The following is a 72,089-nucleotide window of genomic DNA, read 5'->3' as shown; positions in this document are numbered from 1 at the left end:
AGAGAGTCTTATTGGTGAAAACCTTCACAGGCACCATAAGGCGATGAAAGCTGAGAGAAGAACCCAAAAATGAGAGAGACTTGATAGTGAAAACCCTTCGGGCACTACAAGTCGAATAAGATTGAGAATCAGAGGGGGAATCGCCAATTGAAGATATTAAAAGATGATTGACGGCAGAGGATAGGCCACATACGCATGTCATGGCCATTAGATTCGGTATCTGCGTTTGATAGATTTTTATTTATAGCTTCTTTTGTAAAAGAGTCATTCGTTTCCTTTGTCTTTTTATTCTGTCCCCTTTTATCTTTTTCCTTTCATAGAAAAATCCCCAATAGAGTCTGTTTGGTCAGAACAAGTGTGAATTGACTTCAAAATATGCCATCAGCTTTCCAAATATGCAAGATGAGATCTGACTAGTACATCCAAGTGGTATAGTCAGCAAGGAACAAGCACGGGGCCAGTGTCAAAAAGATATCCCCAGCGAAATTGACAAAAGGATTGACGAGCGTCAAGAGGGATATCCTTGCCAAAACCAAGGTTATAAACCTCAAAGACAAGGCCCGTGAACAAAGCAAGGAGAGCAGTGAGCATGATTTGGCGAAATCCATACTAGACTAAAAGGTCGGGGAAATGCCAGTTTCCAAGCTATGCCACAAAAGAAGAGGGATATCCCCAGCAGGAAGGGATTATCCCCAGCACATAATATCATCCCCAACAAGTCGTGGAGCACAGCGCAATGAAGGAGAAAGGGAAAGCCATCCCAGTAGGAGTATCACAACCAACCACCATGTTTTAAACTAACAAATTTTGTTTGATTTGAAACAGGTAAAGGAAACGGCATTGATGCAGAAACGCATGCCACAAGGGATATTATCAAACTGGGGCAGAAAATTTTCCTTCCATTTAGAAAATTTTCTGGAAGTCAAGTACCCCCAGCTGATAACATTTTACCCCCAACAGGTAAGTAAATAATTCCTCAACAGTGTTATCCCTAGCAGTTGCGAGGAGTCCAACACAAGGTTGGAAAGTCGGTATCCTCAGTGGTTCCTTTCGGGGAAAGGCAAAACGACTCTTAAGGGAGGTAGTCTTCGAAGGAAGAAGCTATGCAAAAATAAAACAAAAAAGAATAATAAAAAGAAAAACAAAAAGAATAAAAAGATAAAAAAAAAAACAAAAGAAAAAGAAAAGGAAAGTCATCCCCGTCTAAATAATCCCCAACAGTTTCGAGGGAAGACAACACAGGTAAGTAAATAATTCAAAAAAAAAGAAAGCGAAGGTTTCATTAATAGGAGACGCACTTCCTAGTTTGAAATCATTAGAGTTCTACCCATAGGAGATGCATTTCCTCCTAAGTTTGAGTTTTACCCATAGGAGATGCATTTCCTCCTAAGTTCATTTTAGTTTCACCCATAGGAGATGCATTTCCTCCTAAGTTTGAGTTTTACCCATAGGAGATGCATTTCCTCCTAAGATTGTTTTAGTTTCACCCCATAGGAGATGCATTTCCTCCTAAGGTTGTTTTAGTTTTACCCATAGGAGATGCATTTCCTCCTAAGTTTAGTTTTTACCCATAGGAGACGCACTTCCTCCTAAGTTTGTTTGAGTCTTACCCATAGGAGATGCATTTCCTCCTAAGTTAGTTTTACCCATAGGAGACGCATTTCCTCCTAAGTTTATGTTTTATCCATAGGAGACGCATTTCCTCCTAATTTAAGTTTTAAGTCCGATGAACCTTCTCCTAGGATCAAAATCTTAGTCCGATGAATTTTTCTCCTAAGATAGAGACCTAGTCTGACGAACCTTCTCCTAGGATCAAAATCTTAGTCTGATGAATCTTTCTCCTAAGATAACCAAAAAACAAAAAATGACCTAGTCTGATGAACCTTCTCCTAGGATCAAAATCTTAGTCTGATGAATTTTTCTCCTAAGATAGAGACCTAGTCTGACGAACCTTCTCCTAGGATCAAAATCTTAGTCTGATGAATCTTTCTCCTAAGATACCAAAAACAAAAAATGACCTAGTCTGATGAACTTTCTCCTAGGATCAAAATCTTAGTCTGATGAATCTTTCTCCTAAGATAACCAAAAAACAAAATGACCTAGTCTGATGAACCTTCTCCTAGGATCAAAATCTTAGTCTGACGAATTTTTCTCCTAAGATAGAGACCTAGTCTGACGAACCTTCTCCTAGGATCAAAATCTTAGTCTGATGAATCTTTCTCCTAAGATAACCAAAAAACAAAAAATGACCTAGTCTGATGAACCTTCTCCTAGGATCAAAATCTTAGTCTGACGAATTTTTCTCCTAAGATAGAGACCTAGTCTGACGAACCTTCTCCTAGGATCAAAATCTTAGTCTGATGAATCTTTCTCCTAAGATACCAAAAAGAAAAGACCTAGTCTGATGAACCTTCTCCTAGGATCAAAATCTTAGTCTGACGAATTTTTCTCCTAAGATAGAGACCTAGTCTGATGAACCTTCTCCTAGGATCAAAATCTTAGTCTGATGAATCTTTCTCCTAAGATACCAAAAAAAAACAAAACAAAAAAAAAACAACGTCTGAATTTGAAAGAAAAAAAAACCAACGTTTGAAAAAAAAAAGGAAAAAAAAAGAGAGTCACTTTTAGTTGTCTTAAGATTATCAATGTTTAGTTTTCCTAAAGCCAGGCGCCCACCTGTATAATGAGAGGAATACATTTTGCGTTTCATGTTCCTGGCGCCCACCTGTATAATGAGAGGAATACATTTCAGTCTTTACATTTCAAGCATCGAAGTTAGGAGCCCGCCCATAGAACAGAGGAATACATTTCAGTCCTTACATTTCAAGCATTGAAGTTAGGCGCCCACCTGTATAACAAGGGAATACATCCTAATCTAGTGTTTAGTTCACTCTCAGCACTGCATCAGTAGTATCAGTGGGCTACGATTTTGCTAACGACTCACAAACCTTCCCAGTGCAAACTGGGTTAGGAAATTTTGTTTGTTTTGTTTGTTTTGATTGTCAGGGGCCTGCCTGTAGAGCAGAAGATTGTTATATGTCAAAGATTGAAGAAGTTAGGGGTCCGCCTGTAGAACAGCGGGATCGTTCAAAGTCAAGCCGTAACCCATTGGAAGGCAGAAGGCTACAACAAAAATCCCCAGCACTCAATCCAAGATAGAAGCAACAAGAAGCTCGCCCCAAGAATGCGAGTCAACAGTCTGAGAGGGTCAACAAAAGCTAGTCACAAAAACAAAAAAAAAAGAAGAAAAAAGAAGAAAAATGAATGAATCCAAAGCACGGAAGTGGAGAACAGATGTGATCTGCTCAAGAACTAGCGCCTACAACTAGCAAGTATCAAGGTTCAAATCCAAAGTCTGTATGAAGCACCATTCAAGACTCAAGACCAAGTTTCAGAAGACTTAAGAGATAGGAATCCTTGTAACTAGTAGCTGATAGGCTTAGTTAGTCTTTTTCAGTTTTCATTTTTGTTGTAATGACAGGACCGCGGACCGGAACCTCAACGGAACGACACCTCGATCGGCTCTTCACCTCGGTACACTCTACCATCTCTCCCATTTTCTGAACTACACGTGGCCTGATTCCTGTATAACCAAGGATATGTAGGCAGCTCAAATGCTAGGGCTCGGTCACATTCCCTCCCTTTCCTTAGTGTAGTCCGTCCAAGTAATGGTCGGGTCAAAAACACGTCTAGTCGTTCTTTGTCGGAAAACTCTTCGTGTTTCCAGTCAAAGAGGGGCAGCTGTAAGCACGTGAATTTTGACCCTCCCCGGGAATTTTTACGTTCTTAAGCTTAAATATCTAATTTAGGACTAATATAGCTATTTTAACTATTTTTACTTTATTTCATCGCAAAAAGAAAAAATCACAAAAATATATATATAAATTTTAGTTTATGTATTTCTCATAAACTTGAAAAATACAAAAAATTGTACTTTATTTTGGTACTTTATATAAATTCGAAAATTACAAAAAATATAATTCTATTAATGTTTTGTAGTCGTTTTAATTTTGGAAAAATATAAAAAATATTACTTTTTATTTTTGTCTTTATTAAAAAACGAAAATTACAAAAAAAATAGTTTTATTAATATTCTATAGTCATTTTAACTTGGAAAAAATGCAAAAATATTACTTTATATTTTATCTTTATATAAAAACGAAAATTACAAAAAAAAATAATTTTATTAATATTTTGTAGCTATTTTTAAATCTTGAAAAATATTAAGAAAATAATAATATAGTTTTGTTTTAAATAATTAGTCTTATTTTAGTAGCTATTTTGCTGCTATAGGACTAGTTAAGCAACGTCATGTTCCTATTTCTCGTGTCCGGGCAAAAGAATAATATTCGGGTTCAAACTACCCGGTTGTAGGCCTAATTTCGGACCTAGCCCATAATAAACCGTGTCCAGGACACATGGGGAACCCCACCACGCGTGGGGGACATAAGTCTCGAACCCCACCACGCATGGGGCTCATTTGTCTTGGCCAAAGCTACAAATGCACGAGACTTGAACGGACAAAAGGGGGATTTTTTGAATTTTGAAGAGGGGATGCACTATTCATCTTCTTCTTCCTAAAGAAGAAGAAGAAACCCTAGCAAGAACGGACCCCAAAACCACCTCACCATATTCATACCAACCCCACTCCTCGACACCGTCCGAACACCACCCGTCCCCTCCACCTCCGTCAACTGCTCAAACGACCATAACCATTGCCGAAACCACCATTTCTGACTTCTTCAAGTCAAACGACCCCCACGTCCGCTCCTATCACGCAGCAGCTGCTGTTGCTTCCTCGTCGGAATAGCTGCAGCGTCAACGACCCACCACCACTGACCCATCTTTTCTGTCCAAGCAGCCCGCCACTAGCAACCTCCATTACCACCATCGTTGTCCGGCCAGCTGACCCCTCTCCGTCTCGCCTGCGTCGTCCAAACATCACCACCCAAACACCCGTCCAAACTACCAGCCCAGCTCCATCACACCCGTCGCAACCCAAAAACCAGTCGCGACGCCACTCCTTCACGTCCGAACGACCATCGCTTCCTTCCTCCATTAAATCCGGCGAGTACTGCTGCTTCGCCTTCGTCGTCACTGCCCCTAGCTTCACTCCCTCATCGTCAAACAACCTATCCTCCCCAGCCAACAAGCTCTACTGCTCGTCGACCCTACTGCTGTCACCATTGTTGCGCTGTTCGAGCAGCAGCCACTGCTGCTGTTGTTCGTGTTCATCACACCCGTCGACCACTCCCCGAACAACCACCCCTTCTCCTCCAATCTCCATCGCAACCAGGCGATTATCCAGTCGTCACTCGCGTGCCTAGTGACCGCTGTTTCTTCGCTATTGTCACGCAGTCCGTCTGAGGTCGTCGTTGGGTTGTGCTCGTGGCTTCCGGTTTGATATCGTTGAGCTTGACATCGAGGTTCCGTCGTTGGAGAGGTTTCCGACAATGGTCGGTCCAGTTGTTTGTCGTTCTTGCTTCAAACAGGTGCATACGCATTTCTAAACTCATGATATTTGCCTAAATGGAATGAAAAATGGATTTCTTATGCACTGCTTGCGTATCGGCTTTTTGTTGAATTGCTCTTCATTTTTACCATGGATATTATTATCTATTAAAATTGTTGTATTTTTGTTTAATCACGAATGGCTTCACTAGTAGAAAATCGTAGATGTTTTAAGTTTGCCCCTTAAAAGAAAAAGAAACGAGACAAGCTTCGCCAAATATAAATGCACAGATTGCGGAGCCCTCACAAAAATATGTGTTAAATACTTAGATTCCGGGACGGGTCGTTTAGCGAATTTTACGGCTTTTCCCCAAAATAATAATGCGCTAGTTGCTTTAGGCGCGCCTTTAATAATGTTATCTCCCTAAACTCGGGTGCACATTTATGTGACTGATCCAAATCTCAACGAAATCGAAATGTGTCTCTAATCACGGGTACATTGACTGTAACGTGGTCTGAGATGCATTTCCATGACGTTGCAAATTCATTTTTAAAATAATAAATGGGACGAGCCTCGACAAACAAAAAATGCAAATTGCGAGGCCCTCAGTAAATACTTGTTTTAAATTTACTTAGAATTCAGGAGGGCCGCTTAGCGAATTTCGTGGCCTTCCCAAAATAATAACACGATAGTCTCTTTAGGCGCGTGTTTAATAATCTACTTTCTTAAACTTGGGTGTGCATTTCATGCGACCCAAATCCAAATCCCAAAACGTCAAATAAAATATGTTCCGGATTGTGGGTGCATTTCATGTGACGCAGTCCAAAGACATGTTTTAAGCGATGTTCACATTCCTTAAAATAATGATAATAAAGCGGTAAAAGATAAAATTTGCACATGGTTCATAATTGTATTTAAAATCAGATAAATAAGCCGAATATAACAGTTGAGCGACCGTGCTAGAACCACGGAACTCGGGAATGCCTAACACCTTCTCCCGGGTTAACAGAATTCCTTATCCGGATTTCTGGTACGCAGACTGTAATATGGAGTCATTCTTTTCCTCGATTCAGGATTAAAATTGGTGACTTGGGACACCCTAAATCTCCCAAGTGGCGACTCTGAAATAATTAAACCAATCCCGTTTCGATTGTCCTTTAATTGGAAAAAACTCCCCTGCCCCCATCGGGTGCGGAAAAAGGAGGTGTGACAATCATCCACCACCACGCCCTTCCCCCTATCATTAGCCGAAGAGGGGGTGTGGCCCTGTCGAGATGACGATGGACCGTTTGGAACAATCGTGGTTGCCCCAGAACTCTGTCCCCCTGCTACGGTGGTCTCTTCTGCGACTGAAATAGGTGTCGCATCCGCTCCCCGCCAGCTTCAGATATTGCCAAAGTAGGGTCGCCCCTCGAGGACGTCTCAACCAACGGCACCCCATCTGACAACCTCTGCCCCTTTGACGATGTCTCAACCAGCTTCAGCTTCAGGTTTGTTTGTTGAACGAACTGTGGGAACCGTAATGTCTGACTAAGGAGCAACCTCCAAACAAACGGGATCAGTCCCGGACGCGGTCCACCGAACAACCAAACTCTGGATGCCCTCATCCACAGTTGCCCTTGGAGCGGGCCGGGCAGAGGAAGTCGGCTGGCGAAAAGCGAGCGTAGGAGCCCTCACCCTTCTCACTCCTCTCCGACCTGCCAATGAGGATATTTAACCAAACAAAGATAAGATAAAAGAAATTATGGAGCAAAGAACAAAGCGATAAAGATCGCAATGAGCCGACTCACCAGCAAGAGGCTTGCGCCCGAACCTCTCAATGAAAGGTGCCCATTCGCGAATCCCCATTGTGTGGGGGAGAATCGCACTCACCCACTCACGAATATTAGCAACAAGCAGAGGAGGTACTCTCTCGACTGCAAAAACAAAAGCAAACGCTCGACGAGGTCATTAAAGGAAGACGATCGACAACCATCTTAAGAAAAAAATGTGTAAAGTAAAAAGAAAGTAAGACATATGGGCGAAATTCAACGTCTTAGGAAACCTCGCCGGGTTCGACACCACATGCTCTGTTCGGACGTAGAAGAAGTTCTCCCAAAAGCAGCGATTTGCCTTGTCATCCATCTTCACTACCAAACCCTTGGTTCCCCGGTTACGCATGTGAATCATCGAGCCCCTAAGAAAATGGGGGGCGAAGAGGTGAAGCATATGTTGTAAAGAAATTCCTTGGTCGGCCAACTTCGCGTACTTGATAAGCATAAGGAAAAGCTTGTACACGTACGGAGAGAGTTGAGCCGGGCACACCTCATAGAAGCGGCAGAAGTCTACTACCAAGAAGGGAAGGGGAAGCGTGTATCCGATGACAAATGGATACGCATAAAATGTGCAGTAGCCTGGACAGTGTATATGTACTATGTCCCGATCCACCGGAACTAGTTCAATATGATTAGGGATCCCCCATTTGTCTTTGAACACCGTGAGCGCGCAACATCCATCGTAGAAAAAACAGGTTCCGGCTCATCCCCAGCTGGGCAGTTAAAGTCAGTCCTCGCTTTCCACGGGCGGGTAACCACCTCATCCACCGTCATAAGACCCTCGTCCTCCGCCAGTTCCACTCCCTCTTCGAGTAGGGGTATATCATTTTCTGGCATATGAGCATCAACGACTCTATCAGGGTTAGAAGATGCACTAGCCATCTCTTTTTCTTTGATTGCGAGAATCGAGAATAGTAATGGAAAAAAGTAAAGGCCACAAGAATTTTTACAGAGAGGAAAACGTGAGAAACAGAAGGAGAAGAAGAGAAGCTGAAAAAATCTTTCTTGAGCGATTGGGAAGCACAACATTCAAAAAATTTCCCCTATTTATAGGGGCATAAGTACCCTGAGCGGGAAATCCAAATGCCGCCATTTTGAAAATGGAAGGGCCACGGAAAACTATATGATACATAGAAAACGTGTGCCATAATGGCACATGATGAGCTTTAAATGACATTCTGAACTGACGTGATAGTCAGATGCAACTCCCAAAATGTCACGTCGCTACCTCGCAATGAGGTACTTGTCCATTGCCCAAGGTGCCCAAATTTCTCACAAGTTTTCTTATCGACGAAGTCCGCCCATCGAACTCGCCCAAAGACGACCTCAATAGGCAGAGGGATTAACTGTATGAGTCGAAATCTGACCATACGAGAACCGGTGCAAAAAGGAATGGCGATAGGTCGATTAAGCCGTGGTTGTATCCATAAGGCACCATAATGACGGGTATCTCGGCCATGGGCGAGGTCGAACCATCAAAAGGCACGTATTGCGAAGTACATGTCGTGGCATTTAGTGGGGACAACCTAAAGTACAATCGTCAGGTTATGGTACTACGGCCAAGGACTGTTGGATAAAGGGGACTACTTACTATATATATACTGGAGAAGAGAACAAAGAAAGGGGACTCTTGGGGGCTTCTTCTAAAAACAGAGAAGAATGAGAGAATGCTTCGGAGGAAAGCCAAGAGAAGGTTTAGCGCTTGGCTGTTGATCTTTGTAATCCTCATTATTGAATCAATAAAGATTGATCCCATATATGTTAATGGCATTCCTTCTCTTTCTTCTTTACTCGTATGTTACAGAACAATACGTCAAGAATGTAAGCTTGTTATTCATATTTGATACTATTTATAATCTCAAAGAGTTATGAGCTTAATTGTATCCTATTTTCTTGTTTGATATTTTCTGATCTAGAGTTAATTATCTTTGGTTAGGATTTATCCTTTATTTCTAATTAATTCGTTTTAAAAGAATGTTAAGCACTTTTTTTGATAAAACAATATACATATATACTTACTCCCTTCGTTTCAATTTATGTGAACCTATTATTGATCTAATACCTTTAATGTTTTCTAACTTTAACTCAGGAGTTAAATATTTCGTCCTCGTATTTCAAGTCCCATAAATTATTTTGGGACAAAGGAGGTACCAAACAAGAATTGACCCTCAATAGTCTACAAGAACTTCTTTGAATTAATTTCATGAATTATCACTCTAACTCTGACGCTATTGCATCAAAATTTACTAAACAACTTTTTTTAAAGACAAAATTACTAAATTTTTTTTGTAACCAAAAAAATCGGGAGAAATTCAAAAATAGCCAGATTTACAACTGGTCGTTTAAAAATAGCCCAGTTTCAAAAGTAATCGAAATTTAGCCATTTTTCTGTAAAGATAAATCTGAGCAAAAACACTGTTCAAAACTCGGAAAATACGCCAGTATATTATGCTGGAGTTCCAGCATAAGTATACTTGAACTCCAACATATTATACTAGAGTTCCAGGATAAGTATGCGGGAGCTCCAGCATAATATGATGGAGTTCCAGCATAAGTACACTAGAACTCCAGCATAATATAGTGGAGTTCCAGCAAGTATACTGGTCCAGCATAATATACTGGAGTTTGGAGCACCGGTGCTCCAGTTTCCAGGTGCTCCAAACTCCAGTATATTATGCTTGAGCCAATAAAGTATACCGGTCCAGCATAATATGCTGGAGTTTATACATAAGTGCACCGAACTCCAGTATATTATGCTGGATCGGTCTCTATTACAGCAAAATAGTGGCTATTTTTCATTGATTTGGTAAACGTTGGTTATTTTTAAATGACCAGTCCAAAAACTGGCTATCTGTGCTATTTTTACAAAAAAAACACTCAACTATGCCTAACTGTAAAGTCACTAGGAAAAAATAAAAGGGACATTTTTATGATACTCAGGCGAAGTTAAGTAACTTTTTAATTATACAAAATTAGTTAGACTTTTTGTAATAGTTAAACAAAATTAAAATGTTTTTTTTACAAAAAAAAATAGTTTAATAACTTTATTGAAATAATATAAAAATTGATGACTCTCTCTCCTACATATCTACCTTAGTAGGATAAAAGAGCATCTCATTTACCACAAAATGACTTTATTTTGCCTTAGTGGAGGACAAAATCATTAAGCTCTGAAGGAGATTGAGAAAGGGCATGTCAAAAGTCCCATCTCTAGTCAACAAAACATTCCCTTACCCTTGCTTAGGGAAAAAAAGGCTATTTCCAAGTAAAGTTAGGACCCGTTTAGCCATGAAAAAAAAAAATTCTTTCTTTTTTTTTTAAAAAAAAAATTTCACTTTTTTTAAAAAAAAAACAATTTCACTTTTTTTTTAAAAAAAAAATTCACTTTTTTTTTCGGAATTAATATTTGGTTATAAAAATTTTAAATTTCACTTGAAGTTGAGTTTAAGAATTTTTTGAAATTTAAAAAACTCCAAAAAGTTATTTTTTAAAATTTTCACTTGAAAGCACTCACAAAATTAAAAAATAGCTCCAAATAATATCCATATCTAAACATAATTATAATTTTCAATCACCATTTTCAACTTAAATATTTTTTAATTTTTTTTTCGGAATTTAACTTTTTTTATGTCCAAACGCCCACTAAGCTTCATACACTAACGATATGATTGGTTCACTTATAAGATAGACATTAATAAACATTAATTAGTAACTTGATGAAAATAATACCTATAAGAAAATTCAATTGTAGATAAATATATTTACACTGGCAGTGCATATAATTTAAACCTAATAGGACATATACCATTTAGGACAACCTAATCTGCAAAGAGCAATTAAATCTTTGTTTCATAATGACCGACTTGAAAATAAGCTGAACTTTTTGGTGATTAGATAGTTAAAGAGGGTAATTAGGGCATACATGTGACCTGTTAAATATTCCCATAATTACTCGTTTGGAAACATTTGAATATTAAGAGTGATGTAAGAAATTCAACATTGACAACAAAAGGATTTCAAAGGAGGTCCCCTATATATATCATTGCAATTCGAAAAATGAAGTTGCTATATATTTTTTTTTCCGGTTTCCCAGTTGTCTGGTACACGTATTGGAGCTCGACTATATTCGGATTCGTGCCGGATAAGGCCCCATTCGGGGGTAAAGCTCCATACCAAGGATTTTTCCATACCCAGGGCTAGAACTCGCGACCGCTGGTTAAGAGAACAACAAAATGATTTATGCCTTTAAAAAAAAGTATAATTAGTTAAAAAGGAGTAGAAATTATATTGAGATTGTTTGTTAGGAATTTCCAAAACTATATTTGCTAAATTACAGGAAAAAGGGTATCGCGATGCTCTTTTCCTCTTGATAATCATTTCCTCCAAGATATATATAATATCTTGTCCAAGAGACTAATTGGTCCTTTGTCTTTCTACTATTTGTAATAACTGTTCTTTTACCCTATTTATAACAAATGAATATAAATGGATAATTATTTTTTTAACACCTTGCTGCCACACAAAATGAGATAGCTGTGATTCATTTGCTCTTAAGCATTCAAAAAAATGACAGTGATAGCATTTTCATAAATGTAGAAAGTTAAAGTTAAAGCTCTACACCTGAGACTTGACATTCATTTGGTGGAAAATGAACAAACTCATGCCACATTGTGCATTGCAGGTTTGTAAACATTTTTCCTACTTTAGCATGCAATAAGCTCCCAAACCCCTAAAGCAACAACAACAACATATGTGTAACTCAGTGCGTATGTAGACCTTACCCTAAAAAGATAGAGAACCTGTTACCAATAGACCCTCGGCTGAGGAAAGATGAAACAAAGCAATAGCATCAAGCAATAACTTAGTTTAATCAAGTTAGGACTAATAATTTCAGCTTAAGTAAAATCAATAAACAATTAAAGAAACTTAGTTTAACTATCCGAAAATATAGTGAAACTATAGTTAAAACTTCAACATATATGGTGAACACAAAAGATGTTCCAAAATTCGCGCACGCCCTATTTTGTATCGACACTTAGAGCCCGTTTGGACATAAGAAATTTTTTCTTTTTTTTTCCAAAATTTTCATTTTTTTCCAAAATTAGCGTTTGTTCATAAAATTTTCAATTTTCACTTGAAGATGCATTTTGAAAAACTCCAAAAACCTATTTTTTGCAAAATTTTCACTCAAATCACTCACAAAACTTCAAAAACAACCCAAAATTATATTCATGTCCAAACATAACTCAAAATTTCAAATACCGTTTTCACTTGAAAAACTTATTCGCCCTTTTTTGGAATTTAGAAATTCTTATGTCCAAACGCCCACTTAGAGCCCGTTTGGACATAAAATAAAATTCATTTTTTTCGATTTTTTTTTTTTAAAAAAATTCGAAATCAGTGTTTGGCCATAAAATTTTCAATTTTCACTTGAAGATAAATTTTGAAATTTGAAAAACTCAAAAAAACTATTTTTTAAAATTCACTCAGATCACTCACAAAAATTCAAAAACAACCAAAAATTATATTTATGTCCAAACACAACTCTAATTTTCATATATCATTTTCAATTGAAAAAAAAAATTCACTTTTTTCCGGAATTTTACATTGGTTCATTTTCCACACGGTTGACACCACCTTCAATAACATGTATCTTAAGACATACAAAGATAACTCAGTTCACTCTAATGTCCGATCAAAATTTTGCTAAACCCGTGGACTCAAGCTGCTAGTCGAACAATGATACAAACCTGGGGCCATTGCACTTATTGTTGACAAGACTCATAGAAAACTTGCCATCTATTCAACTTTTGCTACTCTCCACCTTTCACTTTTCTCTTCTTTCAATCAAATATAGGAATATCCAAAATTAGATGTGGTTAATATAATCTTCTGTATGATCTATTCAGAATTTAGAGATATTTTTTTTATAACTAGACAATTTATGCTAGCCATAACTGCAATTCTCCCCCTATATCTGAATTTGGAACCGACTATGTTTAGCGAAGTTTACATTGGTTGGTCAGCCTTCTGCTTCCCCAACCCCCAAGTAATGCATAATCTCCAAAAATCGATTTAGACAACCTAGGACACATCACACATGTACACCTTTGGTAATCTATATATCTAATTTCTGCAATTTGAGGCAAAGGTAGGGGTGTACTAATTCAATAAAGGGTCCAATCTTTCAAGCAAAAATCAAACAAGATAATCATCTTGCTTAAGAATGTTTGAATTTTGTCTACCTTTTCTTCCATGTTGTTAAGAATACTTGTTTAAGACCTAGTCTACTTAATCATCATAGGTTTCATTTCTCCACTTTGGCTACCTTTTTTGCCCAAGTTTTCAATGCTTATAATTACCAAACTCTTTACACTACTAGTCACTTATATAGACATTGGAAGACAACCCACACAGCCATGATAGTCCTCTATGATCACTTAATTTCCATGGTTTGGACAATCACTCTGCTTCTATTTGGCTATTCTTGATTTCTATAAGAGGATCACTTATGAGTCGCAAAAAGCAGGAATGAGATTTTATCCTATAAGAGGAACCAAACTAAGCATAAAGATTTTATAAGTTTTACTGCAGCTGGAGGCAATCCAAGCACTGGATAAGAGAATTGATATGATGAATATATGAATCCGTCTATTAATCAAGATGAACATATATTTATTGTACATACAAGTACTTAGCATGCTGAACAGATTATCTCCTCAATAGATTTATTTCTACCCAAAAAACCATGGTGTATACATCTTAGATGCCACATTAATAATACTGCATAATTTTTACCTTGTAAAAAGGGGAAAGGAAACCAATGAAACGATAGGGCAATACTGATACAGATGCACAACAGAGTAACGACACCATTCTTACTGCCACGGCATCAGTTCTCCAATTCAATCAAATAATGTTTGAAAGAAAGGAATAAAGGCGAAAGCAGTGAAAGAAGGATACCTTGTGCCCCTAGCATCACTTAGCTGACATGAGTGTCAAGTGCAGGAGAAAGATGAATCTAAAAAGAAGTGCATAAGATAATCGACTAATTTATAAAATATGGGAAATTAATAAGTGGGGATCACTACGCTGTCAATGTATCATGTACTTGGGAACACAACGATTTATCACTTTATATTATCATCTGTTCTTGATCCTGGTTGATCTAGGATATTCTTGCAAAAAAAGTGAAATCCAAAGCAAAGACCAGAATTAAACAACCCACCTCTGGAAATTGAAAATAAGCAGATAAAGAACATTGTATACCAAACAAATTAATCAGTGGTCTCCATAAACAGCTAATAATTTTGTTAATTTCTCACCCTTCATTGAACATTATCTGAAAGTACGATTCTCTAACGGTTGGAAAATTCAGATAATTGATTCAACAATTTACAGTTCAGAGATGCCAAGACCACTTGGATTGATGTGGAAACCTGACAAGTGAATACACCTGCTTGGAACATTAAGCAAATATTATGGCCAAAAGAGAAGGAACACGGACCAGTCCATGAAAATAAACCAGAGTTCTGTCATACCTAGTAAACTATGACTTTCACTTTGAAATGCAACAAAGAATTGCCGATATGCATCAAAGAGCTAAACGCCATCTTCTATCCATAAAATAACTGATGACTAAGGTTCTTGCTTGACCTGCATTGAGAGACATCATGCTAGGTGAACGTCAACATCAAAATAAAAGACATAAAAGAATTGTGAGTACTAAAGATGGGGGGAAAAAATCCTACTGCAGTGGGATTTTCTTCTTCAGTCAGCATGCTCCCGGAAACGTATGATATTGTTGATAAAGCTCCTCTCGCGACGATAGCTGAAGATTAAGATAGATAAGACGCAGAAATACACACGTCATGCTTTTCAGAATACAATTTAGTTATAGGACTTCCAAATTGGAGCATTTAAGTTTTGATGTTCTGTATTTGAGCCTAGTTCACTACACTTCTAGTCCACAGAGTGCATTGGACAACAAAATGTTAGCGCTGCAAAGGTCATTTTCGTAAGTTCCCTACAAACTTACATGATAAAGGCTGCTAGCATGAAACTGGTGATGCCCACTATGAAGTGAACACTAAATGTCTTCCAGAAGTCATCCCGATCCAAAAATAACTTTTCTGAAATTAGAGTGACTACTCCAGAAAGAAGCAGAAATGTCCAACCAGAGGGAAGGCAGCTACGAAAGGAAAATGAGGACGAACCCTGAGAAAAAAAATCCAAAGAATAGATCATCGTCTGCATCCAAGGAATTTTGTGACTTCTGAATTACTTAAATATCCAAAATCCTCAAGCATCAGGAAAATTTCTTGATTTTGATGATGTAAAGCAAAATAATTTCACAAGCTTAGCAAATACCTGGAAATAGTTCCTGATGAATATTGCTGAGTAAGTAATCCTTAAAGCCATATCTTTCAACAAGTCAAGGAACTAGAGGTTACAAACATGATATTCACTAACCACAACGACCTAATCAGAACACACCACCAAACTGTAAGACCTTGCCTTATTTGTGAACCAAGATCTGCAGTGCGAACACTGATCAACAATTTTCAAAAAAAAAAGAAAAAAAAGAAAAGAAAAGGCAAACACTGTCAGAATTCCAGGAAAAGAAGAAATCTAATACTTTAATGCATCAAGAAAGGATACTCAAAGAATTTGCTAAAATCAACCCAATTGCACCAGCTGAACGTATAAGAGAAACATTCAACACCAGGTAAATCAGTGAAAACACAAGCAAGGAATCATTTGAGCGTTTGAGTTGAATCTCATTTGCTACTGCATGCAAAAAAGCTTCAGATGTTCCTGCACCAAAGACAAAGAAAAACTCGACAATTTCAGAATAGTATCTGTAAACCTTAATGGTGGTAAAGCTAAATAAAACTTTAATAGGCCAGGGCAAATTCAACATATCGTCTTCACAAGCCAAAAGCAAATACAGAGCAAATCAGCGGTACAATCTTTTGGGCACATCATTGCAATTAATAATGCAGTTTGCAAAACGAGAAGGGAACATACTTCATTGTAGATCTCAGCTACTTGAAAACGAATATATAAGCTTTCTATCCGTTATGTAAAAGTAATAAGTAGCCTTATCAGACAAAAGTCAAAGGAATAAACAGCTTCATAAATAATAAAATTAATAAAAAATCAAATTTGTACGAAAAAATGAGCTAAAACCTCCAATAATAATTCATAAAAGCAGTGCCGGAAACAAAATTCCCGAATGCTCCACACACCATTTAAGAGAGGTGTCCATCAAATGGCATTTGAACATGTTAAGAAATAGTAACTAAATAAATCAAAAAGTCTTTATCAAAAATAAAATAAAATAAATCAAAATGTCCCCTCTCTAACATTATAAGCTTTTAGATGAGGTGATTCACACAATTTCACATGGTATCACTGAGTTCAAGCCGCACCATCATCCATTAATAAAAAGTATATTCACATGCTTGTCCAATAAAAATTATCAGGCTAGCACGTGAGAAGGCGTGCTAAGACATAATTAAGTAAATAAAAGTGCACGCTCTAACAGTTTAAACTTTCACGCAATTTAATAAGACAAGAGAAACTTGCCAATAGTTTCTTCTCTGCCAAAAAAGTCAGACAAAAGTCACCAATTTCAAAAGCATGCATCAAGGTTGTAGCGCTTCAACAATAAATGACTGGTGGATAAACATGGCCAGATTCCAGTTAAGAGCTTCAGCTGTGCTTTGCCAAAATTTATCAGAAAGCTCAAAAACTGCATCCCTCACAGAAATTTCAAACATGAACAGTACTCTTATCAAAGAAACTTTTGCCGTGGAGGCTGCAGCAGTACAGTTAATTACAAACTCAAACACATTAAAACAGAAGTCCAAAGTTGGGAATTCCAATCTTCACAACCTTTTATCCCATATATATACAGCTCTGTCCCCACATCACTATTTACTAAATTTGAAGTTTCACCGGACCTTCTTAATTATCATCATACACTGCTTCTTGCTTCATAAGATAATCCTACTACAGTTACGCCTCAGCCTCAAAAAGTTGGGATCGCTTATATGAAACTCACTTATCATGTTACTCCATTTAAACTCATCTCGTGCCAACTTCATAAGATAATCCCGTTGCTAAAACTAGTTTGTTTTCCAGAGTTTTCGACATTCTTCAGCCTTATTTAGTGAGTGCTATAGGTTGATTAGGTGCCTAGTATCACATTTGAGTGTATGGAAGTAAATCAGCTCCAATTCATGTGCTATGGCCCGGTTATAAATACAAAGGAATCACAGAAGCACCAATGCATATGGGCTGCCCAAAGTAAAAATCTACAGAGTTGAGAAGTCGTCAAAAGTCCACAATATTTCATGAGAAAAAACATTTCATTTCTGAACTAGAAAACCTATAGTAAATCTCAGGGTAACTACTTAAATTAAATCCTAAGCACTAAAATAATTAATGAAAAGGAAGGAGAGAAATAGGATCCGTTCTAGACCTTCAAAAATATTTGACAGTTGCTGAAGGGGTCCCTCAATTTTCAGTATTACAGAAACCTTTCAGCATGGGATTTCTTTTGCTGCTCACTTGGCCTTACTCACATAAAATACGGACCGAAACAGTTTATTTGGGATCATTTATCTTATTAATCAGTAATTCTATCAAATTTGTTTCATTAACTCTAATTGGTTTTAGTTATTATATAGCAGCGATAACTATGTAACATTTTCATGGAAGTCATTATTTTCTAATTAATTATTCAATATTCACTTATTTAAGATATTATAATAATTTTCTATTATGAAACCAAACACGACCTTACCATTCATAGCCAACAGAATAACATAGAGGAAATAGTATCGTAGAGCTGTTGAAGCTTCTCCATCACTCCACTTGCGACCATACAGCAATCTGACGAAAGAGTAGGAATAGCTAGGGCCAAAGGCCATGACAACCAAACCTACAAGACAAGCAGGTTTGAGAATGAAGATGAGCTATTTAGAGTCTAATTCGTTTTGAAAACCTAAGAGCCAAAATGAAATAAAAATTTGCCAAGTTTTTCCGTGTAATATATACAAGCAGCAAGTGAAACATAACGTGCGTCAATTTATTGTTTGAGGCATATTTATCAAAAAGAGAAGAATTAGTTTGAAGCATATGGTAATGATGCTGATAAACGAAGCAAATGCCCCAGCAAAAGCAAGTCTAGAGAACATATCATATTTTGGAAGCTGCCTATTTCAGTGGCAGCCAGAAAGCAAGTCTTCTACAAATTTTAGAGTCTTAGTTAAGTCATAACATCTCAAATGCTGAGTCTTGTACATCGGCCTCTATCTTTTGAGGCTTTCAAGTACTTTTTTTCTTAGGTAGATTATGAATTTGTCACCACAATAGTCGTGTGCCTGAAAGAAGATGTTTTTAGTTCAGGTTTTTATTAGCTTCAAGATTAAATAGTCCATTCCACCCACTAAAAGGGCCACTTCTGCAATAAAGACTGGCATAGCAAACGATTGAGTTTGGATCCATACAGAGTTGAGGAGATTTTTCTTTCTGGGATAATGCAGAAAAAGTTTTGTCTTCACATTATCATAATGGCACCAACAACATGCTACATTTAACTTTACAAAAGATTTCATCTTTAGAGCTCCCAAAGAATACATAAAAGTGTCTAAGCAATTTAAATCTCTGTTGCATAAAAAACAGTTAAATAACAATGCTTTAATCTATATAGCTTGTCCTTCAAACACCTCGCATTTCTCATTCCAGATAACCCATATAATGCGAAAGGGAGAAATGTCTCACATTTTTCTGCCATATTATACAGGACTGTATAAAGAGTAATTAAGAAGGAATGAGAGGATCCTTACTCTTATCTTAAGATTCAGGATTACCCTCCACAAACCCGAGGACACAGGGCAATGCAACAAAAGATGATCAACTTCCTCCCCTGAGTTTTTACACATGTAGCACCAACTAACAAGTGTGATTCCTCTCTTTCGCAGATTCTCAACAGTCAAGATCACTCCCCTCGCCGCTAGCCATGCAAAAAAGCACACCTTCGTGGGCGCTTTAGGAATCCAGATCGAGGAGTATGGAAAAGTGGCCTCCTCTCTCACTAACAAACTTTGGTAAAAGGACTTTACGGTGAACAAATCATCGCCACGCAACCCCCATCTCCAAGAATCACAAGATGGCTAGGGCCTGTCTTGCCCATACAGCAGTGCCAACAAATCTTGGAGCTCCGCAATCTCCCAATCTTGCATGTTCCTTCTAAATGAGAGGTCTCATACTACCTCCCCCCATGCTCCTTGCGAATCTGTTGAACCATCAATTCCTTCTGGTTTGATACTCTGAAGACGTGGGGAAAGAGACCCTCAGAGTATCCTCTCCACACCACCTATGATTCCAAAAGCTGATTCTCCTTCCATCTCTCACCCTATAAGTGATGTTGCCATTGAAGGCTTCCCAATTCTTCATGATGCTCCTCCACATGCCACACCCGAAAGGTGCTGTGATCGCCTTGGTACTCCAACCCCCTCCCATGGAATCGTACTTTTCTACTATGACCTCCCTCCATAGAGCATGCTCTTCTACCCTGAATCTCCACAGCCACTTCCCTAACAAAGCTCTGTTGAATACCCTAAGATCTTTTACTCCAAGTCCACCCCACTTCTTTGGGGAAGTGACTGTCTGCTAATTCACTAGATGACAATTTCTAGTTCCATCCACCGTATCCCAAAGAAAATTCCTTTGAAGCCGCTCCAGTTTTTCTGTGATGCTCACAGGAGCTTGCAACAGGGACAAGTAATAGGTGGGCATACTCGATAAGGTGCTTTTAATAAGCACTTCCTTACCGCCATTTGACACCGTTTCTACCAGCCTGCTAATCTTTTTTCAACCCTTCCAATCCCTGGATTCCAAGCCGTAGTATCCTCTCAAGAAGCCTCCGCCAGCCGCACGATCCATCATTTTACTCAGAGCATCCATCACTAGAATGAATAGCACGGGGATAGGGAGTCACCTTGCCTGAGACCCCTGGAGCTGCCATAGAAACCACACGGGCTACCATTAACCAGGACAGAGAATTTGACTGAGGAAATGCAGAACTTGATCCATCCCCTCCATCTTACCCCAAACCCCATCCGCATCATCATGAAATCTAGGAACTCCCAATTGACATGGTCGAAAGCCTTCTCAAGGTCCAACTTGCATAGTAAGTCGGGTTCTCTATTTTTTCTTCTGGAGTCTACAAGTTCATTTGCCATCAAAGCAGCGTCCAGGATCTGCTTACCTTCCACAAACGCATTTTGGGAGGAAGAAACAGACACGTCAAGAACTTTCTTGAGTCTATTAGATAGCACTTTAGAAATAATCTTGTAAATGCTCCCCGCGAGACTAATAGGCTTGTAGTCTCTGATACAAGATGCGTCTTCTTTCTTAGGCACAATGGTAATAAGAGAAGCATTGATACTTCACTTGAAAGCACCATTCACGTGGAAGTATTCAACGGCTTCCATCAACTCCCCCTTAATGGTGTCCCAACAGAGCTGGAAGAAAGCCAAGGAGAAACCATCAGGCCCGGGGGCCTTATCACCAGCACAACTCGACACAGCCCCGTGTACCTCCTCCTCCTCGAAAGCCCTCTCTAGCCCCTTTTACCTCCTCCTCTCCCTCAATCCTCACCCCATCAACAACTAAGAACTCTATGAAGTTTCTCCTTCGATTTGCAACCGCAACCCTATGGAAAAACTTGGTATTCGAATCCCCCTCCTTTAACCAGAGCGCCCTCGATTTTTGCCGCCAACTAGTCTCCTGAGCTATTGCTAACTCGACTATTTCCCTCTTAACCTCCCCCAGTCTCGCTTTCTCAGATTCATCTAACTCTCTCGCCCCTTCCCCTCTCTCTAATTTCCCCAATTCATGCATGAGCTCTCTCATTTTAACCTCTACCCTCCCAAAAACCTATTTATTCCACCTTATAATATCTCCCTTGAGCAATTTAAGTTTCTTCGAAAGACGGAATGAAGGTGTCCCTGATACCCCGTAGCTTGTCCACCATTCTTTCACTTTGTCACCAAATCCTGGCACTTTCAATCACATGTTCTCGAATCGGAAAGGAGCACGCACAAGCAAATGATCCGAAGTCAGCCTAGGTAAAGGAATCTGCAGTACATTCGGCACCAGCTCATCCCAGAAGGCGATATCAGTTCTATCAAGTCTAGACCTTGAGTTGGAATCCTCCACCCTGGCCCAAGTAAACCTTTCCCTTGACAGAGGAAGGTCAATGAGAAAGTGATCATTGATGAAGTCACAAAACTCCTCCATGGCCCTCGAAATCAGGCTACACCCTAATCTCTCCTCCGGGAATCTAATAGTGTTAAAAGTCTCCCCCTAGAACTCATGGAATGTCCCATTCCCTCATAACATTGGTTAGTTCCTCCCAAAAAGACACCTTGGACCCTTCTCCTATCGGTCCGTACACTCCCCAAATCCCCACTCCACCCCAGTCACTCTATCTTTGACAAGAGCTGCTAAAGAAAAAACTCCATTCTTAATCTCCTTTACCTCCAAGCTTCTATCATCCCACATAAGAAGAATGCCCCAGGCACTTCCCGCTGCTGGGACCCAGTCATATTTTACCCAACTACCTCTCCAAACACTCCTCACAAACGCATCCGACAAAACTTCCATTTTGGTCTCCTGAAAACAAACTAGGTTGGCACCCCACTCTCTAACTCCCACTTTGATGATGACCCTTTTGTTTGGGTCATTCATCCCCCTCACACTCTAAGAAAGAATCTTAACTTCCATAAGTAACAATATCCCCCTTTTTCCCACCCCCCCTAGCCGAGCTCCCTTACTCCCTGTCATACACCCGGCCCCTTCTTTGGTACACCACTACATCCCCTAAATTATTTTGCTTAACACCTTGACCCAACTCCCTCCCTGCACCATCATAAAAAGGTTGTTGCTCAATCTCCTTTAACAGTTCTAACACCCTATCTTCCTTCCCTTCAAAAGAAACACCTAAAATTTTCCCGGAGTTTAATAGTTTATCCTCCTTCAGAAGGACATATCCCCTCCTCCAATCCGTGACGAAATTGGACAGGCATCTTCTATATGTACCTTTTCCTTGCTCCTACCGGAGGAATACAAGACCATAGCATTGCTAGCAATAGGAACTTTAGGTGCCGGAAGGGTCTCACCATTTCCTTGAAAGGCACCAACCTCTGAGATTAACACCCCACTACTATAGGAATGTCCAGAAACGCCAACAGTGTAGCGGGAAGGAAGAGAGCATGGAACCCTTGGCGGCATCTTAACAGGAATTGTTGGTCCGACAGTAACATCAATTGGGGCATGCGCAACAATCTCCCCAGAAGAAGGAGCTTAAAGTGTAACCTCAGCACAGCTACGCACAAGAGAAGATGAGATGGCGATGGAGTTGGGTCCATCAGAGGCGGGAGGCCGTGAAATAACACCACCAGCTTTAGCCGGTGTGGCCCCTGAAGTAACGGCCATCGAAGAGGGCGCGGGACACTAGAGCTCGGAGAAGAAATATCACTGTTGTGAAGCACCAATGGCAGAAGAAGAAGGAGCAATTGTTCCCATATACTTAGTAGCCTTATCATACGCAGCTTGAAATAATTTGGGCCCCTTAGGATCAATTCTAATATAATTGGGAAATGTTGTTGGGCCCATGTGTGGATGCCCAGGCCTATACTTGCTGAAAACTTGTCGGCCCTATGATGATTAAAAGAGGACCGGCCCATTCTGCCTTTCCAGCCCGCATCACTAACCCAAGGGCATTCACGTCTTTTCCTCCTGATAAAATTTTGTCTTTCTTCTCCCAAATTCAGACCCCCCGTCTCTTCTCCATCTATATTCTGATTCCTGCTTAGCCCGCTGATCCAGTGAGCCCTCCCCTCTCTTCTATTTGACCTACCATTTTATTCCGCCACTATCATAGGCATAAAGATAGGGCGAAATTCAGGGCTCAACAAAACCCTATAATTCAAGTAGCCATCGTCCACCACAGTGGAGACAGGGATTCTGCCCCCTTTCCTCAACACAATCCTCACACGCGAGTGATCGTGTAGGCTGCAAGTGACATCAATAAAGCCCCCACAGATTTCCCCAATCTTCTTAAATAGGTCAAGACACCAAAGATGTACCGGGAGACCCACCATGTTGACCACCAATGTTTCGCCGGTGAAACGAGGGTCGAGACACCCATCGTGCTCCACCCATCTGTCTAGCTTTAAGAAGTTCCCATCGAACCACCTGTTTCCTCTGACAGGAATTTCTGAAGCTTGAGACTCAAAGACAGATGGAAAGAGATATTGCGTGTCCCCCAGTTGCGATATTTTCAGCTTGTCCTTGACGTTCCATGCCTCTGCTGCCCAGTTCCTAACAGCCTCTGGAGAACCAACCTATTTGGAGAAAGATCCAATCAAACAAGATTCCAAGAAACCCTTTCGCCTGAGAGTGTGCTCCTCGGACAGCGAGAAGTGCGGGTCCTGCCCTACGTCGAGCTTTCGATAGCATCTTCCCCAAGTTCTAGGGCTGGCCTAGAGGCAGCTTTGATGAAAGACATGTTTTCCAGTTTTCTTGATTCTATAGAGAATTAGGAGCTTCTCTTTGTAGAATCCATCATATTCTAAATGCGGCTGTCCCAAAAGCCTCGCGAAGAGGCTGACTAAAGAAGAAGAAGTGAGATCAGGCCGGAAAAAGCCTCACCCGTCGCCGGAAAATAGAGAAAGTCGTCGGATTTTGGAGATTGATGGATGGGTAGGCTCGGAATAGCCTCACGAAGAGGCTGTCTTAAGAAAAAATTTTGAGAACTGGCCAGAATCTTCCTCACGCGTCGGCGCGTGGCTGAAGCGCCGCCAGACCTCGGCCGCGCGTGAGGGCGCGTGGGTGGGCGATCGCCGGAGTTTTTTGCTGGGAAATGGTCGCGACTGGCTTGGCTATTGGAGGGTAAGGGAAAGATTTTAAAAGAAACGATGTACCTTAACAAGATCTACATTTTCTGAGGTTACACGTTATGTCCATGGTGGGTGAAGATGGAGATTGGAGGAGGATGATGGCCATGGCTGTTTAGGTGAAGGAAGAGGAAGAGATGTGGAGGAATCCGACATGGAAAGGCCTACAGAAGTCCATTTAAGACCAAAACGTCTAATTGTTTTTCTTGCCAATATTTGCTAAGACAACATGTCAGGAAAAATTGAGACTTGGCTAAAACTACTAGAAAATTTTGATTATGAGCCAGTAGGATAAGTAAATGTAGGTAACGACGAGTCCAGCTCTATAGCTACAACGATTTCCAAAACAGATGCGAAAAACAAATAAAAATGAAAAAAGAGAAGATCAAAGTAATGTTGAAGCAAGTTCAATTATGTAAGATGTCATAGTTACCTATTAGTAAAACAAGTTTCAAAGCCTCAGTCAAACTTTTTCCCAATTTCTTTTGCTTCTGCGTGTCTTCACCTGCCAGAACAGTGAAACAGCTGAGGTATCAAATTGCCACTTCAAATTGAATGAGAGAAGAAATCAGCATAAAGTTAAAATTTTGGTTTATAACTTTGTGGTGGTGACAAACACCAAAAATGCAATATCATAGACACGGTTAAGTAAATGGTAGCAAGTTTGGAGATGAAGCTCTATGTCATGGCTGATATATAGCTATTGATTGGGTTTTGGTGCACTAAACCAGAATTCTTGGAGAATACATTATAAATTTTTGTCATCAAGTCAAAGAAGCTTTTTAGGAAAAATAAGACGGTCTTTTGCCTTGTGCTGTCGAAGTCAGTTTTTCTTCTAATACCAGTTTTTTTAAGAAATTAAGATTAAGGCCGACAGATTGAGATGTTGGAAGAGGTTAAGTCTGACAAGTACACATTCATGTTAGAAAATACCTGGTTCATGGAAGTAATAACCAAGCAAAAGAAATAAATACACCAAGTAGCATCAGAAAATAACCAAAAGCAATAGTTCATGTAGGTTGTTAAGGTTAAAGAAAAAGATAAGCTCATTCATCTATTTCTTAGCTTCTGTGCAAAATCCTGAAAAGTCAAATGAGAAATGTAAAACATGCTCATAACTAGTAAAAACCAGTATAACCTTTGGTTCAAAAGTATTTCTTAATAGGCATGGCATCACTTGAGGAACCACCATTCTATCTGCGTCCTGTCTTTCAATAAGGCATGAAAAGCTTCCATAGGAGCCAATCAATAAATCATGTTAAGAACAGGATCTGTAGGGCGAAAAGAGGTATGTAGAAGGATGATTATTTGTCATTTTCCTGTTTGGTAAGTAAGCAAAAATGGGTCATCTAACCTCCCAAATCTAGAAAGAAAAGGAGGAATTCTTATATCTTTTACTTTCCTAATAATTGTATCACAATATATGAACAATAATGCAACTAAGGAAGTAACTTGATGAATTTCCCTTTCCTTACACTTCACCTCCCCCTTGTGAAATCAAATTAGCATTACTCACCACAATAACAACTAAGCAAGATTTAGGAAAACATAACAACAACAACAAACCCAGTGGACTCCCACTATGATTTAGAAAAACATATGAATTGAAAAAATAAAATGATTAGATGATGTCCTATAACCAACAGGAGTCCTCAGAGGAAGGTGAATAAACCTGATGCAGACCTTGCAAATGTAGCATATGAACTTTCTTCAAATGGGAGAAATACCAGCCTAACCACTAAGCTGCCTGAAAAATCAATTATATGTTTGTATCTGGTAAAAAATATGACCTGTTTAAGCAATATGCTGCTTTGTTAAGAAAGGCGGCAAGTAGAAGGCAATAGTAGTTAGCCAAAGCATACCTAGTTTGTCTACAAGCCCATATACTGCTTGATTATATGGTGTGTCCAACCACACAAGAACCATCTTTTCTCCTTCTTGAAGAAGCAACTTGCGGAAAGATTGAAAGGTAAACAACATACACATTTTTGAAAGTTGCTTATCAACGCCTCCATTTCCTACACTAATAGGATATTGATTGTCAAATAAAATAAATTCCAATCACAAGAAGAAAAGAGCTGTCAATATAAGAGAGGAGGGCAGAGAGATTGTGTGAACAAAGTTAAACAATCTATAGAACCAAACAAGAGCAGGCTTCCATTCATCCCTTTGTATTTCTTGTAGCCACGTCCCCTGACACTCCACTTCCAAAAGAAGGAATCCCCCCCCCCCCGGCGTCTCTCTCTCTCTCTATATATATATATGTTTTTGTGCTTTGTCTGTAAATTTGCTACAAGCACCAGCTTGTGCGCCTTACTTTACATATCACTTATCAAAAGAAAATATGAAGCGTATAACATGCATGCGAAACAAAAGAGGATGAGTAACCATTAGAATTCTTACCCAAAAGGGAAGAGATCAGAACTGCTATACATGTGAAAAAGAAGAAAGTAGCCCCAGTAGCCAAAGAACACACATGCTCCAAATGCGACTTGCGACAAGGCAAATACAATTGCTTTCTCCTGAAAGTAAGAAACCTAATCTTAAATATCGGTATAATGCTTTCTCCGGAAGATTTGAAATTTTGATTTTCAATATTTGTCACAATAACTAAATCAAATTAAGTTCAGGCATCCCTGCAAGTAACTCATGCAGGCGTATAAACCTAGGACATGGAACAGTTATGCACAGATTTTATTGAAAGACAATCAGATTAAATAAGACAAGGAACTACAGAAGATAAAAACTCATTCACCTACCAGAAATGGTGGACCAAAAACTAAATAAGCAAATGGAATCATGCCTTTAAAATTTCAATTATCAAAGGAAGAATGTGTGAAATAAGGCACGAGGGATAATATTACTGCAAGTCACAAAATATTTACTGTACTGGCAGCTCCTTCTAGCGATTGAAAGTAACAGAAGCATCACGGAGATGCAACCAAGTACAAAAGTAGGGTCCTTTTAAAAAATGACAGCATCTAACAAAGTCCATCAGAGATTTACATCACTTATATGTTTAAGACTACACCAAAACTAGATTAACTAAACATTAGCCTTCAAACTATGTAGATGGGTGGCAAAACATTGTTTCTGCACACATTCAATGGTCTTTGGCATTTCATCAAAGCCATTTTTTAGGACTAAATTTCATAAACTAACGCAATATAATTACTACTCATAGTGAAATTCAATCCTCAAGAGGTATTATTCCATTGAGCAACATTAGAATCCATCTTTTTGCATAAACAATTTAAGGCAGTAATTCATGTTATAGATGAACACGATTGAAAAGCACCTAACAGTAAACTCACTTAAACTTTACTGTAAATAGATAAAAGTAAAGACGGAAAAATACAAAATAGTAAATAATGGAGGCAACAAATTGTTGTTTACCATGCCAGGTAGCTTTAATATGAGGATGTAGGTAGCTATGCAACGTGAAAGGGTTGCTGCACTCTCAACAATCAGACGTAACTTAAGGAGAAGCAAATTCTGAGATAAGATGTAAAAGGGTTCGGCTAGTAGCTCCAGCATACATGCAAAACCTGCTCAATGGATATAAAATTTCCAATAAAAATGAAAAAGTCAGACGAGAATTTTTTCCCAAAGTCACAAAATCAACTTTAGGGACAGTCTAATACATGATATATTCAACTCTCAGACCTCCAACCAGATGTAGGTAGAAGAAACGGTTCTAAGTAGGTCAGGATTATGTTAAAATGACATTGAAGCCAAAGACATACAACCAATGAATAATGATTTCAGAAGGGCATACATACAATCCCTCACAAGTGACAGATGCAACCATGGAAACAGAGTTCTTTTTGGGTTTTTTATTATAAGTAACCATGGAAAGCATGGGTTTCCTAACTCATATTGATAACCAGTTTGTAGAATAGGCACACAACACAATGCTTTAAAAGTCTGTATATCAAAGTTTAAGCTCACCATTTATCCATATAGCCTGTGCGTATTGACTAGAATAACTTAATTCTTGCCACCATAAAACAAAAAGGCATCCTGAAAACATGACAATTATTCCCAAAGGGAGGGTCATCCATGCTACTTTCAACAATTTTGCTGCATTTTCTCTCCTTGATGATCCGCCACTGCAATTTAAACACAATGACTTCCAAACTTCAAAAGCAGATCCAACATATATATTTATATATATATATATATATATATATATTGAAAGTCTCAAAGAAGAAACAGAATGCTAGAAATAAATGATAAAAGAACCTTCATGTACTCATCTTGATGGAACTACACAATGTCAAACCAGATAGACTACATCCTCTATTTTCTTAACTTTAGGGGGCTGTTAGCTAATTGAACGTTATATTAGGAGTGCCATCTGAATGGTCAAACATCTGACATTTGGTTTCCTAAAATGTCGTATCCTAGCCCTGTTTCACATATTTATACTGAGAATTAAAAATCTTAGCCACCTATGTGCTCTCGTCTTTGTCAAAGGCCTCTAGAAAGTTTCACATGCTTATCCACATTGTCACAGTCGTGGAACTCCTTCTCCAAAAAGGACTTTTACATTTTTTATGTCAATGCTGAGAGAAAGCAGTGAATTTTGTGGAGAAAACAGGAAAAAAGTAAGAGCAGTGGATGATTTTACAAACTTTTTGAGCTCTTTGCAACTTAAACGGAAATCTTTGGTAATATACCTACCTGGTGCTTGTGTAAGTACAAATAAAACATGTTCTTTTTAAAGAAGTTTAATCTGGAGATTAGTTTCACCACTATTCAATTGGTAAATAACAAGCATAATTAGGTATAAGTAGTCGCCTGGCCTGGTCACTGCGACCCCCTTTGTGAGGAGGCATCCCTTTTCCCGAATTACAATATTGATCACATAAAACAGATTTTCATAATTTCACGACAAAAATATAAAAGAACATTTTATTGACTATGACCGTAACAACTTGAAGCAAAATATATACTTATTACACGAGACAAGCATTAAACTCTCTAGTTTCAATATAGAGAGAGACAGAGTTGCAAATGCTTCTATTGATTTGATAATTTTTTATTTTTTTTTGAGAAGGTAACATATTTGTATATTAACATATAGACTTCACTAAATTTGTGAAGTCACTCATAATTACAAAAGGAGTGCCCAAAAAGAAAATCAAAACACTTATAATCCTTGGTCTTCTCACAAGGAATTTAGCACATCAAAAATGGATTCATGATCCTCCAAAAGCTTTCCTTTACACCAAAAATAGAAAAGAGCTAGACATTTCATCTTCGTCTTCTGGATGTTACTGGACTTGTTTTCAAAATATCTCTAATTTCTCTCTTCCAAATTTTCCATCATATGCCGGCTGGGACATTCTCTATCTCTCTTTATAACTAGAAAGGTTGCCCTCTTTATTCCAGCAAGCTAGAACATCAAGAATTCTTCCCGGCATTGCCCATAAAATTCCCCTTAAGCTGATAAAAATTCTCCATATTTGTACAGTGAATTTGCAATGCAAAAGGAGATGACTAATTGTCTCTGCTTCCTCTCCACATAAGTAACATCTAGAGCACAAGTGAAACCTCTCTTAATTAGATTATCATGTGTTACAACCGCTTCTTTTGCTAGTAACCATGTAAAGCAAGCAACCTTGTAAAGGATTTTTACTTTCCATATCATCTTCCATGGCCAACATCCAGCCTGGTTATTAGATAGGTTGAATTCCTTATAAGCAGACTTAACGGAAAACTTCCCTTGCCTATTCCCTTGCCATATGATAAGATCTTGATTAGAGTTGATTCAACTGAATAACTCCAAAGTATTGTAAAACTCTATTACTCTGTCAAGCTCCCAACTATTTAGAAGTCTTCTGAAGGTAAGATTCCAACCTTGATTAGTCCATGCCTCATCTAGTGTTGCTTGTTGTTGATTCAAAGTATATATGTCGGGAAAAAGTAGCTTCAAAGGTCCTTGGCCTAGCCAATTGTCATCCCACAAGAAAATCTTTATACCATTTCCTACTTTGAATTTGGACTTGTTAATCACTTTTGGCCACAACTTCCACAAACTGACACCATATGGACTTCTCACTGGTTTGGTTGTCCATTTTTCTTCCATTCCATACTTGTCCCTAGCGACCTCTCTCCACAGTGATTGATTGCTCGTCCGCCGCAAATTTCCATAGCCACTTCATCATCAAACTATGATTCTGAACTTTTAGGAATCATTAAGGCTCTTTTCAAATATTCCTTGATCATAAAAGTTCTGAACAACATCTACCACTTCCCTTTTAACCACTTCCCAGTAATTAGTGAAGAAGGCCATTGAGAATCTATTTGGGCCAGGTGCTTTGTCTCCAGCACATGCCTTTACACTATCCCATATCCCATGTTCTCCAAAGGGGCTTTGTAGCATTAAGTTATCTTACTATTTCTGATGGTACCTAGTGGTCTCCACTCCTCTTCTTCTGTGTAGAGGTTTTGGTAAAATCTGATAACCTCCCTCTTGATATCTTCTGGATTCTGCAAAGATTCACCGTCTACTATTAACTGATCAATATTGTTATATCTCCTGTGAGTATTAGCTGTTATGTGGAAGAACTTAGTGTTCCTGTCTCCCTCTTTTAACCAAAGGGCCATGGACCTCAGTCTCCATGCTACTTCTTCATGGTTTGCAATCTCCTCAAACTCCATGGACAAGGAAGTTTTTGTAAATATTTCCTCCTCTGTCAAGCTCCTTCGGTCATGTAAATCTTCCAGCTCTGCAAGTTGGCTGAGGATACTTGCTTTCTGCAGTGCTAAGTTGCCTTGGAAAGTTTTGCTCCATTCTTTAAGCTTTGCCTTCAAGGCTTTAAGTTTAAAAACTAGAATGAAATCAGGCCTTCCTTCACAAGTAAAAGAGTTCCACCATTCTTGTATTCTACCTTTGAATCCTTCAGTCTGCAGCCACCAGTTCTCAAACTTGAAGTATGATTTGACTGGATCCCAACTACACATTGAAGCATCAGTGGGGAATGGTCTGAAGTAACTCTATGAAGCAATGATTGTTTTATGTTTCTAAAATCTTCATTCCAGTCAGCAAAAATCAAAAACCTATCCAGTCTAGCTACTATTACATGCCTGTCACCTTTTCTCCATGTGTATTCACCTCCTCATAGTTGGGTGTCTACCGGTTCCATGTCTTCAATAAAATTATAGAACTCAGTCATAGCTCTTGTGATTCTGGAGCAATTCTTATTCTCTGTCATTAGGAGCATACACGGCTGAAAGATGCCATGTGTATTCCTGAGCCTTTCCTGAAAATTTACAAGTAATTGTGTGTGCTCCCAAACAACAAACTTCCCCCTTCCATATTCTACCATCCCACATTACTACAATACCCCTCTAGTCCCACTAGATTCTAATTGTGCAAATTTCACCCATCTATTACCCCATAATTCTTTTACTATCTTCCTGATATCCCCTTCTATTTTAGATTCTTAGAAACAACTGAGTATCAAACTTTTAATCAATCTCCTTTTTCTAACTCTATTAAGTCCCCTAACATTCCATGAAATAATGTTCACAATCATTGGCTATGACTCATGATGCACCCCCACCCCCCCCTTCTGGTTCCATTGCTCATGAAATTACTTCCAATATCCAGACCTTTCAGCTCTTTGAAACCCTTTTTCTTTGGAGTCTGAGTCACTTGTGTAACTTCTTTCCCTTTATTTGCTTGTCTTCTGTTGTCAATTTTCATGAAAAGCTCCAGTGCTTCTTTCTCGCACCCGTTAAAATCCACCCCAAACTCTTTGCTCAATCTGATGATATTCTGATGCACCCAAATCGATGCCTCAAATTTCGGATCTTCTTCTACCTCTAAGCTTTGATGGTTTAGAGGCACTGCTTCTTCAATTGCCCAGTCCACAAACATATCAGATTCTTTTGATTGCATGTGCATGTTGTATTCCTCTGAATCATATCCCTTCCCTTCGTGCTCAGCAATAATCGACATAGCATTATCCCCGTGAATAGATTCTTGTTGATTTTCCTTTTCTCCATCATTGTCCCTCTTTTCTTCATCTTCTTCTGGTTCGTTGTTATTTTTGTTCACTGGGCTCCACTGCGTAAGTAGTTATTTGATTTCCAACAGAAGGTTCAAAGTGTAGAGCTGCTACCTCTTCATTAAAAGGATCTGGTCTAGGCTTTGTATTTGGCAATTTAAAATCCTTTTCTTCAGATATAAATTGGGCCAAAAAATCTGGGTCCAATTCCTTTAAATTACATTGTTGGGCAGCCTTATTAGTTGTGACTAAAGAGTCATGTGACTAGTCACGTTAATTTTTAGGGATAGGTTGTACTTCTTTCGAACTCCCCACGTGACCCGTCAGAACTGTATAACATTGAGCCTCTCCCCCGATCTTTGCTTATCCTCTATTACTCGCTGGTTCGAACGACTTTCTTCTCCATTTGCATCGGTGTACGTTCTCATCGAAGCTTCACACCAGATCTGGATCTCGAAGACTACCCCTTCAAATTCTACCTTCACTGCTTTTGGGACAGCGGATCCATCTCCTCTAACCTTTATTCTTGCCCATTTCAAGTGATTTTTTAGCTCCGTCTCCTCCTCAGTTTGAATCCAGCCACCACAAAACTCCCCAACTTCTTTGAATACTTTTTGGGACCATAGATGTAACGGAAGCCCTACTAGCATAATCCATGCATGGTTCATCGTCTTATTGCTTGGAACTGATCCCACCGTTGGAGTCCACCATTGAAGCTTAACTTTGTGTTTCTTCAGTACCAATCACTTCTCAAAACATGGTCAGTGATTAATTTCGAAGAGAATTCGAAGAGAAACCGATTCTGGTCCATCTCATAAATATTGGTTCTGTGTGCTTGCTTCCAAGAACTAGATGTCCATCTGCCAATTTCCGATAGAGTTGCAATTTCGAAAATTTCTTCTGGGATGAACCCCACCAAGCACCTGCCTAGCAAATCGTTGCGTGTTAAATCACCAGAGATGCGAATAATGTCTCCTTCTGGTTGGACCGCCGCTTCATTCATTTCTCTGTTTGCCCTTTTATGATTTCTGACTGTGCTTGAGTAAAGAAGACCTTCCTCAATGATTTTGGGAGCATTAATGACATTCGTCCGTACCCCGCTATTAATGAACCTTTCGATTTTTGTTGCAATATCTAACCATCCCGAATTGAATGCCACTTCTGGAACAATAATAACTGACCTCCTCCTGCCTTGGACCGACCATGTTTGTTGTAGTTCCTCGCACATAATATTTCTGAGTAATGTTCCTTGGTTTTCCATCTTCTCACATAGTTTCCCATCATCTTCGATGCTTCTTTTAAATTTTCACATAACCACACCATCGTCTTCCTGCTGAATGTAGTTCTTCTAATTAGATTTCCGACCTCGTTTTGTCCATTCATACCATTCTTCAGCATTGGATGAGCATCTAACAATGTCATATGACTTGAAGCCCACTGCAAAATAGATGATGTTATCCTCCCTCATTGCAGGATTTTCACGTTAGTATGGATGAGCAAAGGACTTTAACTAAAAAAAAAAGAGGACAAAATGAGTTTTAGTCCTGCTGAAACCAAAATGATAATTTTATTTATTGAAGCTAAAAGAAGTTCTGAAATGAAATGCAAAGAACAAAACTAAAAGAAACATGGAAAAAAAATCCAATAGTACCAATAAATGTTGGCCCTCATGCATGCTCGCCTGAAGCCCTCTCGACTAAGAAAAAGCACACAAGTAATGAACAAGTGAAATTGTACAGCATACAACTGCATGATGCACAAAAAAAGATGTTAGACAATTTCTTGTACATAAAACCAAGAAGTCAGGTTGAAAAGTACAATAAAGTATCTGAGTTAATTGGTAACATGTTCTTGAACTCAAATCACCACAAACATCAAAGAAAATTTGGTGAATCGATATGGTACATCAGTACATGTGAATGCAGATGTTGTATTGTCTAGTAACAACCAGTCAGCCACAAAAGCTTATATACAAGAAAAAGAAAAGAAAACCAACTAAAAGCTTACGGCAAGAAAAAGTGAGAAAATTCTTCTCGTTCTCTAATCCACCTAATTTAGTTGACTTCTCCCTATTTTCATATTTCCATGGAGAAGCGGAGGTTGCCATCTTTTATGATTCAATTAACATCAACAGAATAGTGCCAATACCTAAATAAATTTACTATGGAACCTCTCCAGCAAACCATTACGTAGTTCAACTACTTTTTCAGAATATATCCGAAATACTAACTCTCATACAACGACCAATTCATACTTTTTTTGTTCACCTGTTCGGGTTCAGTATAATATAATATGAAATACCACGAAACGAATAACAATTTCCCTTTTCTAAATTTTATCTATAGTAATCTTTCCAAATGGTATTCTCACCCAAGAAGAGTACAACAAGTGAGAACAAACAACTGCAAACCAACTTATTAACAAAATCGCACCTATAATATATTGACATACACATGAAACAACAAAAACAACATAACTTCAATTCCTAACTAGTTGGTGTCGCTTGTAAGAATTTTCTATATTCATTTTTTTCTTTATAAAAGTGGTGTTGGGGCCAGCACCTCAACTACTCTACTTGATACTTGTTACCTCCCACCACTCATCAATACAGGTGTCGGGCAACTCTACCTACCAAGTCTTAGACATATTGAAAAAAATCACCTAGCGTTTTTTGTGTCCCTCGGGATTTGAACTCTGGCCTCCAAGCACCAGGGTTCAGATTTGCGCTTATAAATATATTCATATGCATAAAACAACAAAGCTTCAATCATGAACTAGTTGGGCTCGCTTATAAGAATCCTCTATATTCGTTTTTTATATAGGAGGTGCCAGGCTAGCTTGAGTGTACCTAGTCGATTTCACTGGATACCTGCTATCTACACCAGTACAGGTACCTACCAACGCTCAGGCGGATGGGAAAAAATCACCTAACGTTTATCATCTACCAAGGACCAGGGTGCATCCACTTCATTGATAGCAGGAATGGAGCTAGCCTTTGAGTTACGAGTTCGGCCAAATCTAGTAGCTTTGGTTCAAACCCTGTATTTGTTTTAAGAAATTCATTTGAATATGTATACTTATTGACCGCTAGGCCATACTCTTGGGATCTTCCATATTCAATCTACCTTATTTGGGATCATTTATTTCCAATGCTCAATAATTTACAGCAACAACTACATACCCACTATATTCCCACCAGTGGGGTCTGGGGAAGTTATTTGTATCCTTACTCCTACCTTGTGCAGGTATAGAGGTTGTTTTCGATGGACCCTCGGCTCAAGGATGCTCAATAATTTGTCTTTTTGAATTGAGAAACACCTTCTAATTGGATCACTTACTCTATGGGAAGATGATAATTACTGAGAATTACAAAAATTAAAAGTTAAAAAAAATGGATATGATATAGAACAATGATTAAATTAGAATATCACCGCATAGTCTTCTTCAGTGAGGTGCCGAACGATCCAAGAGTTGAATATGAATGGTATTCCCCTTGATAAAAATTGAGTAGCTACAAATATAAACACATTACTAAACAAATATGTGAAATTGAACGGGGATAAAGTGAGAAGAAAAATTAACTGACCGAGCAAGTACTTGAACGTGTGAGATAAATTCGCCGGACGCTCTCCATTTTCACTTGATTTTGACATTGCTTAAACTGTTTCTCCTGTAATGTCTATTGATTAAGAAAGTGAATGAGCCGTGAAATTCGATTTAGTTGTTGAACGGCTCGACGTGGTTTATATAGTAAATAGTTGGACCGGGTTTATTTGGAGAAGTTCTAATTTTTTTCATTCCTGTGTACTATTGGAAACTTTATTACACTAAATGTTCATATTTACTAAATTACCCTACCTACGCAAGTTTTGTTTACAAAATATATAGGCGAAATGGCTTCCTAGCCACTTAAACTTGTCGGTTTTTTTAAAGCCGATACATAAACTTATAACTTTTCCATTTGAACACTCGAACTCGTTTTTTCCATAACTAATAAACACATCTGACCATTGGCCATGTGCGCGTGTATTACACATACACATACGTGTCCATCCAGTCAGCAAATGACCAATGGATGTCTTACACGTAAGGGCGTGAAAAGTCAAGCAGCAACTCCTTCTCTTTTGACTGCTCAAGCGTTCTTCTTCATCAATAATGGCTATCTACTTTTCATTATTTTGTTTCACATGTGGCTCAGCTTGATCTTTTTTCATATTACTCTTTCGTTCCTCTTCCTTCTTTTCTTCCAGCATTTTTATTTCAAGGACTCAACAGTTAACAAGATAGTGCCCTAATTTCCTACAATGTTTGCAGAATTTGGGTATGTTTGTAGACCTTCAATTTCAATCACCCGCTTATATAGAACAAAATTGTAATCTTCATCATTAGTGAAGCTGGGAAACACATTTAATTTATCATAAACTCCAATTTTTGCAGATCCCTTCAAAAGGAATTTTTAGAGAATCTTGACCTATAATTCGGGGTCGAGTCTTTAGAAATCGACCAACAATTGTCCTCTTACATTAAGCCTCCATGATGACATAGTAGTCTCTTGTTTAGATCACTGCCGGCATGCCGTTGTGTGTCGTCTTTCTAGCTTGGAATTTCAGAGAGAATCTGAAGGCCCTCCTTATTGAAACTTGAAATCCCCCAGAATCTCTTCTTCTATGCATAATGAAAACATGGAAGAAAACATTGCAGAATTAGGCCCTCCTAATTTCCCTACTTTCCACCATTTTCACGGTCTGAAAAATAAAGAAAAATTGAAAATGGAGCTTCAGATTTTTAAAAATGGAGAAAGGGGGGTATTTTGTACTGTTGGGCGTTGGGAAGGGGGTTTTCACGCTCCTGTGCGTCGTGTTCCTCACGAGGGCTGCTGATTAGGACCGCCTGACGCCACATGGGCATGGTCAATGGTCAAATGTGTTTATTAGTTATGGAAAAAACGAGTTCGAGTGTTCAAATGGGAAAGTTATAAGTTTATGTATCGGCTTTAAAAAACCCAACAAGTTTAAGTGGCCAGGAAGCCATTTCGCCAAATATATACATTCCACCTTAAAAGGCTCTCAATCTATTATTAGTGCCTTCAATTAAGGAATTTAGTTACATCATTTACCTTTTTTTTCTCTTCTTCTCTTTTAATATCTTCATTAGTAATAGAAATTATATTGTCACTCATTCATCTTATGACTAGCTATTCACACTAGGTGTGAATTTGCACTAACTCATACAATTTGATATCACTTGATTAGCCAATATTAGTTTTAGTTGAAATTTCTAGACTATTTTAGACCGATATTATTCTTATTTCTTAGTTTTATTTTCAACGTTTTTTCTTCTTATAATTTACACCAAAATTATTCCTTAGTTTTACTTCTTTTTTTTACTTTCTTTCCTTCTTATTTACGGCAGAACGTGTAGGTTTATTTTTCACACACAACATAACTATAACAACCATGATTCTAAGAAAGGTAATTTCTATATATCTTAAAATATGATATCAATAGAAATATTTCTTTTATTACAATTTTGTCTGTTATACTTAGGAGTCATTTGGTAGGGTGCATAAGAATAATGCTGAATAGGGTGTATTAGTAATGTTGATATTAGTTATGCTGACATATTTCTTATTCATTGTTTGGTTTGATGTATTAAAGCATTGCACAATTTCTAAAAGAATTGTTTGTTTACAAAAATGCCCTCAAAACTAGTTCACACTCTAAAAAATATATATGTTGAGAAATATTTTTATATGAAAAAGTTTACAAAAAATTATTTGATTTGTCTACCTATATTGTAAAATTAAATTAAATATTTATTTATAAAAAAAAAATATGCTAAGTATTTATTTATTTACTAGGGATATAATTTTATTTCTCACTATTTGGATTATTTTGAACTTGCATTAATATACTAACTAGCATATTTTAATCAAACATAAATTTTGAAGGACAATTTTGTCTTTAACTAAGCTAATGCATGCATTAAAACTCATTGCATTGCTAATACCATTGTTTTCTATGCATTAGTTATGCATAGGATAATACCAAATAGGATGTATAGCTAATGCTTGCATAACTAATGCATAGTTCAAAATGTATACCAAACAATGTATTATTAATACACAAAGCTCATCCTACCAAACGACCCCTTAGGGTCTATCTATTGTTAATAATAAAGAAATTAATTAGTTCCTAAATAAAATATGAGATTATTTTATTTAGTGTATGGCTGGATTTTACGGTTTCATGATATCACATTGTATACATATTCAGTGATGAAAATTTCTTTAGAACAATTTGAAATTTTTATCCTAAAGCTACATCACACAAGAGGAAATGTATACAGGAAGAACATTATCTATTTTCATCTTTTTATAGCACAACTACAATACCAAAGGACTTGGGAATGTCCTAAATTTAAACAAAAATCAATCCTACCACTGTTAACAAAATTTGACATGGGTCCATTATTTGGAAGACTTTCCTCCACGGAACAAATTTTGAGCAAAACGATTGACATTGAATCTGGGATTAAAGGAAAAATATGTATATACAAAATCTAAAATTAAAGAGTACGTACTATTCTGTTTGCTTACACGCAGAGCACATTGTTAGGATTCAAACAAACTAATCTACAACTTTTATATATTATTTTTATACAGTTAAATACAACTACAATATCATACAATTTAACTACAATTGTTATACAAGTTTTATACAATATGTCTTTTGTATATTTTGTATCTGATCTATACATAGTAAAAACAAATTTCATACAATTAATTATATATTATACAACTTATCTACAATTTTCATACATTATTTATACTCAGTTATATACAACTACAATATCAACAAACAACAACAACAACGACCTAGTATAATCCCACAAGTGGGGTCTGGGGAGGGTAATATGTACGCAGACCTTACCCTTACCCCGAAGGGTAGAGAGGCTGTTTCCAGGAGACCCTCGGCTCAAAAAGCAATATGAGATGATATATTAGTACCATAAAAATGCGTGATAAAAATAACAACAATATATAAGAGATATGAAATATGAAATACAACATACAAAATACAAAATACGAAATAGATGGCTGGTATAGTACAACTAGAAGGTAAAGCCCTGCATCAATAGACGACCAATGACATTCCTAGTCTAACTCCTAACTGGATAGTCCCACTCTATTGTGCTGTAGAAATATTCACACTCTCCCCTAACCTACAACCTTAATGCTCGACCTCCATAATTCCCTATCAAGGGTCATGTCCTCAGTAATCCTAAGTCGCGTCATGTCCTGTCTGATCACCTCTCCCCAATACTTCTTAGGTCTTCCTCTACCTCTCCGCGTGCCCACTACAGCCAGTCGATCACACCTCCTCACCGGTGCATCAGTGCTCCTCCTCTGAATGTGCCCGAACCATCTGAGTCTTACTTCCCGCATCTTGTCCTCCATGGGGCCACACCCACCTTCTCTCGAATATCTTCATTCCTAATCTTATCCATCCTTGTATGCCCGCACATCCACCTCAACATCCTCATCTCTGATACTTTCATCTTCTGGATGTGTGAGTTCTTTACCGACCAACATTCAGTCCCATACAACATGGCAGGCCTAACCACGGCTCTATAAAACTTACATTTTAGTAACGGTGACACTTTCTTGTCACACAAGACTCCCGACGCTAACCTCCACTTCATCCACCCCACCCCAATACGGTGTGTGACATCCTCGTCAATCTCCCCGATCCTCTGTGTGACAACTACAATATCATACAATTTAAATATAATTTTTATACAATATTGTTCAACTTTCATAAAATAGTTAAATAAATAAAAGAAAATATATAAACAATAGAATACAATTTTTCTACAATTTCGTAAATATAATGTATATCATGTCTTCTTCTTCTTCGAGTTTCAATCTGAAATTCAGCCAAAACCAAGTCTAATCTTCACCAAAACCCCTCAAAATTGGAGTCAATTAATTTATATTCTCACCTTAATTTAATATTTAATCTTGATAAATTAGTATAATTATAAATTTTTACCATCTTGCTCATTGTACTAAGGCAAACTACGAAGAAAGCTAAAAACGCTTAGTACAAAAGGAAGAGCTAAAATAAATTAGTGATTTTCTTCATTCATGCCTTCCAAATGTGATTACAAAGCTAAAGTAGATAGGCCAGTGGAAAAGCAAAGTGCACATGAATTGCTCCTAAAGTATAATACTTGTGTTTTGGCCCTTCAAAAGTTTTTTCTCCTCCAACAACGAACTAACAATGATCCTCCCATTATTTAGTTGTAAAAGAGTTAAACGAAATTGCGATAACGCTACAAACTTATACCAAAAAATAAATGCGGGACCTATCTTTCACACACACATTTACCACTTAACCATGGTTAAATAATGTGTATTTTCACTTTAACTTTTAACTATTAAGATTAATTAAATTGATTTGAAGTAAACACACGATGCGAGTAAGTATTTAACCCTGACAATTCCACCAATTACTTGCTATAATTGCATTGTAATACGAGGAATTTATCCAACCATTACATGGCTGCATGAGATACCTTACTTTTGCTTTATTTGCATTGTAACGAGAGGAATTTATCCAATCATTACGTAGCTGCATAAAATGAACAAAACAGAAAGGAAGAAAAAACAAGGATTGTTTAGGTAATTGAAACTTTTGGGCAGTTGAGAAGCAAATCGTTCAAACAATTTTGCCATGGTATACCAAATTGAGACTTCAAGAAAATGTTTTTGAGTTAAGATGCATAGAATATAATTTCTCTGTACAGGAAGTCAGCATATCCACTGAAATTAGAAATCTAACTAATATTTACCAACCAAGAGTCCAAGATAAACCCCTAACAAAAGAAATCTAACTCTAGATTGACAAGGTAAAGTGGTTTTAGTTAGCTCAACTAAATCTATTGTTCAAGAGGAAATCAACATCAGGAGTCACAACAGCTCGCTTGCCTATTTCCCCAAGTTGACAACAGTGCTTCTCGACAGTATTGATTGCGACAACATCTTGAGAAAAAGAGCAATCTACACCAGGAGAAACCTGCAAGTAATTTCTTGCTGTTAGAGGAGTTTCATATCGAAGGAGCGTTACAAGCTACTGCATCTGGAGAAGCATATGCTGGAGACGTAAAATGCTTTGACAGTGGTTCGACTAAACTTCAAAAGAAGGGTAGTAATCTCAACAAGTTAGAAACAATATAAGGAGTACATTTGCGAAAAACTGCAGTTCTATTTTTCACTTCCATTGCACAGATCACTTTGCTACCTCAAACTTCAAACTCAAGGCAGATGAACGAGGATTTAAAATCAAAGTACCAAAGTTCAAAAGTTATCGACAAAAAGGCTACTGTGTGACCATTAGGGGAAGCTTACAAATTGTTTGAACCAAAAGTCTAAGTGGAAATAAGGGAAGAAAACAAACAGAAAAAAGGTGTGACACATGCTCGGGTAAATAACTTGGTTTTTTGTGTAACAAAAATCTATGGCTCGGGTCCTTCATGGACACTTCACGGTGCTAGCTTAAACACACTGAAGTCGTAAAATTTTAACCACTTTTCAGAAGCGTAAAATCGTTTCTGAGAAGAACAATTTATCATCAAACTGAAAAGTTTTAGTTTGTATAAAGCAAGGGAAAGATGCGACTCACATCATAGAGAATGTCTCCAAGCTTCAACTTGATTGCTCCACTCTTGTAAACCAGCATTTTCCCCATGTTCCCCGCAGGTAACTTTTCCAAATTGCAAGCTTCCTTTGCAGTATTATGCCTTCTGGAAATTGTAGAGCTGTCAACTATCTCTTTCCCCTTTGCACTGGCAAGAAGTCTAGGAGCAGTGCCAGCTGCTTCTTTTCCCTTGAGCATAGGCGATGGCAAGCAGCCAGCAGTATCTCTACCTCCTTTGGTAGCTAGGGGTAAATTAACCGGAAGCTGAAGAAAAAGAATCTGTACATCGTCCTTCTTTTCCTGTTAATCAAACATCCATATTGGTAACCCATGTGCAGACATTTTTGTTTTCTAAAATATGTTTTTGTATTCTCAATTTATTGCCTAGAGCAGATACCAGTAAACCAAGCTCTGAAGCAGGATGTATATTATTTTCATCATACTCTGCATTTGCTGCAGCTTTTCCAAATTCAGCTTCATCTAAAATTTCTACAAGCCACAAAGAACAGGAATAAAGGTTATATGCGAAGTCATGACATGAAACAAGAGAAACGAGCACCAGAGTGATAGCATCTTCTTTAAGACTATATCCTTTCACTAATAGGCAACAGTTATTACATACGGGAGCACAATAATTTTGTTTCTTTATCAACATTCATCACTAAAAAGAGTATATGATTTGAAACAAATTTTATGCACCCAAGCAACTCCACTGACAAGAGGGACCAAACTATACTCTTCCACTTGCAGCAAAATAGTTGGAAATCGTAGAGAAAGACAGTAGCACGTTACTATAACAGATAAATACTTAAGACAACGTCCCAGATTAAGTATATTACAGCAGGCACCGATATTAAGGCAAAAACTGAAGTTTCGTCGTATTCAAAGTGGAAAAAGGTCTAAAAGTGGATAGACATTTAACTTTTTTAATGAATTCACACTTTTATGGTAAACTGACAGAAAGGTATTTTCCGTTTGGTGATATGAGATGGACAATTATAGGGACAAGTTTTTAATTTACAGAAATGGACATACTTTTGAGGCAATGTACGGGAAAGTAAACTAGTCAATTAGGGGCAAATGGAGTAGAGTATTTTTGCGTAAAGATATTCTGTTCAATCAGAAATACCTGGGTCTCCAGCATAAGGTCTTCTCAGAGGAAGAGTTATAGGATAGTTGGTATGATGGTAATCCTGCCAAAGCATCAAGAAGCAAAAGGGTCAAAATTCATGGACGTTGGCTTGTGCTTTGTGTGCATAAAGAGAAGTGATGTAGGAAAATCCTTTACCCAAGGTTCTTTATACTCTTTCTTCTTCCTTTTTAATAAAGCATCTGAATTACTGACTGAAATTTCAGCAAGATCTGCTTCAATACTTGAAGGTAAAGGAGGTGAAGAATCAATGTCCATCCTATCATCAGATTCAGGGTCTTTCACAGTACTACCCCGATTGATAGCGAGTTCCTTAGGCTTTCCAAAGGTCCTTATGGAAGTTGGTGATGCTACTCCATGAGCAAATGCAACCTCAACTGCTGCTTTCATTTGAATGCCAATACATTTGCATAAAAAGAAAATCATTGATGACCATAAACGATAAGGATGAGAAAACTGCCAACGACCAATATGATAAATAAACTTTCGGGAGCACATATTTATCCAGAAAATAGGAGGTTCTAACTTGCATGGCAGAACCCTGACAAAGCATCAGAATCCAACCTTATGCTACAAAGCTGTTCATCCAAAGATCAGGAGCACATGCAATATATGTGCCACTTATTTGGGATTCTATGTATTTAGAAGGCCTCACGATACATAAAACATATCTAGATCGATCAAACTAGCATATCTCTATCTAGGAACCATCCAAACAGTAACTTCGGCCCCAAATACGTATGATGTACCACTCTTTTGAAAAAAATGCTTGGTTATTTAACTCTATCCAAGTTTGAACATCCTTACTCTTCTATAGATTCAAACATTGGAAAATCTTGTTTGAAAGGAGAAGTACGTAAAACCTTTTCCATAAATCTGAACATATTAGAAAATCTTGTTTGAAAGGAGAAGTACGTAAAAGCTTCTCCTTGTCAGGAATATCAAGTACCTTAATACATTAGCATATGCAGTCTGCACCATAGACACATGCACAATGAGCACCATCTATCTTATTATAGTAGCAGAGAGAAACAGCGATGTTTCATAGAGCACAAATCTCAAATGAATATTGACTGCTAATTGAGGTGCTCATAGTTATAGGTTTATGTACATGGAACAACATTATTGGGTTAGAAGCTTTGATTGCAATATTACCCTATTACCCCTACCCCAGCCCCCGGGAAAAAATAAAAAATAAAAAACCATGCAGGTTGCATAAGTAAGAGGACTTGGAAGGTCACTTAGAAGTCAAGAGCTGGTGGACTCATAGAGTGTATGAGCTACAATCCCCCCCCCCCAAACCCCCCAAACCCCCACATAGAGAAGATAAACACCAATTATAACTTTCTATACGCATGAAATTGCATGATGAGAACTTTGTACTCACCAAATCTTTACCAAAGAGGCACACCAGTAAATAACTGACGTGCCTAAAAAATTAGCATTCACTATCAGATTCATGTTACAGAATCACCAGTTAGGGTACTGAAATCATCAAGCTTTATCCAGATATGCTAACTAACAGGCACCTGAAAATTCTGTATCCTTCTTCCAAGTCTTTCGACATTGCATAACAAATAATCAAGTAATTTTTGTATTTCTTACAGTAAAAAATGTGTTAGCTTCAGATGACAATAGCCGTTTCAGGCTTAAAACAATTTTGATCGGTGGAAGGCACTAACATTTCCCCTCTTTCCTCTATCCCTTTCCAAAAACCAGACTCAAACATTCAACATATTAATCACAATGGTATCTCATTGTTTACTATGCCTGCATTATGCTATATGCATAAAAACTTGAATAGCGAGATCAACCTTTACAACTGACGCTGAACTGAAGTATCAATTAATCATATAAGGAGAAGAGAAAGCTTACCTTTTTTCTCTGTTTTAGGTTTCTGTCTAGTCAGGCGCTCCTGATCAGATGAAAGAGAATTGTTATTGGAAAAAGACTTAAGAAGACTAGAGTTGTAAATTTGTAACAGAAATACTACTAAAATGATCTAAACTATCACTACATAGCTGAGAAATAACTTCTATACGAAATGCTTATATGGATCGAATGCTTCGTATATCATCTACTAATATTACGGAAAATACTGTTAATATACTTTTCACGAGAAGGTTTTGTCGAAAGAGTGAGAAAACATCGAGAAAACAACAAATATTTTTTGGTTTTAACCCTGCGACATTAAGGGAATAGAAAAAGACCATATAGAAATATTTTCAAGTTTAAATGGCATCGACTGATCGACCGGGTCTACAAATGTGTCTGTTCTTCTGTTATTCAGCTTTTGTCATCAATAACGACCCTTTTGCATGGGATGCACAAAGTTACTAAGAAATGCATCCTCTCAAATCCTCTATCAGATAATCCACGCCACATAATTTCAGTAATAATTCCATTTTAATGGTGTATCATTATATCCTCTTTTTCCCAAAGTGATGTAAACTTATTGATTGCACCTCCACTCCAAAGTTCCATACATTTGGATTTGAATCCCCATTATAGTCTTTCCCTCTTCTTCTTCTTCCCCTTTCTATATTCACAGGGCCACCTCAGCTAAACCACCTTTATTTTCTCTATTATTTTTGGAAACAACTATTTTATAATTTTATCGAATGTCCCCGAAGGGACACAACAATTTTTATAATGACCATCATCCTACTACAGCCTTATTCCCTTATTTGGCCTTGAGATCGGCTATGCAATCTCAGGTAGGAAGAGTTTGTATAAAGCGAGATAGAAATATGAGGATTGATATAGCTAACTCCAATGCTTGAAACATAGTTTTAAGCATGAAAGACCAGGGGAGAAATGCAAATACTACTACTACATGAAAAGCTGGATAGTAATTTTACAACAAATATATAAATAGATAAAATACCAACAGAAATAAAAAAGAAATTCTTGAAATCCAAAAAGCAAAACCAACCAAATGTCAGAGCTGACATGACCTTGGCTGACTACAAATATCCAACTAAAGTTCCTTTCAGTTCTCGAAGTGAAGCTAATAAAATACTAGACAAAAAGATAATTAAATAAGGGTTTTAAGTTTTATGTACTAACCATGTAAAAAAAAATTATAAAATCGAGTCTCAGTTGATTACAAGTAAAAAAAATGTTTTTTTAATGAATGAAGGTAAAAGGTAATTACAAGTAAATTTATGTGATAAGTATTTTGCAAAAATAAAAATATTTTTCACGTATCTAAATTTTTTTTCATAGAGCTCAAACTCTACAGCTCTGAGTAACTTAAATCATTAAAATAAATACAAAATAATTATTATACCTTTTTTACGTACCATATAACTATAACTTGAAGACGTGACACTACAAAATAGAACTACGATCTCTAATCATTGTGCTAAAAGCCTAAACTATAAACACATAACAATTAAAAAGAAAAAGGAAGGGTAAATTACATTAACACGGTGCAGAATAGCCTCCGCAGCTTCATTATCATTGGTATCTTCATTTCTATCTGCTTCACTGTAAAAATAAATAATAATAATAATAATAATAATAATAATAATAATAATAATAATAATAATAGCAGTAGTAGTAATAATAATAATAGCTACTGGAAAAAAAAAAAAAAGAAGAAGAAGAAGAAGAAGAAGGAAAATATAAAAGAGGAGTACGTTTTATGTTGTACGGAATTCTGCTTCTTTCGACGGGGAGGTGCTTTCGGAGCAAATTTAACCTGTAAAAAATTGAAGTTAAAAAATGAAACTATTAGTAATAGAAAATAATTTTGGAGGATAATGGAAGAAAATTTGGAAATTTGAAAACCTTTCTGGTTTTGGGAGGAGATGAGGGTAAATCTGGATCCATGAGTAGAATTTGAAGGACTTGAAGCTAAATTGTGAAAAATATGGATGAGAATTAAAGGATCTGAAGCAGAATTGCAGAAGATTTTGCAAAAATAGCTGCAATGAAGATGGTGAAGAAGAAGTAGAAGAACGAAAAAAAATGAGAGCGACGTGGTTCGAACCCTAGACGTTCTAGAGGGAAAAGAACTCTGCGACCAACTGACTGACAACTCATTTTATTAGGGTTTTGAAACAGATAATATTTAAATGCTAGTTAGATAGTAGAAACAGTTTGATGTTTGTGCCAAATTACTTTCATTTTTTATGGGTTTAAGTGACAAACTAATGTAAGATTCTATATTAATTAACTATAATTAAGTGATAAAGATTGATAAACCATGGATCTAATTTTTGGTACAATAACCGAGAAGGGGGTAAATTTTTGTAATTCTATTTCCACTAATGTGTTTGCTTGTTTGGTACGGTAGGAGTCCTTTTTTTTTTTTTTTTTTTGGAAAAATGACACTATATAACTAATTTTAAAATAATAGTCAAAAATTATATATTTTTTGTATATATATATATATTTATTTTGTATGTTATATACAAAAATTATACAAATTTTACGCACTTTTTCGGCTATCGAAAGTAAATAGTTTCTGGCGCGGACTAAGTGATAATACTTTTTTTTTTCTTTATGAAATCATTTTTCATGTGAAAATCAAAAGGGGTAATATGACATCTATCACTTTAGGACGGAAGTCATTTAGAAGTATCTTAATTTTTGTATTAGTTGTTCTAAATAACATTTTGATATTATTATTATTATTAATCTTAGTACTTAAAATTTTCAGTAAAAACACTTGCGATTTGATAACAATATTATTACTTTTAAATAAATATTTTAAATGTTTTTCTTATACCAACCTAACACCAAAAAATATTCTAAAAGAAAATGACTTCAGACTTATCAAACATATCTTGGATCTTCTAATTTTCTACGTACCATCATCCATTAATTACTCTATCAACACTTTAAAATCAAGTATTCATAGTTCGCTACAAGCATGCAATGTTAAGTTTAAATTAACAAGGGAATTTTGAACTACTTATATAAAAAGTTTTGAATGTAAATCAATAACAAAGACGTTCCGATGGGCATATGGTTAATAGTACCAAGGTAATATAATACATTGATTTTGTACTACACATTTAAAAACCGATCTATAGATGTTTATTATCACAGGTTTGTCAATAAGTTAAAATAATAATTGTTAGGACTAATCATTACTAATTAACATACTATAATTTTGTAAAAACTGTATGTCACCTCAATTAGATTTTATGTACTAGTTTCTTTTCTCGTAAAAGATTGTCCAATTCACTTTTCAGTATTTTTGGGGCGATTTGCAGCCGTATCCTATATTTATGTCACCTTTTAATCTATATCCTATTTTTAAAAACTATTGATTTCGTAACCAACTAACAAAAAATCCGTAATAATATGACCATTATACCCCTTCCAAAACATATAAAAGATGCATCAAGCATACCAAATTCAAATTCCAAATCGCCTTCGTATCTCCTTCATCACTCCGTCTCTCCTCATATCGTCTCTCGCAAACCAGATTTGAACCAGATTCAAATTCCAAATTCAAAATTACAAAATACAATGTAAGTATTCAAATTCATCTTCAGAATTCAAAATAGTTTTTGAAACTGGTTGATTTCATGATATATGTTTTTTGATTGATTGATTGAAGTTGTTTGACGAACATTACTGATATGCTGAATTTGCATTCTAAATCTGTTTGACGTTGAATTCTAACGTTCTAATCCGACAAATTTAAATATGCTAAAGTTTTTCACTGCATAATATGCTGAAATTTTTGGTTTATTTGCTAAACAAGCTGACTTTTTACATATGCTGAAGTATATGTCTTGTTTATTTGCTAAACAAGCTGAAGTTATTTAATTCATATTTAAAAAATTCAGCAAAACGAGCTGATGTTCCATACTACATGTATATAAGCAAATAAAACAACGAAGAAAAAATTGTGAGAACGAATCACGAGAAAGATTGTATGAGTGTTATCATTGTTTATTTGCTAAACAAGCTGAAGTTATTTAGTTCATATTTAAAAGATTCAGCAAAACGAGCTGAAGTTTTAAAGTATTTACACCTTTAGCAAAACTTCAGCATAGGTGTTGAAGTTTTTTAGTTAATCTTTAAAAAGTTCAGCAAGATGAGCTGAAGTTTTCTTCCTACACTGGGTAAAAAATAAAACATAAATTAAAATTTAATATTGCACAAAAACTTCAGCATTAGGTGCTGAAGTTTTTTAGTTAATCTTTAAAAACTTCAGCAATACGAGCTGAAGTTTTCCTCCTACACTAGGTAAAAAAAATAAAATATAAATTAAAATTACATATTGCACAAAAAACTTTAGCATAGGTGCTGAAGTTTTTTAGTTAATCTTTAAAAACTTCAGCAAGACGAGTTGAAGTTTTCCTCCTACATTGGGTAAAAAAATAAAATATAAATTAAAATTTAATATTACACATAAACTTCAGCATTAGGTGCTGAAGTATTTTAGTTAATCTTTAAAAACTTCAGCAATACGAGCTGAAATTTTCCTCCTACACTGGGTAAAAAATAAAACATAAATTAAATTTAATATTGCACAAAAAACTTCAGCAGGTGCTGAAGTTTTTTAGTTAATCTTTAAAAACTTCAGCAAGACGAGCTGAAGTTTTCCTCCTACACTGGGTAAAAAATAAAACATCAATTAAAATTTAATATTGCACAAAAACTTCAGCACGTGTGCTGAACCTTTTTAGTTATTCTTTAAAAACTCCAGCAAAACGAGCTGAAGTTTTCCTCCTACACTGGTTAAAAAAATAAAACATAAATTAAAATTACATATTGTACAAAAACATTAGCATAGGTGCTGAAATTTTTTAGTTAATCTTTAAAATCTTCAGCAAGACGAGCTGAAGTTTTCCTCCTACGCTGGGTAAAAAATAAAACATAAATTAAAATTTAATATTGCACAAAAACTTCAGCACAGGTGCTGAAGTTTCTTAGTTATTCTTTAAAAACTCCAGCAAAACCAGCTGAAGTTTTCCTTTTGGTTCATCACTTGTTTTAAAATGAAATTCTGCATTTCGAGGCCTTAAAACCTCTTTTAGCATCATCTCGATTTGCGTGCGCAGTCCGGGCGCATAGCTGGAAAGACTATATGTGAAAATTTGTGAAAAATGATAAATTTTGACTATAAAATGAGTTAATTTGACCTCGGTCAAAGTTTTGAGTAAATGGATCCGGACCAGTGATTTGACGGTCCCGACGGTCCGTAGGAAAATATGGAACTTGGGCGTATGCCCGGAATCGAATTCCGAGGTCCCAAGCCCGAGAAATGAATTTTTTAAAGAAAATTATTTTCTGAAATTGTTTAGGATTTGGAAATGAATCTTGATTAGAACATGTTGATATCGGGCCCGTATTTTGGTTCTGGCGCCCGGTACAGGTCTTATATGTGATTTCAGATAATTTTGTGAAGTTTGGTGAGAAACGAAATTCGTTTGACGTGATTCGGACCTTAAATGCAAATTTGATGTTTAAAGAATTTTTGAGAAAATTTCATTGTTCTTGAGGTTTAATTCGATGTTCATGATGTTATTTTGGTGATTTGAGTACACGAATAAGTCCGTAGGATATTTTTGAGGTTGTGTGTATATTTGGTTTGGAGCCCCGAGGGCTCGGGTGAGTTTTGGATAGGCCACAGGGTGCATTTTGAACTTAGAAAAATTGCAAGATTTTTGTTGGTGGGATCAGGCCTGCATACTTCGCATTTCCAAAGCCTGGCTCGCAAATGCGAACCAGCCCAGGCCTGCCTTATCTCGCAATTGCGAGTTGTGCTCCGCAATTTCGACCTCGCAAATGCGAGGGTCCCTTTCGCAAATACGAAAAATCCAGATTTCCTAAGGGTTCGCAAATGCGAGCTTCCCTTCGCAATTTCCAAGCCAGCAGAGGTCGGGGTTCGCAATTGCGAACCCCTGTTCACAATTCCCACATATGAGACCTACAACTTTTATACTTAGACGATTTTAAACCCATTTTTCATATCCTCTCAAAACATAAACACACTAGAGCGATTTTTCAAAGGCTTCTTCTTCTCCAAATCAATTGTAAGTCGTTTTTAACTCATTTTCTTCAATCATTAACATCTTTTAACATGATTTCAACTTAAAATCAATGATTTTCATGGGGGAAATTGGGTATTTTGGTTAGAACCTAGGTTTTTCAAAAATTGGGGATTTGGACCTCGATTTGAGGTCCGATTTCAAAATAAATTATATATTTGGGTTCGTGGGGGAATGGGTAATCGGGTTTTGGTTCGAACCTCGGGTTTTAACCATGTGGGCCCCGGAGCAATTTTTGACTTTTTGGGCAAAACTTTGGAAAACTCATTTTCATGCATTCAAATGGATTCATTTAGCGTTTAATGATGTAATTAAGTAACTTATGACTAAATATAAGCGAATTGGTGGTGGAATCACGAGGTAAAGCTATAGTTGGGGCTTGAATTGTGTTCGTGGCATCAAGGTAAGTGTTTGGTCTAACCTTAGCTTGAGGGATTAGGAGTTGTGTCCTATTTTCTATTTGTTGCGTGTTGAGTACGACGTATAGGCATGGTGACGAGTATCTATACGTTGGTGTTGAGCATGATCGTGAGTCTTATATTGTGATTTTCATGACTTCGTTGTGTTATTCATGCCTTGGTGAAAGTTTCTATTGTTGTGTAAAGTTTGTTGAAAGAATTGTGACCTATGAACATTGAGGGCCGTTGGCTCAAGTTGTATAACGAATTGTGAAAGTATAAGTGATAACTGAACCTCTAGAGCATTGGCTCGAGTTGTGAAGTGAATTGTGAAGTAAAGGTGATAAAGAGAAGAGATCATTATGCTGCCCCCTTGACGGGCTATTGTTGAGTTGTGAGTCTCTTGCATTGTGTTCTTAGTTGATATTACGGATGCTTAGATTGATGATTATTTGCCTTGGGTAAGGATTATGGTTATTCTCGGGGAACAAGTTTGATTATAGCTAAGGTAGTTAGATGTTGTAACAAGGTTGATTATAGCTGAGGTAGTTAGATGTTGTAACAAGTTTGATTATAGCTAAGGTAGTTAGATGTTATAACAAGTTTGGTTATAGTTATTTCTCCATTGCCGGGACGTAATTACTTATGCTGTCGGATCCCTTGCCGGGATAGTGTAGACCTTATTGATCCCTTGTTGGGACTCTTGTTATAATTGTAAATATTATGTGTGGATCGGGTTGCACGCCGCAACAATATTATATGTGGATCGGGTTTCACGCCGCAACAATGATATATATGAATCGGGTTGCATGCCGCAACAATGATAAATGTTATGGATCGGGTTGTATGCCGCAACAATGATAAATAATATGGATCGGGTTGCACGCCGCAACAGTATTGTTATATATTGGCATTGGGTTGCGTACCGCAACAATTATTGATACAAGTGTATTTAGCTTGGATATCAGTTTCTTTTGTTTTGCTGTGAATTCTAAGCTGCCCTTAGACTGTTACTCTTGATTTACTGTTAATACTGGTATACCCCCGTGCATGTTTCCCCTCCCATCCTTACTTGTTCATTTCTGTTTTATTTTCCGATATACATTATATACTGCACAGGTTTATTTGGTAGTCTGGTCCTAGCCTCGTCACTACTTCGCCGAGGTTAGGCTAGGCACTTACCAGCACATGGGGTCGGTTGTGCTGATACTACACTTTGCACTCTTTTGTACAGACCCCAGTGTTGTAGACTTCAGACCGCAGCGGGATTGTTGATTCTTGTTCATCAGGCGACCCGAGGTAGCCCCGCAGGCGTCCGCAGGCCTTGGCGTCTCCTTCCATCTACTATTCCTATTTCTTTCATGCATTTCCAGAAATAGTGTTGTATTTATTTCTTTCAGACCTTTATTTGTAGCATTCTTAAACCGTCTGTGAAACTGTGACACTAGTTCTTGCTAATCGAGATTCAAACAGTTGTATTGGATTCATGTTCTGATAGCTTATTATTTTTTTTCTTCCGCTTATGTTAAATTTTGTTGTTTAAATGTTATTACTTCAAAATTGTTAATGAATATAAAATGGGTAAAAAGATAAATTGTGCAAATAATTGGCTTGCCTAGCTCGTATTAGTAGGCGCCATCACGACTCCCGAGGATGGAAAATCCGGGTCGTGACATCCTCCTACACTAGTTAAAAAAAATAATACATAAATTAAAATTACATATTGCACAAAAACTTCAGCATATGTACTGAAGTGTTTTAGTTAATCTTTAAAAACTTCAGCAAAAGGAGCTGAAGTTTTCCTCCTGCTTTATGTATTTTATTATCATTTTTTGGAAAAACTTCATACCAAAAAATGGTTATGTTTTCAGGAATATGTAAAGTATTTTTCATATAATTTTTTATATGCTGAAGTTTTTTTTAGTTCATCTGCTAAAAATGCTTAATATTTTGTCCTGCAATATGTAATTTTTGGATAAGTTTTTGTTAATTCCTCCCTCGGTTATTTTCTAAGTTTAAAAAGAATTTTTAGTTCATGCTTGAAAACTCAGCAAAGGGAGCTGAAGTTTTCATCCTGCACTATGTATTTTATTATGATTTGTTTTTAAAAACTTCATACCAAAAAATGCTTAATTTTCGGATTGGTTTTTGTTAATTCCTGCTGAAGTTATTTAGTTTATTTTCTCTATTATTTTTCGAGTTTGAATAGAATTAATATTAAAAAATGCACAAAAAACTTAAAACAAAAATAGAATATTTCATTAAACATTAAAAAAGATAAATTAAATTACATAAAGAAAAAAATAACATTATAATCCTTTAACTAAAAGGATTATAGAAAAAAAACTAATCGTCCATATCATCATCGTCGTCGTCGTCACTCCCAGTGGACGAGCATCTTCATTAGCAAGATTATCAAGTCTTGCAAACATCACAAGCGTAACAAGCTTGTTGTTGATTTCTTGCAGCTCCCTATCGTACTTCTCTATGACCTCATAAGCTTCAACTCAAATGCCTCAATGATGTCTTGCTTAATTTCGTCAACTATTTGCCTGATGACAGCATCTATTTTTCTCCCTTCTGTATTTTATCTGCTAAAATATGTGTTTGAGTGAATAAGCTCGCAAGGTATAGCGTACTTATATAGGCGAATTTTTTTTTGCAAGGTATATGAAAAAGCAAAGAGGAATTTTAGACGTTGTCTAATGAAAAGCGTGCATGAATGTGATAGGAATGTAATTATTACACTAACACATACCCCCAACGCAATATAATTACTACTTTAATTGTGTTTGTTATGTTTACTCCTGTATACTATGCAATTAATGCTGAAACATGCTCAAGTTTGTTGAATTCATTTGCTAAAACTTCATCCCAATGTGTTGAAGTTATTTAGTTCATTTCTAAAACTTTAGCACTTAATGAGCTGGAGTTTTTTTCTCTGGATTCATGAATCCTGTCATACAACTTTTTCAAAAAACTTCAGCTGATATGTTGTAGTTATTTAGTTTATTTCTAAAACTTTAGCACTTAATCAGTTAAAGTTTTCTGTGCAGGATTCATTAATTATGTCATACATCTTTTTTCAAAAAACTTCAGTAGAAGATGCTTAAGTGATTTAGTTCATTTGTAAAAATTTAACCACAAACAACCTAAAATTCTTCTGTTCACTTTCCTAATACTTTCCACTAAACATGAATCTGCAGGATGAGTTCGATTTGCGTTGTTATAACTTTTAATGGAAGGTGGACTCCTGATTTCAAATACTTGGATCATGATACAAAACTTATATTTTCCTGAAGAAAATTAGTGAAGTTGCAAATATTGATTCAACCAGATATTTACTAAAAGTATGGTTTGATATCAAACTAAATGCAAGCAAACGAATGCTTGTAACTTCAGATGAAGAACTCAGTACCTGTATACATTTGCTTACAACTGATTCAGCCTACAAGAATTGCCATTTCGTCATCGAAAAAATACAACCTTCCGAATCTGCAGCATTCAAACAATCTCTTGCATATGCGATAGATTCAGAACCTTTTGCTAATTATCAACATGAAGTAGGACAGCTAATAATGGAAGTAGACAACGAGCAACAACCTTCTAATATTACAGTCGCTTCAGAATATATAATGCTGCAACAATTACCCGCTCCTCCAATAAATTCATATCAGTTTGACGATGACCAAGAAGAAGAAGGACATCTATTAATGCAAATTGACAACCAACATACAATCCAACAAATTTTTTTGTTACCTTCTTCAATGATAAGCAACAACGAAGATGAAGTAAACATGGAGCTTCTACCGATAACATCATATAGAATTGAAGAAATTGCTGAAACTTCTAGTGCTTCTCAGAAATCAAGAAAAAGAGTGAGGAGAAAGCTGAAAGAATCTCCACCATACAAAATACTTAGGCACGATGCGTTGCCTGAGGAAGTAAAAGTCGGATCAATTTTTTAGAACAAACAAGACATGACTAAATTTTTCTACAGCTAGGAGATAAACAAGAAAGTTGAATTCACTGTTGTTAGATCATGTTCAAAGAGATACGAGCTAAAATGCATCATGGACAAATGTGGTTGGAATGTACGTGCTACCAAAATAAAAAATTCCACACTATTTTGGGTGATAAAATATCATAACAACCATGAATGCTTGGTTGATGCAAGAAAATTAGATCAGAAGCATGCTACATCAAATGTTATAAGTGAACAAATTATAGAACATGTTCAAGAAAAAAAGATAGAGGTTACAGTAGCCTTTGTAGAAAACGAAATGAAAAAGAAATTTGGGATTGACTTTGGTTATCACAAGGCATGACGCGCTATTCAAAAAGCTGTTGCTTGCATAAGGGGAACACCTGAAGAGAACTACCAGATTCTTTCTTCATACCTATACATGATGGTGCGCAAAAACCCAGGAACGCACACAAGCATAAAAAGAGATGGGCAGAATAGGTAAGCAAAACAATACTAACCATCAGCCTGAAGTTTCAAATGTTCCTATTTGAAAAACTTCACACCTTATAATTCATTTTTTTGTGTTTCACTTTACAGATTTGCTTACATGTTCTTTGCTCCTGCATCATCAATAGCTGGTTGGTCATATTGTAGACCCGTTATTGCAGTAGATGCAACGTTTTTAAAGTCAAAATATCGGGGTTTTCTATTTGTTTTTGTATTAAAGGATGCAAACAATCAAATGTTTCCTCTATATTTTGGTGTAGCAGATTCAAAAAACAATGAGACATACATTTGGTTCTTCGGGGAAATGAGAAAAGCAATTCAAGTCCGTCGTGAACTGGTTTTCTTATCAGATAGAAACCAATCGATTGCAAATGGGATTAGAAAAGTTTTTTCCTGAAGCTCACCATGGTATCTGCCTCTATCACTTTGAGAAAAATTTAAAGCAAAGACATGCAAAAGCCACAGTAATAAATCTTTTTCAAGGTGCTACAAGGTCATACAAACGTGAAGATTTTAATCAGTTAATATCCCAACTCAAAAGTGTTGACAAGAAAACATACAATTACATAATGGAAGAGCCTCCAGAGAGATGATCTCGATCGTGGTTCCCACGACGACGTTATGATATGCTAACAACAAACATGGTAGAATCAATGAATTCCGTCTTACTAAAAGGGAGAGCAATGCCTATTTTAAGAATGTTAGATTTCATCCAAGAAAAGTTGGGAGAGTGGTTTTACGAACGGAGAAAAAAGGCAAAAGAAACTTTTCACAGAGTATCAATATGGGCAGAAGAAGAGATGACTAAGAAGATGGACTTGGCTTGCAAAACGTTTGTAAGTATATTTATTAACTTTAGCTTTTTATATCTGTTGCACTGATTTACTGCTTACATTTAAAAAACTTCATACTTTTTCTTTTTGAAGCAATAATACACTAATATAGTTTATCTTAATTTTTTATTCCTTGTTAGGTGTTCAACTTTGATTCAATGTTGTTTAGAATAAATAGTGAAGGAACCGAATTCATTGTCGACTTAAAGAAGAGAACTTGTGACTGTCTGGAATTCCAACTTGATGAATTGCCCTGTCCACATGCAATTGTTGCTATTAATAAGAGATATTTGCAGAAATTTGACTACTGCTCAAATTGGTATTCAAAGAAAACATGGTTGAAAACATATGAAGGACATATGAATACCGTGGGAGATCAAAAATCATGGGATATACCACAAAATGTACATTCTGATATCACAAAACCTCATGATGTAGAGATTTTACAAGGAAGAAAACAAAAGAAGAGGCATATCCCTGCGACTGAATCAGTACCATTGAAGTCTACCAAATGCAGTCGATGTAAACAAGTTGGGCATAATAGAACAACTTGTTTGTCTTCTCCAGCACCTCATCCATATTCCAAGAAACACACTGAAAAATACTCCAACCTTCAATAATCCTTGGTCTGAATTTAGACTTTCATTATTGTATGACATATTTGAAATGTGATTTTTTTCATAGGAATAAAAAAAGAAACTCTTGGACTATTTTATATACTGCTAAAGTACAAATCACTCATTTTTGTTACGCAGGCTTACATGTTTGGTTGCATTTTAAAAAAGTACGCAATGACTTCAGCGAAAAAAAACTTCAGGTTACAGTATGTGAAATGTATATCCTTAACAAACACACACACATACGCGTACAACACACAAAAGAAACGCATGTACAAACAAAAGCTTCAGCATCTATAGGCTGAAGTTATAGAAAATGAATTTAATAACTTCAGCATATTCTCTAATGGATATGCTGAAGTAAACAAACAGGCACAACATAAAAACATAAAAATGGATTACAAAAAAACTAAACATAAAAACCAACTAATTGCATTAACTTCAGCAAATACCAATAATAACAAGGATAATGCGATAGAAAGCTAAACATCATCACCATCATCATCATCATCATCATCATCATCATCATCATCATCATCATCATCATCACAATACTCCTCAATTTCTCCAAATATCTCATTATCATCAGTATCGGAGATAACTATAGGGCACTCAGGAAAAAGTCCACAGAGTCCAACAGGATCATTCTTCAACTTGTTGAATTCATCACACAGCTGACTTTGTTCAACGATTACTCTGTCCATAAGAGAAAGAAGAGTCTTCAGGTTGTTTTGCAGCTTGGAATAGTCGTCCCCGATGGGAAACTTAAAACTATCAAACTGCTACACAACCTTGTCAAACGAGGTTGAATAACCTCCACAACTACATTTCAGGTTAAACCTGTTCTGGAATGATTCATTGACAAAAAATTGTGGTATGATTCTCTCCCAATCAGCCTTTATTTGATCCCACAAAAGCATAAAATTAGACATCGGTTTGTTATTGTACCACTCACACTTCAAAGTCTCCCACTTCTGTATAATTTCATCCATATTAGGCTTCCTACTTCCGCTTGCACCAGACATTCTTTCTTTAACAAAAGCTAAAACACTAAGGATGAATATAAATTTAAAGAAATATGATGAAAGTCTATGAATGACTATGAAATTTTCAAGTGAAGAGATTGTTAATATAGACAAAGAGTTCACCTAATCAATTTAATATCTATAAATGTAAAAGTAACTTTTCAGGTGTTTTTACTGATTTACATTCAGAGAAATTAAATGAAACAAGATAAGTAGGTGGTAAAACAAGTATGTGGTAAATGCAAAAAGAAATGTAACTTCAGCCCTAATAAGCCCACAGTTTTTCTATAGTGAAAAAATAACTTCAGCCTGAAAAGTAACTTTTTGGATCATTTACTATATGGTCAAACAAATTTAAATGAAAGATGAAGTAGGTGACAAAAGACAAAAAATAGTTAGTAAATGCAAAAAAAATAAGTATCAAGTTAAAAAAATACCAAAACATGCTGAAGTTTTTGTCATAAGCTTTTTTAAAAACTTCAACTCAATGTACTGAAGTTATTTAGTTCATTTATAAAAACTTCAGCACATCATAAGTTGAAGTTTTTCGTCGTGGATTCAATAGTTTTGTCGTAAAGCCTTTTTAAAAGTTTCAGCCCAATGTGCTGAAGTTATTTAGTTCATTTCTAAAAACTTCAGCACTTGATAAGCTGAAGTTTTTGTCCCGGATTCAATAGATTTTGTTGTAAAGCTTTTTCAAATAACTTCAGCCCAATGTGTTGAAGTTATTTAGTACATTTCTAAAAACTTCAGCACTTTATAAGCTGAAGCTTTTGTCCTGGATTCAATAGTTTTTGTCGTAAAGCTTTTTCAAATAACTTACGCAGAAACTGCTGAAGTTATTTAGTGTATTTCTAAAAACTTTAGCACTTGATAAGCTGAAGTTTTTATCCTGGACTCAATAGTTTTTGTCGTAAAGCTTTTTCAAAAAACTTTCCTTATAAGCTTATCCATTACCTTCTCCAACATGTTTGGCCTCCCTCTTAATATTACTACCACCACGAAAGTGTTCAAATATCACACTCCATCCTTATCTTTTAGTCCGACTCAATGGTTGAGCTAATTGTTTCATTGAAAAATTATACTATCTCTCTGCATGTAAAACCATATCATTAAAACTTCAGCAGTTTCTGTTGAAGTTATTTAGTGTATTTCTAAAAACTTCAGCACTTGATGAGCTGAAGTTTTCGTCCTACAGTCGACACTTTTGTTATGATTTTTAACCAAAATTTCAGCTTAAAAAGCAGAAGTTATTTACTTCATACTGAAGTTTAGCATGCTGAATTTCAACAAAAATATACTTAAAATTCATGAAAAAAGACACAAACATATTTGAATCAATCCAAGTCAACCAAAAAATTAATTAATGCGAATAGAACAAAAATTTAAAAGACATCACATAATTCACACAAAATAATGTACATTCACTTACATCCTTGAAAAAAAAAAGAAAAAATTAGTTCTTTGTTTACAAGTTATTCTCTATTCAAAAAATTCACAGATTATCTTCATATTCTCCATAGTCATGTCCTAGTTGCTCTTCTTGGGTTTCTTAACCACATTCCATGAGTCCAAAGATTTGCAGACAATTCTCTGTTGAATACCAATGCATGCCTTTGGTTATAGAACTCTAAAATTCGCTTCCAACTGAACTTTACTACTATGATTTTTTTAGGAACTCCCGTCTTCTTTTATAACAACTTTACTACTATGATTTAATGCTTACAGATGAGACCTAGACACTAGAAAATCTCAGTGTCAAACTTAAGAGATATGCACATGCTGAAGAGCTCCTAGCATAATAACTTTGCACCCTATACACATCAACCTTCACTATGTATTCAACCGATTCATAGAAGCGACAATACGAGCCTCTTACTTTACCACCTTGTACGGACCTCTGAATTACATTTGTCATATTCTTGCACTTCCCACATATGTGCATTTGGAAGGAGTCACTAAGTGTGAAAAGGCATTCATGCAAATTCGCTGATGTCACGACCCGGATTTCCCAACCTTAACTACTTGCTACGTTTCCATATTATTTCATTTTAACAAACACAAGGCGATAACATGATAACAAGCGATAACATGATAACAGTGGAACATAAATAATTCAGCGGAAGTTAACAATTAAATATCTTAAGTCTACGTCTATTACAACTTTTAAAATCTCAAATACCCAAAACTTGGTGTCACAGTGTCATAGACTATCTAAGATTTCTACATACAAGGTCTGAAGAAATAATAGTACGATGTTTTCGAATAAGAGAGAATGAAACATGAAGTAGAGATAGAGGGAGACGCCAGGGCCTACGGACGCCTGCAGTCTACCTTGGGTCTCCGGGTGGACTGAAGGAAGCACTCCCACTACTGTCCGAAAGTTGTTCCTGGATCTGCACACAGTGCAGAGTGTAGTATCAGCACAACCGACCCCATGTGCTGGTAAGTGTCTAGCCTAACCTCGGCGAAGTAGTGACGAGGCTAGGACCAGACTACCAAATAAACATGTGCAGTTCAAATGTATATACAGCGGAAAAGAAATGCAGAAAATAACCAGTCAATGTGGGAGGGAAAAACATGCTGTGGGGAGATAACAGTTCCGAACAGAAAGTATCAAGTAAGGAAAGAAACCACATAACTCGAATATCAACAAAGAATCAGAAATCAACAATTTGCACGGCATCACCCTTTGTGCTTTTACTCTCGTCCTCTCCAAAGCAATTTTATAATAAAAGTGTGCACGACATCACCTTTCGTGCTTTTACTTTCGTCCACACCAAATCAATCATATAATAAAGAGGTGCACGAAACCACCCTTCGTGCTTTTATTCTCTTACCTCACCATATAATCAATGAAAATGGGTACGGAATGGTACATCGTACGACACAACATCATCCTTCGTGCTTTACACTCTTTCCTCACAATAGCAAACAATGCACAGCATCACCCTTCGTGCTTTAACACTTTTCCTTACCCAAACAACAATCACAAGCAAAGGGGCAAGGGAATAAACAAAATAGTAATAGAGATCCCGACAAAGGAACAATATTAAACAATTAAATCCCGGCAAGGGAACAACATCAATAATCTCAACATCCCGGCAAGGGAGATACTCAACAAAGCAACAATATCCCGGCAAGGAACAATTTAATAACTCTTTCTCTTTCTTTCACTTTTATTTCATAACTCACTTTACCACTTGAGCCAATGCTCCAAAGGGTTCAATCATCTCATATACTTTCACAATTCATAATATAACTTGAGCCAATACTCCAAAGGGTTCAATCATCTCATATATTTTCACAATTCATAATATAACTTGAGCCAATGCTCCTCGATGTTCAAAGGTTACAATTCCTTCCACAAACTTTTCACAACACTTAGAAATCATCACCAAGGCATGAAAGATACAACAAAATCAAGATCTTCAAAATTTAAAGACTCACGGTCATGTTAGATACCAATGTATAGATATTCGTCACCATGCCTATACGTCGTACTCAACAATTATCACGTAGCAAATAAGACTCAACTCCTAATCCCTCAAGCTAAGGTTAGACCAATCACTTACCTCGATGCCTCGAACACAACTCAAGTTTCAATTATAGCTTTACCCCTTGATTGCTTCGCCAATTCGCTCGTATCTAGCCACAAGTTACTTAATTACATCAATAAACGCTAAATGAATCAATTTGAATGCATGAAAATGAGTTCTCCAAAGTTTTACCCAAAAAGTCAAAAATCACCCCAGAGCCCACTTGGTCAAAACCCGAGGTTCGAACCAAAACCCGATTACCCATTCCCCCACGAGCTCAAATATGTAATTTATTTTAAAATCGGACATCAAATCGAGGTCCAAATCCCCATTTTTTGAAAAACCTAGGTTCTACCCAAAACACCCAATTTTCCCCCATGAAAATCGTTGATTTGAATTTGAAATCACGTTAAATGATGTTAATGATTGAAGAAAACTAGTTAAAAATGACTTACAATTGATTTGGAGAAGAAATGTTGTTTAAAAAAAAATCGCCTCTTATGTTTTCAGGTTTTGAAAAATGCACAATGACTGATAATACTGTCTATTTATACCCCTCTCAGACCCCATGTGCAGACCGCACAAAATGGACTGCGGCCGCATAGGCCTTCCTGAGAGTATTGCGGTCCAATGCCCTATGCGGGCCGCACAAAGTCGACTGCGGCCGCACAACAGCGCCCCTGTGCAGACCGCACAAAGTCGACCGCGGCCGCACAACCCTACACCGCGCACCGCACAAGGTCGACCGCGGACCGCACCGGCGGGTTCAGAGGCCTGCAACTTCTGGTTTTAAGCCTAAAACATCCCGGAACCTACCCAAAACTCACCCAAGCCCTCGGAACTCCAAACCAAGTGCACACAAAACCTCAAACATATCCTACGGACTTATTCGTGTAATCAAATCACCAAAATAACATCATGAACATCAAATTAAACCTCGAGATTAATGAAATTTCTCAAAACTCCTTTAAACATCAATTTTGCAAAGTAAGTCCGAATCACGTCATATGACATTCGTTTTTTACCAAATTCCACAGAAGTGTCTTAAATCATATATAAGACCTGTACCGGGCGCCGGAACCAAAATACAGGCCCGATACCATCATTTTCTAATCAAATTACATTTCAAATTTCTTTAAACAATTCCATAAAACAATTTCCTTTGAAAATTCATTCCTCGGGCTTGGGACCTCGGAATTCGATTCCGGGCATACGCCCAAGTCCCATATTTTCCTAACCCAAAACATTGTCTGAAGTCAAATTAGCTCATTTTACAACCAAAACTTATCATTTTTCGTAGATTATCATATTTAAGCTTTCTGGCTACGCGCCCGGACTGTGCACGCAAATAGAGGTGATTCTAAATGAGGTTTTCAAGGCCTCAGAACACGAAAATTTCGTTTCTATAAGACAGTCACGCTCTATTTTACCAAATTTAATTCCACCAAAGCGTTTTTTGTCAGACACAGGTTGACGAAGTTTACTACTATGATTTTTTTAGCAACTCCCATCTTCTTTCATAAGAAAGAAATAAGAAAATATTGGCAAAGACATGCTTACTTGTGTGCAACTGTGAATTCGTGGGAAGCAAAGATAATGAAGGAGAAGTCCAAAATACTTCATATGTGACGGAGAGTGGCCACATAAAAAACGCGAGCTCTAGGAAATTTGCTCTTTTTCCTAAAAGTTAGATTTATCATCTAGTAAAAAGAGCAAATTGTCCTGGAGCTCGAGTTTTTGATCTGGCCACTCTCCTTCACATATGAAGTATTTCGACTTTTCCTTCATTATTTTTGCTTCCCATGAACTCCCTGCTACACCCAATAAACATGCCTTTGCCAACATTTTCTTGTTTTTCTTTGAATATAAATTTAAAGAAATATGATAGAAGTCTATGGATGACTATGAAATTTTTAAGTGAAGAGATTGTTAATATAGCCAAAGAGTGCACCTAATCAATTTAGTATCTATAAATGTAAAAGATATCAATTTAATATCTATAAATACTGAAGAGATTGTTAACTGTTTTTATTTTAGAGAAATTGAATGTAACAATATAAGTAGGTGGTAAAACAAGTAAGTGGTAAATGCAATAAAAAAAAATAGTAAAAATAAGGCCACAATTTTTCTATAGTACAAAAATAACTTCATTTACTATATGGTCAGAAAAATTTAAATGAAAGATGAAGTAGGTGATATAGGTGATAAATGACAAAAAGTAGCTAGTAAATGCAAAAAAGACAAGTATCAAGTCAAAAAAATACCAAAACATGCTGAAGTTTTTATCGTAAAACTTTTTCAAAAAACTTTAGCCCAATGTGCTGAAGTTTTTTAGTGTATTTCTGAAAATTTTAGTACCTGATAAGCTGAAGGTTTTGTCCTGGATTCAATAGTTTTGTCGTAAAACTTTTTCAAAAAAACTTCAGCAGAAACTGCTAAAGTTTTTTAGTGTATTTCTAAAAACTTCAGCACTTGATAAGCTGAAGTTTTTGTCCTAGATTCAATAGTTTTTGTCGTAGAGCTTTTTAAAAAAACTTCAGCACAAACTGCTGAAGTTATTTCGTGTATTTCTAAAAACTTCAGCACTTGATAAGCTGAAGTTTTTGTCCTACAGTCAACACTTTTGTTATGACTTTTAACCAAAACTTCAGCTTAAAAAGCAGAAGTCATTTACTTCATGCTTAAGTTTTTTCAACAAAAATGTACTTAAAATTCATGATAAAAGACACAAACATATTTGTCTGAACAAAAATGAACTAAAAAATAATTAATGTATATTCACAAAGTCTAAATTGTGCACCCAATCCTCTAATTAAAAAATTCACACAGAGTCTCTTCAAAATCTCTATAATCATCTCCTTGTTGTTCTTCTGGAGTTTCATAGCCGCTATCTTGTTTTCACTTTCCACGAGCCCAAAGATTGACAACCAATTCTCTCCTGAATGTCAATGTCTAACTTTGATCGAACTTGAAGACATCTTCTTTCTTCAACCGCATATCCATGAACTTAAGAGCAAATACACTACAATCAACACTACAAAAAGAACATTAAAAAGAAATTGAAGAATGGTTAACACAAAGGCAAAAAATAATAAACATAAGATGCATGGTAAAACATATATGAAACACGCACTTGTTACCCTGCAACGGTGTCTCCATCCACTTAATTAGAAATTTTTCCACAGGCCTTTTCCCATAAAATTTATTGTGTACCCCAAATTGCAAGCATTTGAGACAGTGTGGGATCAACTGGGCATAATTTCTGATATGTTCAACCGCACGATCATATGTTACACTGCCCATGGAATCATACACATATATAGTTTTATCTTTAAAGTCCAGAATTCCAAAAAGTAGTGCGTAGATCTCTGGCCCGTCCTTGGTGTAAGTCGAAATGGAAAGAATACTTTTCTGGAAGATGCCCATGAGATACCACAGGAAAGGTCGAGGCCTCTTACGTAGTTGGCCACCTTTTCATTCGTTGATTCTTCAATAAACCAACTAAAGTCCGTAAGTTGATGAATAACCGCTTCTTCTTCTTCTTCTTCTTCAGCTTCAGCTTCAGCCTGTTGTTTGGATATACTCTTTCTCTTTGATTTGCTCTTTTTTTATCCATTATTTTCTTTTCCTTCCTTTTTTTAATTTTCTCCATCTGTTCTTCTGAAGGATGAATACCAGCCAGCTTAGTCATATACTGATCAAAAATTAAATCTGTTATTGCACATCTTGATTTTGGATAACCTGGAAGGTGATAGGAATATTTTTTGCGCAAGTAATATATGCTCACATCCATATGCTGCAAATGAACAACAACAAATAATAACATGTGAAACAAAAACTTCAGCATGCATAACTATGAAGTTTAGAAAAAACGCATTACAAAACTACAAACAACATTACAAAAACTTAAGCATATTCAGTTTGAAGTGTTAGAAAATAATCTAAAAAACTTCAGCATGCTTGATTTAAAATTTGAAAAAAACTAGAGAATGCATGTCAAAAACTTCAGCACGATTAGGCTGAAGTTTTAGCAAATAAGCTAAAATCTTTAGCAGTTTACTATGAATAAAGCTGAAGTTTTGGGAAATACAGTTGAAAACAATTCAAAAAATAAACTTAATAACTTACTTCATCCGCAAGATCAGAGTTAGGATCCATAAGCTCGGTAAAGAATGATTTTGCAATATCAACTCCAGCTAATATGAATGGATTGGTATCATATTCACTGGCATCCATCTCCAACCACTCTGCAAATCTTTGCATCAATCCACTGTCTTGATTAACATAATGGAAGGGACACCTTCGTGTATTCTTTCCTACTTTCCAATCTTGCCCCCTTTGCTTTTGTTTATGAACTACGTAAGGATATCTCAACCAAATACTCTCCATACGAATCCTTTTCTCTTTTTTATCTGGTTTTTTTTTTGCTTGATCTTCCTGCTGTTCCATTACAACTAACTACTGTTGTTCAGCAGCAGAGGAAAAAACTACAGCCATCGTGGCAGATACTTGACCAACTCCCTACTGTTCACGACGTTCTTGTCTCTCTTCACAAACAACAACAGCAACAGAATTACCTTCTGAATCAGTCCCTTGTGTATTACCAAGTGAAAATGAACATAAATTGAAGTTGGGAATATCACTGGTGTCACATATAGGAGAACTGGAAATCTTTCTTCTCTTAGGATTTGGAAGAAGTTGCGATGCATCAGATGAGATCTGCAAAAGCAAGAAAAATATAAACATAAATAAAATTGATACAAAAACAAATTAGGCAAAAAACCGCTTGTAATCGAATTGCAGAAAATAACTACCTGGTCTAAGTGTTGAGACACAGATGGTGTTTGCATTCCAACAGATCCACTTCCTTTACCTTCAGATATGCCTGTATCTTCATGCAAATAAATAAATAAATAAATAATACTGACTAAATTTTATAAAATAATACCAACACACTTCACACCTGTCCGTGAGCCAACAGGTTTGAATAAATGTATTTTTCCTTTTTGATATAGCTGCACTTTTTGAGCTGCCTCGAGTCTTTATGAAAAATCATTCAAAAACATAACAAAGAAAACAAAGTATGTAAAATTTCAAACTGTAAAAAATATACTTCGATCAAATGTAATAAATTCATGATCTATAGAATACCTTGACGTTTGTCTTCCGCTGTGGTTTTCCCAGGCTCCATGCCTTTGTCGATATCAGCAGTTCCAGCTTCATTCAATTGTGCACCAATGTCGAGGAGCATTGGAGTATTCTCTGGAAGGTTTTTCTCAACTCTACCTTCATTCAATTTAGAATCATCATAGAGTTTTTAAGTTGTGTCAATTAAAGCACAACTAATTTTAACTTCCACTGCATATTCATAAAGAGGGGGAATATATCAACTAGTTTTTCTATATATATATATATATATATAACATAGAAAAAATTTATACCTATAGTGAAAATTTCACTACAGGATATTATCAAAAAAATCAGTTAAAACTTCAACTCTAAGAAGACAGAAGTTCGACAGTTACAAAATAAAAACTTCAGCTCTAGAGCTGAAATTCGCCAGTTACAAAAACAAAAACTTCAGCAAAAAACATGTTGTAGTTTTTTTACAAAAAACAAAACACAAATTCAAATCCAAAAATAATGCTGAAGTTCATAAAAATATAACAAAAAAACACAAAACATGAAACAAAACTTCAACTCCTATCTAAGGTATCATTGAACTATTATAAACTTCACACTTTATACCTGTAGTGACAATTTCATGTGTATCACCACCTACAATTTCATTGCAAATAGCTAGTACTTCTGCAAACCGATCGTCTTTCCTAATAGTTCTAGACACATTACTCGCTTTCAGTTCTAAAGTACCAACAGGTTCTTGATATCCATCGCCAAACAAATTGCCTTTTGCAATATCACTTTCCAAAGCACAACTCGGTGCATGTTTTTCAGTACCAACAACGTGATCATCTGCACCTTTCTCATTTGTTAACTCTGCATCATTTCCATCTTTACTCAGTCTATAAACACTAGATTGTTCCTCTCCACCTTGTTGTTGAACATGTTCATCGCCTTCAATAGACACTTCCTTACGTGTAGCCTTATCATCTGTGACTTTATGCGATGCATCATGAGCAGCATGTTCTTCAATATAAACAATTTGATTATCTGCACCTTGCTTGCTTCCGACATTCTTAATTGATAACTGTTCTTCATCATTTCCATCTCTGCTCAATCTATCAGCACTGGAACGTTCCTCTTCAACTTGTTCTTAAACATGTTGATCGCCTTCAAAAGCCACTTCCTCACGTGTAGCATTTACATCTGCGACTTTATGCGATGCATCACCAACAGCATTAATATTCGATAGATGTTGTAACAGTTGTTCATCCTATCATATTCTCGATGGTTACTCAAATCAAAATTGTCATCGTCTATTCCATTTGATTTGTTGACAATTTTAAACAACTATTCAAACTTCTCATCGAAATATTCCTAGAAAAAAATTACTAACAATGATTAATCTGAATAACATTAGCAGAAATAAAAAGACTTCTCTATAAATTAGTTTACCTTCACTTTTACGAAAACTACATCAACAATAGCAGATCGCTCATCCTTTTGAAACTTATCAAAAGCTTCTTTCACGATCGTGCTTCTTTCCTTTTCTGCATGCCTTTGAACCTTCATCATTACCCTCTAGTATAGACACACAACAAAAATTCAGATATAGAAGAAAACTTCAGCTCAAAAACATGTTGTACTTTTACAAAATCAAAACCAAAAAACTTCAGATCAAAGTTTATAGAACATATTGCGTCGAGTAATTCATTGTCATCAAACTCAGTTGTAGAACGGTTAGAACGACTCTGGGTACGAGATGATTTTGCCAATAAAAGGAGTTTGATTCGCTTCTTCTAATCGACTTTGACTACGTGGTGATTGGCTAATAAAAGGAGTTCGATTCGCTTCTTTTGATCGACTCAGACTACGTGGTGATTCACCAGTTGAAGGAACCGTATTAAGTACCTTTGAACGAATTTGGCTGCATGGTAATTGTCCAATTAAAGGCATTGAATTCAATTCCTCTTCTGTAGGAATTATATCGAATACCCTAAAGTTGCGATAATTCTGTTTAATACAAAAAAGTATATTATGAGGGGAAAAACCTAATACGTCAACATATAAACACAAAGACAAAAAAAGTAACTTACTTCATGACTACTGAAGAAATCAAAAAGTTCGGGATATTTAGGCTCTCCCACACAAACATAACATAACATCCTGGGAACCTGAGAGGTATCAAGGTACTCATCCTCTCTTATATACTTTTCCCGAATATTTGGGAAGTGCTCATAGAACCAAGCAGATAACAAATATCGAAATCCACCAACTTTATACTCAGTTGAACGTAATTTGTTCTACTTTTCTAATGCATGTTTTAGTGAGTAAATGAGCTTCTCATAAGCCACATTACCCCAAGGATATTCAGCAAAAACCTTATCATCTTCAACAATAGATGCATACTCCTCCATCACAGATGACTCAGTCTTTTTTTCCAAACAAAATAGACTTTACAATAAGAATTTCCATAAGCTTCACAACATCATCATCACTCTCGCATACGTGACTGTGATTCACAGCATTCTTTGGAATTTCATTCCGAGTCATAAAATCTCGAATATCCTTCAAAGTCACACCCTTGGACTTACCAAAATAGCACTTCGGAATATTGCTCTCTCGATTAATTGTTTTTTCAACATTATGTGCTATGATCCAAAAACCGCACATAATGTGAAAGTCTTCAAGGATTAAGGAAATATCATGGCCAAAAATCTTGAAACTAATGAAGTCTCGATCATTGGTGAATATTCGAGAAAGACACAGACAATGAACCAACTTCATGCTGCATTTGAAATACTCCATAGCCATAATGTATCAAAATGTACCATTATTAAGTTTATCCCGTTGTGTAGGAGTCAAGAAATTTGCAATTAAACTCTTCAAATCGTGGTTCCCCTTCCAGTATGTAACATCCTGTACATTCGGAATAGATGTGGATATGTTAAATGTGTATTAATTTGATACTTTAGACATATGAAGTCCTAGAGGGATGATTATGGGTGAAAATAGTTGTTTTGGAATCAAGACGGAGCGTGAGGTGCATAAGATTTGACAAAATCAACTAAGTTTGCAGAAGGTCTGTCTTCCAGTAGGGTTTAGTGAAACTTTGTAAGGAATTTGGAAAATCTCAAAGCATGAAGGTTGTAGGCCTTTGAAATATCTTTCCATCGATATATTGTGGATCCCAAACGGAGCTCTGTGCAAGAAGTTATGCCTATTTTACAGAGAGGTGTACAACCACCATGGTCCTGCCGCGTTTTACCGCGGCCGCGGTGGCGAGGCAGTGTTTTACCGCGGTCGGGACCGTGGTCGCGCCAACCGGGACGCGGTGGACGACTTGGGAAGTCATTTTTTAGCCCTATTTCATCCCCTACAGCTCCAAAACATAAAAACTTGTCCTAGAAAGGAAAACTCTCAAAAACCTAACTCCTTAAAGTCCCTCCACCACCCAAGGTAAGTTCTAATGGTGATTCTATGTTTATTTCAATTTCCCAACATCTTATTAACATGGGTAAACCCTCCATATCATTAGATATTCGATTGGAACATCATTGATGAGAGAAGAAACCCTAGAACTCGAATTCAAGGAGATTGAACTTCAAAAAGGTAATATCTTCACCCTCTAGTTGATTCTATCTTTGAATTAATGACTATAGACTCTATTTCATGAGATATGAGTTGATGGGTTTAATAGAAAAGTATGAACGGTGATAGATTTGGGTTGTTGATTGGTTATTATTGGTTATGTGTGCTGATTACCTTATGGGTGATAAAGAATAATGTTGTTTATAACCATTTGAGACTTTAGAATTTATCTAAGAGCAAGAGAATAGGTTATTTTGTGTAGAAACACCATTAATAAGGACTATGAAACTTTATGCCACCAAGTGTTTAAGAAAATGCCTAAGTGATCAAAAGATGAGTACTATTGCTAATATGGAATCCCTTTGACTTGTATTGATATAGATTAAAGTTGAAAGGGGTTGGCAAATGTTGTATTATGCTCAAGAGCAGGAAGTTAAGGTATGTGAGGCTAACTCTCTATGTTTGGGAATGTTAATGATTCTCTCTACACTACATTTCTTTTATGACGTATCAATTGCCTCAGAAATATAGTTAAGCCTAGTTCCTTGAATTGTTGTAGAACTTCTATTCTTTAACTTCATAACTCGTTCATGACTTTCATTTTAAACGTTGTGAGCTCAGTGCGTATTCAATATAGACTTGGGTTTGATGCCCTCAAGTCTTAGTATAGATTACTCAGTATGCCATAAACAGTTGAAGTTTTAGTGTTCATAATTAGTTAAAGAATACATGTCTCAGTCTAGTCCTATTCAGTATTCCAGTATTATGTAACTCAGTGTGATCCAGTATTCCAGTATCATGTAACTCAATGTGATTCAGTATTACACTATCATATATTGCAGTATGATTCTCAGTTCCTAATTTTAAATCCATGAATGTTGAACACTTGTATTTGGGCCTGAGTCCGCAGTTTATGCTTTATGCATTTTGGACCTGAGGTCGCAGTTATATATACGTATACTTGGGCCCGAGACACACACACACACACACACACACACACACACACACACACACACACACACACACACACACACACACACACATATATATATATATATATATATATATATATATATATATATATATAGGGCCTGAGGCCGCAGTTTAATATTCAGATAAACAGGTTGTTCATCATTCAGAAGAGGGAGCATTCATATCCTTACTTCCTTTCAGTTCAATCATTAGTTACTGTTAAGTTATCAGCTATCATATCAGTTACCAATTATCAGTTCAATTACCAGTTATCATTTCAGTTATCAGTTATCATTTCAGTTTGAATAGTTATCATTTCAGTTACCAATTATAAATTCTCAGTTATCAGCTTAGTTTCAGTTTCAGCATTTATAATTCTTTCTT

The 72,089-nt window shown here is 36.5% G+C and overlaps 2 protein-coding genes across 5 annotated transcripts; both read right to left on the bottom strand.

The window, feature by feature from the left end:
- Positions 1 to 14,481: 14,481 nt before the first annotated feature.
- On the bottom strand, positions 14,482 to 35,969 carry LOC104232720 (uncharacterized). Of its 3 annotated transcripts, none has more exons than XM_009785978.2 (16): positions 35,850 to 35,969; positions 35,695 to 35,774; positions 33,915 to 34,009; positions 28,194 to 28,354; positions 27,639 to 27,790; positions 26,646 to 26,764; positions 26,105 to 26,265; positions 25,915 to 25,989; positions 24,676 to 24,747; positions 18,080 to 18,217; positions 15,928 to 16,083; positions 15,637 to 15,689; positions 15,305 to 15,483; positions 15,018 to 15,097; positions 14,808 to 14,942; positions 14,482 to 14,722 (listed from the first exon to the last, which is right to left on the bottom strand). In XM_009785978.2, exons 1-14 carry the CDS (start codon positions 35,914 to 35,916, stop codon positions 15,037 to 15,039), a joined length of 1,569 nt encoding a protein of 522 aa, XP_009784280.1. In that variant the 5' UTR covers positions 35,917 to 35,969; the 3' UTR covers positions 14,482 to 14,722; positions 14,808 to 14,942; positions 15,018 to 15,036. The 3 variants fall into 3 exon arrangements, with proteins under 3 accessions (XP_009784280.1, XP_009784279.1, XP_009784282.1); XM_009785977.2 differs by having other exon boundaries at positions 14,808 to 14,922; XM_009785980.2 differs by lacking the exons at positions 35,695 to 35,774; positions 35,850 to 35,969 and adding an exon at positions 33,445 to 33,700 and having other exon boundaries at positions 14,808 to 14,922; positions 33,915 to 34,004.
- A 5,045-nt stretch (positions 35,970 to 41,014) lies between these two features.
- Positions 41,015 to 47,140, bottom strand: LOC104232721 (uncharacterized). 2 transcript variants are annotated; one of them, XM_009785981.2, is made up of 9 exons: positions 46,910 to 47,140; positions 46,759 to 46,820; positions 46,540 to 46,606; positions 44,990 to 45,029; positions 43,253 to 43,494; positions 43,094 to 43,157; positions 42,362 to 42,453; positions 41,950 to 42,264; positions 41,015 to 41,343 (listed from the first exon to the last, which is right to left on the bottom strand). In XM_009785981.2, exons 1-9 carry the CDS (start codon positions 46,949 to 46,951, stop codon positions 41,197 to 41,199), a joined length of 1,071 nt encoding a protein of 356 aa, XP_009784283.1. In that variant the 5' UTR covers positions 46,952 to 47,140; the 3' UTR covers positions 41,015 to 41,196. The 2 variants fall into 2 exon arrangements, with proteins under 2 accessions (XP_009784283.1, XP_009784284.1); XM_009785982.2 differs by having other exon boundaries at positions 43,253 to 43,491; positions 46,910 to 47,072.
- Positions 47,141 to 72,089: the final 24,949 nt, after the last annotated feature.

Source organism: Nicotiana sylvestris, chromosome 5, assembly GCF_000393655.2.
Source record: "Nicotiana sylvestris chromosome 5, ASM39365v2, whole genome shotgun sequence".
In the NCBI taxonomy this organism is placed as follows: domain Eukaryota; kingdom Viridiplantae; phylum Streptophyta; class Magnoliopsida; order Solanales; family Solanaceae; genus Nicotiana; species Nicotiana sylvestris.
This window is presented reverse-complemented; position numbering and strand designations above follow the sequence as displayed.

Coding starts and splice junctions, on each gene's coding strand:
- LOC104232720 (XM_009785978.2), bottom strand. CDS start 35,916: ATGTCAAAATCAAGTGAAAATGGAGAGCGTCCGGCGAATTTATCTCAC. Junction 35,775..35,849: donor CACGTTCAAGTACTTGCTCG/GTCAGTTAATTT, acceptor TTATATTTGTAG/CTACTCAATTTTTATCAAGG. Junction 15,098..15,304: donor ATGCTAGCAGCCTTTATCAT/GTAAGTTTGTAG, acceptor CTTAATCTTCAG/CTATCGTCGCGAGAGGAGCT.
- LOC104232721 (XM_009785981.2), bottom strand. CDS start 46,951: ATGGATCCAGATTTACCCTCATCTCCTCCCAAAACCAGAAAG. Junction 43,158..43,252: donor AAGAGTATAAAGAACCTTGG/GTAAAGGATTTT, acceptor ATGCTTTGGCAG/GATTACCATCATACCAACTA. Junction 42,454..43,093: donor ACCTTATGCTGGAGACCCAG/GTATTTCTGATT, acceptor TGTGGCTTGTAG/AAATTTTAGATGAAGCTGAA.